The sequence below is a fragment of the Platalea leucorodia genome, assembly GCF_965183815.1.
Source record: "Platalea leucorodia genome assembly, chromosome: 3".
Classification (NCBI taxonomy): domain Eukaryota; kingdom Metazoa; phylum Chordata; class Aves; order Pelecaniformes; family Threskiornithidae; genus Platalea; species Platalea leucorodia.
The window spans coordinates 74,831,581-74,903,669 of NC_138825.1; the positions used below are offsets into that span (position 1 = coordinate 74,831,581).

A 72,089-nucleotide genomic window follows, 5' to 3' on the forward strand; every position below is an offset into this window, starting at 1 on the left:
TAAACAGTTTGATGGGGAGAAAGTGCAGTTTTCCTGAAGGAAAATTTCTAAAGAAAGAACTTGCAACTTTTGGAAACAAGACCCAATGTACCAGATGTCTCTGATAAGACTAAATAATTTCAAATGTTTCTTACTATTGCTACGACATGTTCAGCTTCATGGGGTTCAGCAAAAGCCAGCATTTTTGCACAGACTTCCACACAGCCATTAGTATCTCCTGATCACAAATCCACTGAAATCAAGAAAACCTCTCCTCATTTTCCTGTGGGACTGAGTTGGATGGAACATTTCACAAAACTGGAATCAATGGCCAAGAACGAAGCAAAGGATTATTGAGGATTTCTTAGGAACAAACTGCAAGACACCATATAGGATTGACTCTTCATCATTAAGAAGAGTCAGCATCTCTTAGAAATCCAGGATGCATTTTTTTTAACCCGATATAATGTTAACTACTCCAAATTCTTGTATCCTTCTGATGTTATTACCCAGCCCCGTCCTTAGAGTGATGCTATCATGTTCCCTTTTAGCTTCATTTCCCTTGCAAGGGACAGAGGAAAGAGGACAGAGATAGCAACAGAGAGTAAATAACATAAAAGGATGATATTAGTAAATATGTTTGTTTCCTGTCAATCGCAATACAAACTGGAGAAAGACGATAAGAACTGCTGCTCCTGTCCCCAGCTGCGGCCCTTGCTTCCAGTTGAAGCAGACAGAGTGAAAGAGCAGATGCCTCCATGGGTACGGCAGAGACAGGGCAACTGGCAGTTGCTTCTTCTTATGATGCACTTCATTGTAAACAGAAGTTATTTTCTTTTACAAAGCACATTGCCCTAACATTTCTTTTCTGCCACAGGAGCTTCCTGCTCAGCCATGAAGTTTGTCATACTTCACTCTTCCCACCTTAGTAGCTACAGCCAAAGACCCCAGTCAATAGAGGTTTAAGGCAGACTGAGTTCAGATCCTGCAGATCCTGTTAGTGAATGCTATAAGGAACCAGAGAAAACTTCCTTTGACCAAGCCCCTGTTTGCTGACTGAGTGCACCATGTTCATTCCCTCTCTATATGAACTGACACACTGCTCTCTGGAAAAAACACAGGACAGACATTTGGATGGATGTATCTGTCCCTATGCCTTTAAGATGATTAAGTTTAGTCCTTGGATTGTTCAGCCACAGCTGTCCTTTGAAAAAAAGAAAGAAAACCTTGGGAAAAAAGGTTCCCTGAACAAGAAAACTTATTCAAGAAAGGATTTTATTCTGCATTTAGTACAGAGCAGATGCTGACATGCAGAACACCCGTTATTAAAACAGTCAAATAAAGTGTAGTCTGGTCAAGGCAAAAGTAAATATGGGTTACATACATTTCAAATACATAGTTGTATTACATGGCATATCCTTTCAAAGGAAAAGACTATCAGGTTATGATGGATAGATCAGCTGCATTAGATTTTCTGTTACTAAAATGCAGCAGTGAAATAGTTAACGAGTCTGGCTTTTACATTGTCACAAGCAGACTTCATTGCTAGCATCCCACTGAGATGAATGAAGGCAGCTTATGTCTAGTGTTATTGTTTCCATGTGTTTGGCTCCAGACTCAAGCCAGCATTCCCCTCAGTTTATACTTGAAAGGTTATCTTCACAACCAGAAGAGACAGAAACTTTCTGTAAATATATGTATGTGTAAAGAGAAGGGCAAATACAGGTTAACTCCACTTATTCAGTTCCAGCTTTCCCGAATTAATGTTTTGATAGTTATAGCAAAAAGAATTTTGTTTACAGAAGCTTCTGATTATCTGAGTGGCTGAGAAGTCCTTTGCAGCACATTTGCTCTGTTTTAAATATACAGGGAAATCTGATCAATACTAACATAATTTTATCTCGTGGTTGATAATTTTTAGTCTTTTAGGCTAGGTAATGAAGTACCACCTAACAAAGAACACAACAAAGTATGCAACAAGGAATTGCAAATGGGTGAAACAAAGTCTGAGCGTAATTTTAAAAGGGAAAGGCAAACAATCTGCATTTAGGTAAATGAAAATATACTACTTGTAAGAATAGTGCTCCAGAAGGAAAATGTGCGTAAAGAGTGGAAGTATTTCAGTTGGCTTGAGTTTCGCCATGTGATTCTCTCTAAAGCCTGGGTTTGTTTCCTTTTCTCCATCAGTAATCTACCACTGAAGTTTCTGCAGAGAAGAGTATGCATAATTGTGCATTACCTGTGCTTCCCTGGAGACAAGAAGGATTCAGAAACAGCTTATGCAGATCGTTATTTTTACCCTACCTTGAAAATTATCTTTCTTCTCTGAATGACAGGATTCAGATAAAGGATAATTATTGAAGTATTTCTCTTAGGGAACAATAAAAGTGCTAAATACAGTGTCTCCGGCAATATCTATTTTTGTTTTTTGCTGAATCCAGAATTCTTCTGATACAGTCTCATACGTTCTTCCTAGCTATAACACTGCATGGTTCTTATTTTCTGTAATACTAGCTAATAGCTCGGGATTTTTCCTCTTTAGAATATGAGAGTTTTATTTTATTTTAAAACTGATCTATGAGGATATCATTCCACAGACTATTTTATTAGACATCTGGCAAGAAAGGAGGTAATACATTGACAAGGGTGATGTAGGAATGGCATTGCAGTGTCTAACTTCTAGGCACCCCCTTCTCTTAAGGTAGTAAGAGCCTCATACAGAGAGCTATCAGAGTTGTATTCAGGTGGCCTCCATTCCAGCCTTGTCCTGAGCCCACAGCAAGACAGGCCTCTGAGGCCTGTCAGCAAGAGGCCTCTGAGAGCTTAGCACTACCATGAGGAAACACGGGCTTAGGCAGAATTTAGGATGTCTGAATATGGTGCCTGGGAGCTCAGAGAATCAGACCCACAAAAGCCAGTCTGCAGACTGGGATGCAGATCTGTAAGCTGATTGGAAATGCAAAATAAGGGGTTATGCCTTAAGCTTAGTCCTTTTCAGGAACAGATCCAGAACAGGACTTTGACATTTCTGTTCTGGGGGAGGTCCTTCTTTAGGCACCTTAGTCCAAAGCTGAGATCAAGATATCAGTATTTATGTGCTCAACAGCAAAAGCGTAAGCTCCCTGAGGGGCTCTATTGCCCAAAAAAGTTAGTTACTCGGATAAGTTAGGGCCGGGTAGATAATTTGAGAATTACGGCTCTTGCTGTAGGCACCAAATGTTCACAAAGGAAGGACTAAATCTATTGAATATATAAAATAATTTAAAATATAAAGCCTATACTATTAATTATGTCTTTTTTGTTTCCTGTAGAATTCTCTTTTTCATGGATTTATAGTTTCCAGACTGAATTTGTTAAACAGCCAAAGACAAGGTGAATTTTTAAATGTACAAATGTTCTAATAAGCTTTTGCTAAAGGAAGCCTTTGGCCACCTCAGAATCAAAAGCAGCAGGCCCATTTCTCATCTAGCCTAAAGTGACCTGAGTGCTACACTGATCTACACTGGAATGCAAGAACCTGTATATAAAGAGCTGTTCCTCTATTCAGCTTAATCTCATGGAATTTTACAAGCACTAACCAACATAGCTACTCAGGTCCATTAGCAATGCCAGTCCTCTGGTGCTAGTATAACAGGCTTTAGTAGTAGCTGTTCAGTGAAACTCAAAGCTGTGCATGACTTGTATTCAAAACTTCACCAGTTTGTCACTACAGCCAGTTCAAAAATGACACTTTCTGAGAGTCATTATGCAAAGTTTGAAAGGTCTTGCAGAAAGCCTGCGAGGTCTGATCAGTGGGTGCAGATGAGGTGTTCCAGAGAAGACAAGCCAAAGCCGATGGGGACAGGGTGACCTGGAAAGGTCTGTCCTTTCAGTTGTTGTTATGGTGGCATATTGCTTGAGCAACCTTAATTGCCTCTTAATGAAGGTTTATTTTGATGCGGGAAGCAGCAGTGAACATGATTGTTGATTTTTTTAAAAGATACTGAAAGAACAGGCTACAATCAAATTCCTATCATTAGTTAATGACAACAGAAAAGAAATAATGAGGTTAAAGCAGCAGCAGAGAAAAATTAGCCTAAATGGAGAACTCTTCATCTGTAGAGTTACACAGAGATGGATTTTGTCACAGCAAGTTGTGTAAACATTTTCATCAAAAATATAGAAGCTTAGATTAGATACCTTTCCAATGAAGGTAGTTCCCAGGATAACGGGTTAGAGATGCGGGATGGACTAAATGTCCTCCTTCTTTCAGCTAGGTCTCAATCCATTCTTCTTTATGTACATCATCCTCCTGTCCTTGAATGACTCAAGAAAAACTACAAAAATTCTTTGGGCTATTTTATGACCCAGCTTTTACTCTTTTGTTTCCATGACCATCCCTTCTCAATCCTCTGGGACCACAAACTCTGTCTCCCTTGGCTGCAGAAATTTAATAAGAAACAAATTTTGATCTTGGTTGCATCTATTCAGACCCAGTCTAATAAATAGCATTATGTGAGTGAAATGGTAATTAGAAAACACAGCTAAGGCTAAGCGTGAGGGGAATCTTTCAGTCTCTCTCACGCACTTAGGGCTCAGGTTCTCCTTTATGGCTACATACCAAACAATATTATGTTCCCAATGAGAAGGCAGTAATCTTCTCTGGGACGCAAGCTTGGAGCTCTTTTGGCTGCTGGGTGGGGAATGCAGTAGCTTGCCAGCATGGAGCCAGCGCAGCAACAGTTTCAGTCTGGATCATCCTCATGAGTTCTGTGAATATCAGCAAATTTAGCCCTTAGCTCCCAAATTTGAAAAGAACTATTTCATATTGGCATTGAACACCATAATTATTTTGACCCTGCACAGGGTTCATCTGAGAGGTGAGGCACAGTCACTGAAATGAGGGGAATTAAGGTGCTCCTTAACACTACCTCCTGAGGGACATCCACATCTACAAAGTAAACTGTAACAAAAGGCAGAAAATTGGGTCACCCAGCCTCATTGGAGTGAGGAAGCGTGGACCGCTTAGAGTGGCTTACGCAGACGCAGGCTTTCCTTGTGCACAGGACAGCCGCAAAGGCAGCATCTCTTCTGTCTTGAGGTGTTAGTTAGGCAGTGGAAACCAATGAGAACATAATTTCCATCATGCTAGCATTGCACAGCAAACACTGTGGAGGGCTCTCCTCTCCTTTCTTCAGCATTGTGTTAAAGCCATTAGTGTGTGACAGCTGCAGGGGACACACATGAAGGACAACCTCAAGCCATTACTTCAGGCAGACACTCACCCCAGCAAACGTGCTGCATTCACAAAGCTACCATCAGGAAACCAGCCCAACAAACGCTCCACCATGGGGAAAGGAGACCCTTTCCAGCTTCCAGGGAGAGAGCAGGCAACAGGGACGTCATGTCACACCCATGTGTGCTGGTAGACTCTGCAGAAATGCCTGGAGAGCCAGATCCCCTTGAGCCTGGAAAATTGCTATAAGAAAGTTACACCTGTCTTTACTTCGTTTGCCATACAAATTGTAGGGTATTTACACCTGGTCTTTAAAATCTCTCTCAGACACACCTCCATGTGAGAAGGCTTGCCCAGGGACCACAGGCACTTTGTACCAACTGTACTACAGACCTACCAGTTCTTATATTACAGATGCACACCCATATGGTACCTTATTTTTTAGGTCTTCTTATCTCTTACGAAGACTTTGAGCAGTTGTAGTAAAAGTCAAGTCTTCTTCCTCCTGGAAAAGCAGATTTAATTTGTGGCTGTCTCCCTTCAGTTTGGAGCACAAAGATAGGATCCTGTCAACAGCTGGGAAGAAATACTTAAAGATTTAATTACCCTCCCTGTCTCTGACCAAATGGCTACTTAAAAACAGCTGCAATGGAGACAGTCCTGTGACAGCATGCTGCTTTGAGGAGACTTCACATCAAGCAAAATTGTGTAAACAAATAAAGAGAGAACTACTAACAAGCTGGGAAATCAGAAAATAGGAATATATGGTTCTTTTTCTGCTTTTCACTGAGCTCCTGGTTTGGAATATGTAGTGGAACTGCAGTATCTCCAGGAAAAACTGAAAAGTTTGTTTAGGTAGAATTTAAGATGTCTAGTTTACTATTTGGGATTTATAGATATTGGTGTCCAGTTTTGCTGGACAAATCACAGCTATGAAGAGCAGTGTTCCTGACACACAGGATTCAGACCGTCAACATGCGTGGGGTGTCTCTGTGGACTGAAGTCCCTGTGTTTGTGCTATGCGGAGAAAGTATGTGTGATTTTGTATGCAAAATTCTGGCTAAAAATACAAGGGTGCCTACGTGACAGGGAGTATGTGCCTGGGTTACTCTAATTCTCCTTTCTGGCTGTTGGCAGCCAGGGCAGATGGCGATACTATTGGCATCTTCTGTTATTTTATGTGCTTTGAGGAAGGAGCAGGAGGGAGCCAAGTGATTGGGAGGACCGGTCCCTTTTCTCTGTCCATTCTCCCCATGCAAGCCCCTGATAATTCTGGGGAGAAAAGGGGGCAGAGAAGACAAATCTTCAGGGACCAAAGAGGAGCTTGATCCCATGGGACTTTGGAGGAGGGCTAAGAGCAGTGGGGACTTCGTATGTGATACATATGGTGAAGCAGGAAGAACTTCCCTACAGGCATGTTTTTTTTGTTAGGAAAATAAAGATTACAGAGCTCTTGTATGGTCATTAAGAAAAGGTCAAGCTTAAAGCCTGTGGTGTCATTAATGTAACAGGTAGGCTAAACATTAAAAGGAGACAGCTTTGGGAGGAAGGAAAGGACTCTGTGTCCCCCAGGCTGCATATGTACACTACTAGCAAGATACTAGTTCGAACCAAGATGTTTCCAGTTTTTACACTTCAGCCCCCATTTTTAAACGCCATTTGCCCTTACAAGGAAAACAGCCTGAGAGAGGATTTTGTTACTGCCTGATGAATTTTATACACTGTTTTGGGGAAAAACCAAAATCTGCAATTCCATTATTCGTATGGAGAAAAACTTTGAGCATTGACAACTGCTGGAGTTGCCTTCTGTTGAAAATCATTGGAGATTTTTTTTCCTGTAGGCTGAACGTGAAGAGACCCACTAATGTGACTTGTACAAAACACAGCAGTTAAGGACGAAAGGTAAAATGAACGCCTTTGGGCTCTCCCTTGTTTTGGGCCACCAGAGCCAAGTTCTGTGTGATGCTGGCTGCTTTGAAGTGGCTGGCTGCAGCTCACGCCTGCCTTCGCCACGCTGTCTGCGTGAGGGTGTGGTGTGGAAGGAGCAAGAGGAATCCTCCCTGACCCAAGGATGGGTCTGCTGATGGCCAAGACAGCTTGATGCTGGGCAGTGACAGAAATCTTCTGTAATGTACCTTAACATCTGGACCATGTAATCTTTTTCTGATTCAACCCATTTCTTTTATCATGTGAAAATACTAAAAACAGATCCAAAGCCTCCATGTATAATTGAGGCTGTAGCTGTTGTGTTTTTTTTTTTTTTTATTTGAGAAAACCTTTATAGCTCCCTTTAGATTTTGCTGCTCATGAATTATAAGTCTGCTCTTCAAAGTAGAGTAATGCAGCTTTCTGGCACTGGGAGCTGTCACATCTCCTGTAGGAAGGTAGGCAGTCTGATGGCTCCAAGCTGTATAATTGCAACAGCCAAAGAAAGGATTCACTTTTTCCTTTCTAGGGCACACAATATGAAGGGACGGACAAGCTAACTTTACACTGTCTCTCAAAAACATATTTCCACGCTGTCCTTTCTAGCTAATTCCATTTCTGTTGAATGAACAGAGCAAGGGTAGGAGCAGCACAGATCTTGCCTTGTTCGCTTTCTTTCCCGCAGAGCACTTTGCATGTTGCCTCCAGAAAGTCCAAGCTCTTGTAGATGTTATGTGGGTCTACAACCACTTTCTGCAGGCCACTTGGAAGGACAGGCTAAGTGGGAAGAGTGCAACCTTGGTCTCTAGTGATCACAGGGAGCAAGGAGGGGGGTGGTAACAGGGGTATTTTGAGGGTAGAGCGCCATAGCTTTGCTACGAGGAGGGATCATCCCGCCGGAGCCTCCCAGCATGTCCCCTCTGCAGCTGGCAGGCAGCTGCAGTGGTGGGAGTGCCCATAGCTCTGCAGGCACCGCTGGGAGAGGCTGCAGCTTCCTGAACGCTGGCAGTGTGCACTCCTGCCCAGAGGCAGATGAACCAGTAGCTATAGGGAGCAAAGGAGCTCATGGGTATGGAGGTCAGAAGGATGTTATAAGACCACTGTGGGACGTAAAGTTCTCTTCCTGGGCTTCTTGGTTTTGGCTGCTTTTATCTCTAGGGGCAGAGTGCCCCGTCTATGTTTTCATAGCCTGTAATAACAGATGCTTTTTAATGAGTGCACAGACAGACAGCCTATTGTCTGTGTTTGTGCCTCAGAACTGCATGGTGGGAAGGGCTATTGGCACTTGCTTTTGTTTACTCTGTTTCTAAGGACATGTGGTCCTTAGAAGGATGAGGGCCTTTCTGTCTTTCAGGTGTTTTTATGGGCCAGGCCAGAACATAGCCCGTTTGTGTGTTATGTTTTTCTCAGAATAACCCAACTTATGCCACCACCTGAGAAGGACCTCTGCGTACCTTTAATCTGAAGACTCTGAAGGTTATCTAAATGGCCCCAATAAACAAGGGTGGCCTATCTGAAAATATTTTCTGTTTGTGAACATTGCAATGCAGGCTGAGCCTAGTTAGAAAGCTTGGCTTGTGTGTACATATTTTCTCTTCTTTTAGTGTCCCAGCGGGGCAGAGAGTCCCTGGAAGGCTATCAAGCATGGACTGGCTTTCAGACCTTACTCCTTGCCAGCAGCCTCTCTGTGAGGCCAATAAAATTTGTTTGCACTTGACAACAATAGAGTATTTTTTGCGCTTCACAGTGTGTCTCCTCAGTACTAACTGCTGTTTGGGAAGGCCCTTAGGTCTATCCCTCCCCTTTATCCCATGCAGCATGAAGATGCCACCCTTTCATGCCCTGTCTCTAGAAGGTGGCGACTGCTGTAAATTTTGGGGTGGGCTTACAGACTGGCTGGAGAGGAGTTACTTCCAAGCACAGACCTAGGAGGCATCAAAGGAGGGATAAAAGCTGGGGAAGTGGAACTTAGCTCTGAAGTCAAATAACTTACGGGTGAAGGGTGCTCTTTGAAGAGGCATTGAGATGTGGTAGGAGTGTGGGGCAGCTAGATGTTCTTCCTGTAGGGCTAGGATGCAATCCCCTCTTGTTCACCCCTTTTCCCACCCAGCCTCTGCCACCCATGCCAAGGGGCCAAAGGAAGAAGGCTGATCACTTATGGGGGAGGAAGGGCATAGGGGAACTTCTAAGGGGATGTGAAGGCCAACTCAGAGTAGAGCTACATGTTCCATCTATCCTGCTAAATGATGCTTGGGAACTTGTGTTTTCGAGTGGTCGGATGGGAAGATATGTCCCCCTGCAGCATGAGTCTTACTCTTCTACTCTCCTCCTTGCTAGAGATTTTAAATAAAAAGGCAAGCAGAGGGCAAGTGTTTATAGTTTAGCCAGTGTCTCTCTTTGAAACACACTGGTGTGGGACATAAGCATATGACTAGTGTGCATCGCAGCATGGGGATGGCTCGTGGTGATCAGGGAGGCATTTGAGCACACCATGCAGCCTTGCTGGTCAGAAAGGAGTGATCTGTTCTGCAGGGCTGGAGCTCACTTTGGCACTGGGCCATGCAGAGGCCTTTTACTTTCCGAAATTGTCAGCCCCAGGTTGATCACCTCATGTCTGGAGGGCAGTGTGGTCCCAGGAGCAGTGCTAACCCCGAGTGCCCAGGAGGCTGGGTGGCAGCGTGCTCCAGGAGCTCTGCCCTGTTCTTAGTACAGCAAAGGGTGTTTCACCAGTCTAGGGTAACACTGAGAGTGGTCAGGCACTAAGCATTGCAAAAGTTTTTCCTCTCCCTCTCTGTGGCCTTCAGGGAAGATTTTGGATCCTTTTTCTCTTTTTCTAGCCTTATAAGATGCTAACTGTGGATGCTAAAAAGATCAGGATAGGCTGGAAAGTAGGCCATGGGTTTGTGCATAGGACTGATAGCATACAGCAAATGTAAAGGGGCAGAGCCTTCCTAAAGGGTGCCGTAATGAGCTGTGGGACGATCCAAATTCTGTGCAGCAGGGTCTTGCTCATGGCAGTCTCAGGTGCCCTACGAATTTGTGAGGAAAGCTCCTTTGCTGAGATGTGACACCCTTGCTGGCATAGCAATCCATGGAGCAGCTGGGCAGACCCCACCGTGAAGAGAAGACAAGCCTTATGCTCATGGGATTGCTAACCTGATAGTTCGCTGACCGTAGCTCTTTCGCTCACAGCATCTTCAAAACCTCACACAGATGCCTTTTGCTGTGCTGCGCGTGTCAGTTCTAAAACCCTTATAAAATAAAATACTGTTCCTGAGAAGGATAATTATTACAGGTCTTACGATCCAGAAAAGTTTTCTAATAACTCAGATCTACATTGCCTAAATTATTTTGCAATGCTAAGAAAATGACAGCGTCTCTATTTCAAAAATGGTCAGAGAGAGTTATATTTAATACATTTGTCTAAAATACTACACAGTATATTTTACTACTGTGCAATAAAAAAAAAAATAATAATGTGAATAGTTATATCTTCCTCAAGCTTAGCAGCTGGATCTCTTTTTAAAGTCTTAAGAGCTTGATTTGCCCAGTTCTTGTAAGGGACAATTAAACTTAATGATCTCCACTTCAAAAAATGACCTGTGATTTTGAGAATTTTCATGTAATGGTTTCCCTACTTGAAATATGTCAGAAGTGCTTTATTGTTCAAACTGATACTGTTTGGTAGTCCTTGAAAAGCAAAATGGAAACATCTCAAGGAGAAAGAGCCAGCTTTTCCGATATAAAGGGCAGACACACCATACTAGGGTAAAGCTATTCTTACAGAAGCATTTGCCTTTTGGTTTGAATACATGTAACTAATTGCAAAAGGTGTTTCACTGAGTTTTTAAACAGGAGAACATAAACTTTGGAGAAGAAATGTGTATTTTAGTTAAAAGGGAACTAAACTCATTTTCTGATGTTGCTTCCTAATTTGTACAATAGCATGTTGTGACATTTCCATTGTAGCTGTTTCACTTCCGTACTAGATAATTTGTGTGGTCAGTCTGGTAAAAATTAGAAGCTTTAATGAAGTTTTCTGGATCATTTATAATCTGATTTTTTTTTAAGATTTAAAATTGCTGGCAGCATAGGAAACCTGAAGGGCTAAAGGAGAAAAAGCAGCAGAAACCATCTTACGACTCATGTTTTTCATTGCACCAACACATCTCTTTCAGCAAGTAGTTCATATACTTATTTAGTTTTGGGAAGGATTATTTGTTTGAAAAGGATACAGAACAGCTTCAGCTGCCTGTTACTGATAAATCAACTTTCCTGGATGTTGACTGACTCCTTTGGAGCTTTGAAATGTGTTTGCTTAGCTGAACAAGATAATGAAAAGCAACCCCATTAATTATATCATTAGTCGTATTTAAGTCAGCATTTACCACACCACAGTGCTGTACATGAGAATTAGGTCTTGCTCCTGTTGCATGCAGGGGCTCCATATACTGGCACTGAAGTCAGTTAGATGGTTCCCATGAAGCAAGCATGCAGTTTTTGACAGGGGACAAAACTGAAGTCTTGCTCTTTATTTCAGGCCATCAGCAAAAGCTGAATAAAGCACAGCAAGATAAAATCAATTAGCAGTTGATGCCTGCACACAAAATATTTTTATGCTATGGGTTTAGTGCAATGCTCTCTGTATAAGTATCATGATTCATTCCATTCTTTAATACAGTTAAACAATGGGTGTTCCTTAACAAGGGACATCCTTATACATGCTATTTTATGCATCTTGGTAAGTACAGGCAGCATTCACTCTTGACAGCTATAGATCAAATTACAAGCAAGCCACAGAGAATTATGTTTCTGCAGAGGGAACCCTTAGTCCCCTGCTGGGCTCCTGTGAAAGAGGTGGCCAAAAGCCAGCTAACTTTGCTCCCCAACTGCAAGGAGCCAGGCTGCATTACACTGCTGGCAGCACTCAGTATCCCCGAGGAGGTTTTTTCTGAGCAGAGTCCAAGCGCAGCCACCACCCAGGGCTGCACGGTCTGGTCTGCAGCTGGGGGAAGCTCGCTCTGCAACTCGTGGCCGGGGCGGTGGCCAGAAGACCCAGCCAGGGCAGCTGGAGCCTCGCCTCTTCCAGCCACCAACGCTGCTCCTGCAGGACATGTCAGTGTCAGTGTGGGTGCCACCACATCCATGCCTGTCTGTTCGCGATCGTCCCCACGGGCCGGGGGAACAGTTGACGCAGGCACTGCCTACAGCGTTGTCCTCATGGTTACGCCACATGAAGCAGCACTGGCCTGCTTAGGGTGCGAGACCCCAGGCGCTTGCTTCCCTGTTTGCCCCTGCCTGAGAGCATTTGGACCAATGAAAGAGTGCATCCCCATCTCACATTCTTCCACAAAGAGGAGAGTGAGTTTTACACTGCAAAAATTTGCTTCACACAGGTATAGCTGTGCTCTCACTGTGGATTGTATAACTCATTTGGTAAAATGGACAACCCAGTGATACAGTATACAGAGCAAATTTATAAATAAAACCTTTATTGTGTACAAATGAGAAAGAGATTTTAGTATTATATAAGGCCATGACTCAAAAGGGAGTGGTGGTGGGGATGCCTTTACCAATTTCTATTCTGACAGTTACCGTTTACAATTACCATTTCCATTGTTCACCAAAACTTTTGCAGCCATGCTTAATATTGGTTTTCAAAGTTGCAGCTGATGTTCATTTGTGCTCTATGCTGATAATCACCTCCTGCAAGACATATGGGGTTTTATATATATATATATACACACACACACACAGTAAAAGTGGTATTTCTTTAAAGGTCTGGTGGAACATCTCAAATTCTAGTAATGAGCTTGGCGAGGCTACCCTTTAAAAGATTCATGAGTGACCAGGGAAGATTTTTGTGGGTCTTTTTTTTTTTTTCTTTCTTAACAAAGTACCCAAGATGGCTGCAGCTCTATTAAAAAATCCATCCAAATGACTGTTTAGGTAGAGTTCAGTGCCAACTTTCATTTTAGCTTCAACTTAGCACCTCTCATTAATTTCTTACATTCTTCTGCGACTGAGGATTTCCATATTTGGTTTTACTCTTGGATTATGTCAGAAAAGTTTGAACAAAATTGTTTCAGCTAAATGAATGTGAAAAAAAATATATCTTCCATATGTTGTTATCGAAATCTTCTGCATCTGTTTAAGTCAAAAATGGCAAGCCAGAAATCTTTATGTTGGCTTATGATATAGCCTCTTCAAGAAAACACTCTTGGGTTGAAGAAAATTGGTTAAGTAGTTTTAAATCAACTTGTCATTTTTCTGCATACTATGTAGACCTCTTTCATTTTTCCCCTCTCTCTTTTTCTTAATTTAGTTTTAAACCCTTGTTTAAAATGAGTTTGCCAGGGATTCATTTACTAAGAATATCTTTAATGACATCTCAGTTATGGATACATTTGTCAAGAACCCCAGCTGTTAAGGCCAATTGACTTGAAAAAGCCAGAGTGGATGCCATTGCTTCAGTATATGAGGGATGAAAAGGTTTAGAGTGTACTGTCAGCTATTTCCCAGTTCATACCAGTTTAAGCTCAGACCTGGTGACCTTACTTAAGTCAGTAATCAGACTGTTTCTTGCCCTTTTTATCTAAAACGGAGAAATAACATACAAAAACTAGGCTAAATAGAAAAGTTGACAAATACCCACTTAAAAGTCAGAAGATCACAAGGGCTGAGGTTGCTACAACAGTGCTAAGACTTCACACCCTCTTTATATTCTTATAAAGCTTACAACCCGCTTTGACAAAAGCCCATGTTTAGAAAAAGAATAAGCCTTTAAACTCAAGTACTTAAATCCAGGAAAAAGTAAGACTTAAGGTAGCTCATTCTCTGGTCCACTAAGTATCTAATAATTTGGAGCCCAATGCGACAGCCTCAGTGAGAGAGATATTAAATTCTCCCTTTCCTACTCCTTCTCTCCTGCAAGAGTGAATACATTGGGGAGGGCGGGGAGGACTTTTCAGTGAGATGGGTATTCAAATCTCTTCAGGCAAGCATGTAAGCTTGCCAGCAGTTCCCAAGAGCACTCTGACTCTCAGCTATTGTAAAAATAAGTACATAAAAACATACATAGAAAGTCCCCCACATCCTTCCTTTCCCCTCTTTGCTGTGTTTCCCACTGGCTAAACAGGGCAGCTGGGAGCAGGGCACTGGAAATGTCTTTCCCAGGTAGCTAACTTTCTCCAAGCATTATAAAGGGAGCCTAGACATCAAATCCATATGTGAAGTCAAGGAGTTATGTTATTCCCCCTTATATAAGGAGAACTACAGTGCAGAGCGATTAAAAACAAAATTTCTAAACGGTTCACTACTTCTGCATTCCTCATTCTTGTGTAAAAAACCTTAAATACCAAAGGACGGACTGTTCCCATTTTGTTAGGCTAGACTGCTAAATAGTCAGACAATCTGAATAAAAATGCATGAAGTACTTCTAAAATGTTGGACTGATCATTTGCCCAAGGTTGTATGGCAAACCGGCAGCCAAGACAGTGGCAGAGCACGTTTCCCTGGGACTCCAGTTCAGTGTTTGAGCACAAAACAGTCCGTTCTTTTCTTTGTTCCTACTTTGCTATCTGAATTATAGGGATGTAAGACATAAGGGACGTCAACCTCATTCTGTTCTGTTTTGCAGAGCACTGAATTACTGTTTTATTTGCTGATCTACTGCATAAATAAGCACATCTCAGATGGTTACAGGCATATGAGAGGTTGGTACTACTGAAACCCACATGCTGGCTGAGGCGGGCATGTTACAAAAAATCCTTCATGTTTGGGATGACATTATTAAAGTTTCCGTGAAAACTGTGTTTGTTAAAAGAAGCCAAGTTAAGTTTTCATGCGTAACTTTATTTTTGACAGTTTCTCAACCTTGGCTTTGTATTTTGTTTGCATTTCCTTGTTTTAAGAGGAAACTGGGCTTATAACAGATATCTGGAAGTCACATCCCTGCATGTTGTTTTAGCAGATAAATGAGAAACTTTGATACCTTAAAAAGAAAGAAAGGGGAAAAGAGTGTTCGTTCTGAAGTGCTCAGACTGACAGGAGTGGGGAGTCAGGGAATCTCAGTCTCCACCTTGATCAGACCATGGTGATTACTGCTCATGGAGTGACGGAAATCCACCACACTCCCTGTTGGCACTTGGGTGATTAATGAGCTGACACGCACAGAAGCAGGTGGCTGAATTTCCCTTGAAATAGACCAGTTACACTCATAGAAGAGTGTTAAAATGTATACACTAGGAGAAAACATCAAACGGAGTGGTGTGTGTACTGGGTAGACATAATATGTAATGACTGAAATTATGATGGAGCACCTAACACAACGGTCCCTGAAACCCACAACCTGTTCAAATGTGGTCAGTACAGTGAGATAAACAAGATCATCACTGCTGCTGTTTGTAGACTCTCTATATATGTATATATGTGTATACGTACACACACACTACATTATAGCATACGTATATATATAAAAGAGGTTATAGACTATGAAAAGGTGGATCTGGTTTTAGCAACTGAAGATCAGTGCAGAAGGGAGAACTCAGTGAAGAATGATGAGCATCTCTCTCTTGGCCGAAAAATTTTCTTTTCTGATTAATCTCTGCTGTTGGTCAGCATGTTACAGATGTGTTTGCCATTGTGTACAGTTGCACCCTACAACACTATTTAGGTATATAACACATTTACTGCAGGTCTATCATAAATTACAATATAAAACTATATTTGTAGATATGTAAATTGCTACATTTAGCAGATGGGTTTTGTACCTTTGGTCACCACAGACACTTCAAGCGGTTTAATGCCAGACGCTAAAGGACTGGGACACTTTTACTGGTAAACCAGTTCCTCCTCATGAAACCAGAACGGCAATATTTCAGTGCTGTTTTGTTTGCAACTCTTTTTCTATACAGGCTATAGATTTTAATGGGGATCTCATTTTTTGCTGTGAGTATATAATACCTAACTCAACAGAGTCCACCCTTTAGACTGAATAGTTAATATGTAATGGAATATTATATTATTATTTTATAAAGTAAATGATAAAAACAATTGATTTATTTCCAAAATCTGTTTCTGCTTTGAGACCTTACTGATAACCGCATCAAGAATAATATGTGGCTCTGTTAGTGCATGTGTATTTTTATTTAGTTGGATGTTTATACATATGTATCTCATGAGGTAAATTCTGGACAACTGTAATTGTACCCTCCCTTTCCTGTATACCAACTTAACTTTTACTGAAACACAAGACAAAGTTTTCCCTGGTCTCTCAAGACCTTTTGGAAATCACTACATTGAATTAAAATTCTAAAGCAAAGATAAATAGGTAGGGAAGGCACCTTGAGCTGTGCTTTTGACCACCACTGGCATTAAGGTAGGATAAAGACAGACTGTCCCTTTCAGATTATCTGTTCTAACCTCAAACCTTCACAGGGAAGAAGGTTTTCCACAACTTTCCTGTTGTGTAATCTGTTAGACCATTGAATTATGCTTGTAGTTAGAAATCCTTTCCTAAAACTTAAGCAATATCCTCTTTCTTACAAACTATACTAATTATTTTTGGTCCTGCCTCCAGCTGACACAGAGAACAACTGATTTCTCTTCATTATAACCTTTCACGTGTTGAAAAAACAAATTAAACTCCCAGCCCTCCAAACCTCTCTTTACCTGGAGTATATAAACCTATTTTTTTTTTTCTTTGTAGAGCCTGTGTGTTGCTTTCCTGTGCAATTTCCATATTGCCTAAGATTGTTCTTAAAGTGCAGCTGTCTTAAAAGATGCTCAAAATGATCCTGTCAAGCCCTTGCCTCTGCACTCGGAAGAGGACTAATGCCTGACTGATACTGCCTGTGAGCCACCTGAACCCCAGGCTCCTTTCCTGTTGCCTGTGTAGCCCCCATTTTCTGTTTCTGAATTGGATTTCTTCTCTTTCCTGAAGCATAGACCTTTTCTGAACTTCTGCTTGATTTCTGGATCATGCCTCCAGCTTATTACCATGTGAAGTCCAATAGTATTCTGAGTTCCCTTTTCTGTGCACTTCCAGTCCTCCCGGTATGGCAGCAAACCATTGACTGTTATACTGTGAGGTTATTTTTTTTCAGCTGACTTTGCTCAGCACCTGTTTTCCTAGTTCTTATTTCCCTGGCCATGCTTATGAGAATGTTGCACAGGCTAGCATTGAAAACATTAGCGAAGTCAAGATCCATCACAGCTCTTGACTCCCACTGAACTACCAGGCTGGATATACTGTCAGAAGAGAAAATTACATTGACTTGACATGTTTTATTCTTGTGAAGCTGATCTTGACTATTTTGTACTATTTTATTCCCCTATAAATGCTCTAGTGTATTTTCTGTTCTCTTAGTTGACTACTTTGTCTGTAATTTCCCTAGTCCTTGCTTCATAGTGTTGTGGTTCCACATAACACTCATGTCTCTTTGTCCTTCTGCCAGTCCCTCCTTTTTCTTTTTTTTTTTTCACTCCCCAACCACTTCTCACTCCTCTTTTTCCTCAGCTCTTTTGTGAAACCATACCTAAAATCAGTATCGTATTTGCCTTTCTCCAGTTCTCCAGACTATCCCATTTCTTTTTGTTGTCAAAAGCTCTCACTAATGGCTCAGAAATTGTACGGCTAATTTCCTAATGCTGTGTAAAATCCTTTGGCTACTACTTTTTTTAATTAACTTATTCTTTCCTCCTCTCGGCATGTTGTAGATAGAGTTTTCCAAGTTTAACACCCTTGGTAGCAGCAAGTGCTAGATGTCTCAGTGGTTACATTGGCTATAACAATTTTAGGGAAATTCCCTCCCATAGCTCTCCCATGCTGCTAGCAATACAGAGACTATAAATATAGCCAAACCACAAGCATTTTTACCACTTTAGCTGATTTATGCAACATGATGGTGAAAGTGTCATCAGGCAATCCCTGCACTACCGTTCCTGTCTACTTTAGAGGAAAAGTTGGAGAAGTTTTTAAACTTGTGATTTGTGGGTAAGCGCCTCTGATAAATTTGGCACAGTGTGCTAGAAACGATAATGAATACAATCAATTTAACAAACCAGTGAGGCCATTTTCTTTCAATGTTCAATGCCATGTGAAAATAAATATGAAAAACCTCTAATAGATGTGCTTTTTCTTCTGTTTAATGCACAATATACACATGCATCTCATCAGGCTGCTGGGTCATGAGGACTCATGGCATTTCTGAAGATGGGTCTGAATCAATTTCCCAGTAGTACCATTCTCTTGTTTTTCTACAGTAAGTCAGCTGGAATACATAAATTTTCTTTTGATATCTGTAGTTTTAAAACACAATTTGGACTGCACAAACTTCTTATTAATACTCTTAGGAATCACAAATAATAACTGGAAAATTCAGGATGTTAAGGCACTTTCTTAATAGAAAAGAAAATCCATGAAGAATCTTCATTTCTGTACTTTAATATGCCAATATTTAATAAAGGTGAGGATACATTTTGATAAAGAATGAACAGCCGCAAAAAAAAATTCATATATCTACATGCAAATATTCTCCCTAAACTAGGCACCTCCCTTCCCTCCTTCCCAAAAAGCCACACTACTCCCAGGGTGGGAATTTCTGCCAGTGCACAAAACAGCCACTCGGAGTAAAATGTATTTTACTTTCAGTACATGAAAATAGCCTCCAAGTGTCACTAGAGAGCTATCGATAATCTGGTTCTAGCTGCATTTTAAGGTTTTGGGACTTCGTGATCTTTTCACTCAAGAGCCTCTTCTAATTTAATCCTTCTTATTGCTTAAAATGCCCATCCCTATGTATGGCGATGAAAATGCCCTGGCCACTTGTACGCGGATGGCAAGTCTTTCAGTATCACAGTTCAGGTTTTATGAAGGCAAAGAGCATGAAGTGAGAAAAGAAACTTGCAAACATAGATCTTAAAAAAAAAAAAAATAAAGGAAGTTGGTAATTAATTCCCTCCCCCTTCATAATCTTGACCAAGACAAATAGAAATGTGATTTTAACAATGGTAGGAAGTGAAACAGCCTAACCTTTCTGCATTTAGCCTGGAAGCTTTTTCAGAGCAGAGACTGTCTCTCATATATGTTTACACAGTGCCTGGCACAAGCAAGGCTCATATTTAATCTGGGGCTTTTGAGCCCGTATCATAATATAAATATTTCCTAATAGTAGTTCTTGTAGGAACGAACCTTTGTTTGCACTGCTGTTCAGCGGCGGTCCCTGGCCGTGCTCCTCCTTCGGGATTCCTTCCCAGCTGGCCACGTCACTGTCATCTGCTATTGGGTTGCCTTTAACGCAGTAGATTCATGTGAAAGGAAGACTGCAGTAAGATCATGGAAAATTTTAAAATGTCCAGTTTCACTTTCAAATGGTGCGTGTCTTACATATATGCTGCTTCACTCAAATGCTACTGGGAACATCTTGTGTTCAGCTCCCTTTTACAGTGTCATTTGAACTTGTGTGGCTTTCCTGAAGAGTTATGCCACGTGTGTTGCTCATTTTATCTTTGTCACAAAAGATAAAGAGTGTATTATTTCTCCTAAAATCCTCAAGAACAACTTAGCACTTCCATCTTCTGCATCTCTACATGACAGAGCCACGCAGAATGCTTCCAGTGATTGCTTCTTGCAGTTACACCTGGTATGTCTACCATGAAGCATTTAGGAGGAGAGAAACTTCAAAAGTACTCTTTTGTTTCTACTTCTATATATCCACAGATTATTAAACTAATGACTATCACAACATGTATGCAATAACAACAACAAGATTCAAGTCAAAGCTCTAAAGCCTCTTTAGATTAGATTAGATTTGCACTGGGATTTAAACAGAGAACAGTTGGCTTTGAATCTCTGTTCTCTGTTTATTAAAGTTGATGGTCCTATTCTAACATCCCTGGAAAGGTATCTTCCCCTTTGTTCTCCCCTTTGGCCCAATTTATAATAACATCAGAAGCTCCATGCTCTTGAAATGACATCTTTGCATGCAGGCAACACAAAGACAAAAAATTTACCAGATAACACAGCACTCAGTGGATAACAATGATCACCAAGAAGTATCGTTTTTACATTGAAAACAGCAAACTTTTCTGATTATTTATCCACATTTCTGCATCATCGCTTCAATGTATAGGCTTGTCGAGTATTAGACAGACTCCATGTGGTGGTGGCAGGGGAAAAGCTAGGCCTGATGAACCTCCAGGGTATAAACTCTCACATGTCTAATAATGAGGATAACTTTCCAGCAGCATCTAATTTTTGTCATTTGTGACAGCAACACGTGAAAGTGCTCCTGTCCGTTTTGCCAGTGTGGTCCTGTGTGTCTTCAGTCTCTTAACACAGCCACTTTCTTGTTCTTTTACTGCACACACTCCATTTTGGGTGGAAAGCAGGTGGATGCTGCCTGGAAGAATCAAATGCATTTCTGTTATCATTAGCAACATTTATGGGGGAATTTTAGAAGCGCTTTGTATTGGTTAACTTCCCTCTCACAGATCTCAGTGACAGAAGAATAATAAGGTCAAAATGAGACCTTCACAAAATTCCTTACCTAATTTAGTATACATATGACATTGTTTTTCCATGTGAGCGTGAACTTGTAAAGTTAGGTGTTAAATACCAGAATAAAATATGAAAACAGAATTCAAATAAACCTATGCAAAAACATCCAGGGAAATGGATTCAGAGAAATTTTGGAACTGTTTTCTCTCTACTGGTTTAAGTTTTCTTGCTGGATAGTTATTAGAAACCAAAGACATACTTAAGATATGTAAAAGTAGAACCAGGGGAAAAAAAAATCACGTTTCTGCATGCGTTCCAAGTATCAGCCCATGATTTCTGCCATTTTGTTTGATTACTGAGATGGAAAATATTCGCTGCCCAGTCTCTGCAGAGGTACTGTGTCTAGTAAACTTGCTCTAACAGGCTCCTGAACTGCAATGTAAGGCTTGTGACCAGCCTAATGATTCATTCCCAAAAAACATTACCTTCATCAATTTTGGATTTGGTTTCCTCAGTGGTTTTCAAAAGGGGCTTGGCTTCACACTCCAGTGGAGACAGTGTCTCACATAATTAAATTATATTTTTTAAAGACAGAAGGTGGGGTACTTTACACCTATGACAGCCTTGCTCCAGAGGGCTAGAAAAAAATGCAGTTTCTTCCTTTAGTTCCTAATGTTTGGTGGGTCTTTTTTTCCTCTTGCTCTCCTTTTGTAAAGGCCCTGACTATGCAGGTCTTCGCTTACTGGTCCAGAACAGTTCTTTTCCAGTGAGGAGCCTATTAGGAACAGCTCCACAATGGGTTTTGCTTCCCTTGAATGGCAGGTCACCCTCGTAAGCGTGGTTTTTGTGTTATCAAATTAATTTAAAATATTCAGGGAGGTCTCCGTACCAAGTCTCAGAGAGATAACTACTCCAGTATAGGCTAGCAAGTCAATTCTTGCAGCTGTTACAGTTACTCAGCAAGTAACCATTTCCCTAACCAACAGATTCATAGGTATTTTATTCTCTCTCTCTTTTCTGGAAGCTAAGCTGTGAATTTCAGGAGACAGTCTAGTTTGGACTGTACCTAAAAATAAATCTCTAGTCACCGTGGTCTCCGCTAAGAGCAGCTATCAAATACTTTATTACCAATGGTATCAGCTGTGGTGCTGGAAAGAACCTCGGAAAGTAGCGTTGCTTGGCTCAAAACAATTCCTCTTCAGTGCTCTTCTAGTGCAGGTTATCACGTAGACAGCCACAAGAATTAACCTAAGAATCCCAAGTCCTGGAACATTTACCTACTTGGTGATAACAACGTGTACACCACCAGCAACGCTTCCCCCCGTATTGCTGTTCTAAAATCAGAATTGTGTTAGGCACCAAAAAAAAAAAAAAAAAAAAAAAAGAAAGAAAACCTCCTTTTTAACGGAATAATGTCTTTGCCACTTTATCGAAATTTATCATGGCTTTGAGAACTACTATTCCATGTATCTTGTTTGGGTCTTTCCAACTGGAAGTATTAATGTACTCTTTCATCTAGCATCTCAGTAGTCCTGTTCGGGACAAATATGTCATCCTATAACAAAGACTGAGGGCAAAGATGTATAAATAATACTTGCAACCCTCCTCAAGATTTTGAAATGTTCTGAAAGCATTAACTGAATGTTTTATGTCACCTCTACCAGATAACATTATCCATATCCTAAAATAGGGGCATTCTGAAGCCAAGTCTCTTGCTTTTGTATAGAAAGGGTACTCAATAACATAGCCCAAATTTACATATTCCTAACTCTCTACTTTATTCACGGGGCAACACTTTGGTCACTCATGTGTTTAGCTGTCATCAGCATTTTCATCCTGTTGCTGACCCTCCTTGGATCTTCCCAATAGGCAATGTTCCCGCTTCAGAGCGATCTCAACAGTTGTCTCAGTAAACCCATCATGAAACACGCTGCTACAGCTTCCCTTTCTAAATCCTCAAGCAAGCGACAGGCCTTAAAAGCTCACCACCACACTGGCTCTCCCCAGGGCGAGCTAATACAGAGACTTTCAGTATCCTTGTATTTCACCACAGCACCACCTCTTACATTCCTTTATTCAAGCCACATGAGGCTGCCTGGCCTGCTTGCCTCTGCCCTGCTGGACTCGGTTGCAATCGCAATAGTTCCCATTCATTGTCAATTAGCTGAGGTCCCCGGAATTGTAAAGAGGACAAATTAACCTCACTGTCTACAGTATGTTATAAACACAATATACTATTTTTCACTTGCTGCATACTTCAGGAAGGAAAGTACCTGCTTTATTCTATCCCAGTGACCTAAGCAGGGTAGAAAAATTGGCCATAACCTAGAAACAGGATGCTTTCAACTAGGCTACATCATTATGGAAAACACATTTTACCTCAGTCTCTTAAAAGCTAACAAACGAACACTGAAATGAGTCGGGTAGCGCCAACAATGACCTTTTACCACTCTTTTACTACACAAATAGCATGAAGACTGAATTCACGGGACTGATTTTGCAGGAAACCTTTAACTGGTATTACAGCTTCAGACTAGAACATGTATTATTCCAGATTTTTTTAAAAAAGCAATATAAAAGGACTCACAACTTAGAAAAACCCAATCAATCAATCAAATCAGATTAAAACCTTTCACCTTTATGTAATCATCTGCAAGTTCAAGAGTTAGCTGTTTCAAACAGTATTAGATAACAAAAAACTTTCTTAAAACACAGACAACATCCTCCCTCATAATAAAGCAGTAAAATACTCATATATGCAACGTTTGCATCAAATACAACCAACAGGAGTTTTTAGGTATGTCAGAAGTTGATACATGGACACTCGGTTTGCATACAGTGGTTGTGCACACAAGCAGGAAGGTGAACGCGCTCCAGCAGAAGCCAAAGCCTAGGCTCCATTTCCCTCACCCAGCTTGCCTTTCCCTTTTCTTGCCTTGCTTCCTTGCCTGAAGGCAAAGTCTCTACAATTTCACATTAATAACTATCAATCAGGACCAGACACAGACGTCGAGTACTTGAGGTCAGACATTGTGATTTGGAGAGTCTGAAATTAAGTTTAGATATTACCACGATAGGCATGAAATTTGAAAGGACTTTTGTACAACCAAGTTTTGACCTTGAACAAGGAAGACTGTTGCCTCGGTCTAAGTAAATAATCATGAAAGAAGTAAATCTCCAGAGTCCCTAGTCAGGCAAAATTAGATTCCAGTGTAAGTTTACCTAAAAATATGACATTGTTTCAGCACAACAGAAGTTACCTTGTTCATAGCAATAATAACATTCTGCTTAAAAAGAACCACAGCAACCCACATGACAGGAAAATCAGCTTGAAATCACACATTTTAAAGTCACATGCATTCGAATTCTGAGAGAATTTGTCAAAATTACAATGCTTATTATGGTTAGTATTTTCACTGAGGTGTAACAGCAATCAATCAATGCAATTAAAAAAAAAAAGGCATGAAGCTTTCTTGGGAAGATTAACCCTCTCCCCAGTCACTAATGCCTAGCCCCTTTGTTTTCCTTGTACATAGATAAGGATATTCTACAATTGCACGGGAGTGACCACTCAGTCCCTCGGGGACCGAGGGAGGAAGGATGCTCTTGCACAATTCTTTGGCAGGAGGAACCAGCTCAAAACTTCTCCAGTTCCACTATTCCAAACCCCTTTTGATTCCCACTTTCTTAAACTGCACAGTGGAAAACTGGTATCATTGTATCTCAGCCGACTGCTGGGACCAGACCACACAACTGGTCTTCTTAAGACACATTTTTGAAACTCTGCTAGCGTTAAGACTTGGAAAGAGATTTCAAGTCAAGTCAAGCCAAGCCAAGCCATGGAATGACGAAGCCCCAGGCCAGGAGCCCCGCTGCTGGGGCAGGAGCCATTCTGCACCCCCAGGAACTGGAAGCGCTTCTGAAAACGCCACCAGCTGAGCAAGGAAAGAACATGAAAGTTTGAGGTGAGCTGGTTGGGAAAAATCTGGAAAAGAACTTTACTAGCAATTATTTTCTTTATACGTACACATACAGTTTGACAAAGAAAAAAAAAGAAAGAAGAAATTCAGACTTCTCTTTAAGAATCCTTGGATTTAAATATATATATATTTATTAAAAAGAGACATCGACTCTATGGCCAAGACATCATGCGTCTCAGAACAGGTTTTTACAGCCATGTTATAAAAACCCCTTAGCAAAGCAGTTATGCACTAGACTTCAAACACATGTACTCCAAGAATGACACTGGTGTGGAGGATCTTGTTTTACATCCATTTATTTTTGTCCCTCAGCAATTATAGCATAGTTTCAATACATTTCTAAAGCTATAGAGAAATACCAGGGCAACTAGAGTACATACAAGCCAAAGTTAAAATGGTAGACAGCTGAATTAAAAAAAAAAAAAAAAAAAAAAGAAAAAAACAAAAAAAGTACGCATTCAGCAGGAAATCTAGTATACTTCATTCAGTTTAGGCTTTGTTCTTTAGGGAACAAGGTGCTAACGTGCCATTTTCTCATAAAATGAATCATAATTGCTTCCAAAGAGTTTCTGCTGAAAATTTAGGTGGAAGCAAATAAGTGTAACACTAAACTTTCTCCTATAAACTTAGAAGCAACACTTTCTTGAATCAATTTCCACCCTCCAAATACCACTGCTGCTTTTCTTGCATGAACCCACTGTTTTATTAAGGCATAATATGCCCTGAGCAATATGCTGGAAATTAGCCAAAAAGCCTAACAATTAAAGGCAAGCACCAAGTGATTATTTTTATAGACAAATTTTGAAATCTGTTTTGTAACTCACCTGTACTTGGGAGTAGCACTTGAGGAAAAAAAGAAAATATTGCTTTTAATTACTTTGAGCAGAATGGCAGTGTTAATTCCCCCTTTCTCCCTTCAGGCTAACGTTTTCAAGCTAATCATCTAGGTACCTAAGTAGGACCAGCATACCCAGACGTTAAGTGGGACGTCTGTTCAAGAGCTTAATTTTTAAGCAACTAGGTGTAAAGATTTCAGTGCCCCACCCTAAGCAATTCAAATTAAATCTTATTTTCCTCAAGAGGCAAGATTCTCATATGCTGGATACCTCTGGTCTTAAAAGCAAGATGGAGCCTGGACAGGAGAATTGTACACTGTACATGCTCAGACTGCCTTCCAGTCTTCTTTTTTAGAGCCAGAAAAGCCTATAAATTACCTGGTGCACTGCCCAATTTCTCTAAAAGATGCACAGTATTAGAGAGTCCAGGAAGGTAGTTTTCAAAGCTAGTGCTAACAGCACACGTGACTTTCTCTATACAAATTTAGGCAATACTGGCTAGTCCCTTTAAGCTACCAGAGTATCCATAAAAGAAAGACAACCAAATTATACATTTTATTCACATTTATTTTTCGCTTTTAGTGTGCTCACAGAAAATTAGAACACCTTAAGCAGGAGTTTAATAGCAATTTTTGTAAGCAAAGTTACATTCCATCTCTAAGTCAAATTGGTCAAAGCTTCTCCAGTATTTACAAAAACATGATAGACAAGATGCTACACAAAAAAACCATTGCATCTGAAGAGTTTTCCTTTATTTTCAAAGACAACTGGAAAAGAAAGCATTGTCTGCTGTAATCAAAAACATACCACAGTATAAACAGTAACCATTCCACTTATCACAGCTTGGTTGAGTTTAAAATTTGTGTTTAAAAGGTCCAAGATGACTGCAGTTTTACAAAAATGGGCAGGGTGGAAAGAGTTGCAAACTTCATGTGCTTCTGGATATCAAGATTTGTTTTTTTTTTTTATACAATAGTCACAGTTAAAAACACCCTGCTGGTAATACATAATTACACTTTATTAAGGTCATAAACCAGCAATAAACAATAAAGCCTATACAACTTGTATTTCTACTTAATCACTGACTGATACAGCTAACATGAGATAAGTGAAAAGTTCCTATGGTTTAAATGAATTCCTAAGACTATGATCTCTTTATCTGGGTATTGATTTTTATTTTTATTTTTTTTTTCCTTTTTCCTTTCCTTCTTAATCAAGACTTGTAGTGTTGTAAACCTTATAGAACATCTGCCTCACAAAATACATCGTAATAACTTTCTTTTAAAAAAAAGACTAACCCCTTACATCATTTCTGGCGGGGCGCGCTCCCGGCAAGGGCTGCGCGCCCCGGGTTCCCCACTGCGGCCCCTGTCACTTCATTTGATAACCCTTATTGACCCACCCATCTCCTTCATATATGGGCATGTCCATAGACCGATCGGGAAAAGTTTTATAATATGAAGAGAGTTGCAAAGTATGAAAAAAAAAAAATAAACAAAAAACCAAAAAAACCCAAAAAACCCGAACCAACCAAAACAAAACATTAATACTGATGAAAAAAAAAAATCAAAACAAAACAAAAAAAAAAGGCAAAAACCAAAATATAGAGGGTGGGAGAGGAGGGCGGAGGGGGGGCCCCCCTCCGCCCGTTGGAATGGCGGCAACACACAACGATTTGAGATGGGAGCTGCGGGGGGAGAGAAAAAAAAGAAACGAGACATCTTTTAAATCAATCCCTGGTTGTAGACAAGTTCTCCGAGACCAGTACCTGGCACCACTCCAACAAACAAACAGGGGGGAAGAAAAGTCCGTCGGCGAGGGGCGGCGGCGGCGCTTACTCCGCCGACTCGGCGGCGGGTCCCTCCGGACTGCTCTCGGAGGGGGGCTCCTGCCGCGCCGGCGCCGGCTCCTCCGCGGGGGCCGCCTCCTGATCGCCGCTGCCCGCCTCACTCGTGGCGGCGCCGGCGCCCGCCGCCTCCTCCGCCGCCTTCCCCTTCCCCTCCGCCGCCTGCTGCTGCTGCGGCGGCGGCTGCTGCTGCTCCTCCGCCGCCGCCGCCGCCGGGGCCTCTTCTCCCGCCGCCTTCTCGGGGGCGGCCTCGTCCGATTTGGCCTCCTGCGAGTCCCCCGCCTCCTCCTTCGCCGCCTCGGCGCTGCCGGCGGCGGCCGCGCAGGCCTCCTCGCCGGCGGCGGCCTTGCCCTCCTCGCTGCCCGCCGCCTCGGGGGCCGCCGCCTCCTCCTTCCCGCCCTCCGCCGCGGTGGCGGCGCCGCCCTCGCTCTCGGCCCCCTCGCCGGCCTCCTTCTTGTTCTTCTTGAAGGAGAAGCCGCTGAGCTTAAAGGACTTCTTGAAGGAAAAGCGCTTCTTTTTTTTTTTCGGGGTCTCGCTGCTGGACGAGGGGGTCGCGCCCTCCTCAGTCTTGGGGGAGGACTCCCCCTCCGCCGGGGAGGCCGGCTCGGTGCTCTCCGCCTCGGCCGCCTCCTTCTCGGAGGCGGGCTCCGACGAGGCCGCCTCCTCCTTGCCCGTCTCCTCGGCGGGCGCGCTGCCGTTGGCCTGCACCTCCTCCTTGCCCGCCTCCGCCGCCGCGGGGGAGGCGTCGCCGTTCACCTTCACGTGGCCGTTCTCCTGCAAGACAGCGACGGGCGTTACCGGCCGTGCCGAGAGGGTTGGGGGGACACGGGGCGCCGCCGCCGCCGCCGCCCTCCCCGCCCGGCGGCCTTTCCTCGCCCGCTTCTGCTTCCGTGGTTTAAACCCCCGGGCGCTCCGCCGCCCCGCCGGGCCGGGCCGGGCCGGGCCGCGGCGGGCGCCTCCAGCGGCGGGCGGGACGGGCGGCGGCCGCCAGAGGGCGCCGCGGCTCCACGCAGCGGCTGCCGCGCCGCGCACCCCCGCCCCCGGCGCGCCCCGTCCAGCCGCGGCGGCGGCGCGGGGCGGGGAAGGCTAACAAAGCTCGCCCGGCCCCGGCCCCCCGCCCGCCCGCCGCGGCCCCTCTCCGCCCGGGCGGCGCGGCCGGGCGCCCCCCGCCCCTCTTCTCGCCCCCCCCCCCCCCCCCCCCGCGCCGCATTTGCATCTTTCAGGCGGCCGGAGCGCGGCTGGCTGCCCCGGGCGGCAGCTGCGGGGGCGGCGGGGGGTGCCCGCCCGCAACGCCGCCGCTGCTGCGCGGGGCAGCGGGGGCACGGCCGGCCCGGCAGCCGGCTCACGCGTGGCGGGGGGAGGGGGTGTGTGACAGAAAGCCGTGCCCCGCGGCTGCCGACCCCCCGGCGGAGCTGCCGCGGACGGGGCGGGCGGCGCAGCCCCTGCCCCGCGCTGCCGCCCGAGGGGGCTGCCCGCCCGCCGCCGAGCCCCCAGCCCCGGCCCGGCGGCCCCGGCCCCCGCCACCACACGGCCATCCGGCCGCCGCGGGAGGCGTTCCGCGCTAGGCACCGAGCGTCTTCGGGAGAAGGAGGTTAAGCGGGCAGAAAAGCCAAGCGGTGTAAGATCCTTCCGTTTACGAGCCATTGGGACGCTTCACCGTAATACACGAGGGATTTAAAAAAAGGGGGGGGGAGGAAAGAAAAAAAAAGGAAAAAAGATGTGCCCCCCCCCCCCCCGCAGGAAAGATAAAGGAACAAATCATTCAAAGCCGAGCCCGTTTTAGAAAAAATAAAGAAATTATTCCTTTGCCTCGAGTTGCAAAGATAAAAGGATCGACCGTGTTCTCCATTGAATGTGCCACTGGGGCATCAAAGGAAGAAGAATTAAACAGGATGCGAAAGAGAGTCCGTCGAAGTTAGATTAAAAAATAGGAGTAGGTTTAATAATTTTTTTAATTTTTTTTTTTTTTACCTGTCCATTCGCCTTGGATGGAGATGCAGCCACTGCTTCCCCAGGTTTCTCGGCGGAGGCTTCGCCCTTTGCAGCGGTCTTGGAGAACTGGGCACCCATGCTGTCTTATTCAACAAAGAAACTCAACAGATCCAAAAGGAGGGGAAACAAAGAGCGTTGGGTTGGTATAAATACTGGGCGACCAGCAGCAGCAGCAACACACACACACACCAGAGGGGAAAAAAAAAGAGAAGAGAGAACAGAACCGATTATAATGCACTCCTTTTAAAAAATTTAAAGTTGAAGAGATCAAAAAGCAGCAGCACAGGAGGGAGGGGAAAAAAAGGGAGGAAAAAGTCGAGCAAAAAAAAAAAAAGGAGCCCAAGTTTAGTAAAAAGAAGTAATAAAAAATCCCAGATTTGTAGCCGTACTGTAGACAAGGAGAAAATGGAGAAATCTCCCTGGTTGCTAATAAGATGCGGAGTCCAACGCCCAAGTGCACAGATGAATGGGCTTCCCGAGCGGTGACGGCAGCCCTCCGCCCGGCGCCGGCCAATCGCCGCCGCGGCACACAAAGGGGGGCGGGGCCTGGCCGCCCGGCGAACAATGGAGCCGCGATGGCAGCGGTTTGAAATCAGCCCCCGGCCGATAATGAATGTGCCGCTCCGGCGCGGCGCGGGCGGGCGCGCCGAGCTCCGCTGCCGGGGAGCGAACAAAACACCGCGACCGAGCGGGGCGGGCGGGCGGGACAATGGCGCGAGGGGCGTGCGGGCGAGTGTGAGCGCGCCGTGAGGGTGAGTGTGAGCGAGTGTGAGCCCGGCCCGGCCCCGCCGCCCGCCCCCACCCGCTGCCGCCGTGAGAGAGCAACAGATAGTGTGTGCGAGCCCGCGGCGGGGGGAGCGGGAAGGAGGGGATTTGCTGCCTCTTTTTTTTTTTTTTTTTTTTTTCCTCCTTTCCCTTCCTCCCTTTGCTTTTTTTCTTTTCTTCCCTGGGTTTAATTGGTCGCGATTGTTAAATCGCCCCCAATTTGGAAGGTATTTGAACCACGTAGATCGGGTTTCGCCAAACGAGATCACGAGTCGAAATTAGTAGGTCTGTAGGCCAGATGTTGCAAACGCTAAAGCAGCGGCGGCAGGAGCCGCTGCCGAAGCAGAAACGGACCCCTCCCCCATAGCGATATTGGCTTGGAATAAAATATTTCGCGATTAGCCTACGGCTCTAATTAAATTCTGCTCTCTGATTATTCCTGATTTGTGTTTTTAAAGTATCTTCTGAGGCGGTGACCCATTTCAAGACTACATTTCCATGCACTCAAGTAGTGGGCGAAGCGACATTATCAGGGAAACATTTTGCGCTTTCCCAAACCCCAGCCCCGAATGTGTATTTACGTTGAATTTAAACCCTCGAATAAGATGTAACCCGAAACTAATGCACGCGAATTAACGGTGATCTCCAGCGCTTAGCAGCGATGGGGTGGGTGAGACACCACGGATCGGATTGATTTCCTTTCCCGGTGGAAGGGGCGGCGGGTGCGGGGAGCCGGCCGGCTCCCGCCGCAGCGCGGTGCGGGAAGGGCTGGCCCAGACCCCCCCCTCCTCCCCGGCACCACCACCCCCTTTTAAGGAGCAGAAACGAGCGTCAGAACGATCGTTTCCCAAACTCGGGTAATCTCCTCCAAACGCCTCTTGTTTATAAACAAGGATGTTAAAATTATTCCGATAATGAAGGGCTGCCGAGCGGGGAGGCTCGGCCCAGCCGCCCACCTTCCTCTCCCCGCGGATTACCCGGGGCTGGCGGGGCCGGTGGGCTTTGTGCGGCCGCCGCCGCCGCCTTTCGGTAACCCCGGCGAGGGCAGCCGGCTATTTTCAGCCGCTCACGGGAATATTTTGTTTCTTGGGGAGCAAAAGGGGCATTTGTTTGGTTTTGGGTTTTTTTTTTTCCGGGGAGATGGAGCCTTTCCCTCCCCGCCGCCGCATTTCACGCAGCTCCCCCGCCGCCGAGAGCCGCCGCTGCCCGCCGCTCCCTTTGTCTCGGCCGCCGCCGCCCGCCCCGCCGAGCCCGGCGCAGCGGCCTCCCGCTCCCCCGCGGGGCTCCCTCCCCACTCACCCACCCACCCACCCGCGGCCGCGCACCCCGCGCCGGCAACACCCGCGCTCCCCTGGGGGGCGGCCGCTGGCCCCCGCCGGGCTGAACGCCCACGGCGGGGCGGGGGTGCCGGGGGTGCCGCCGCCGCCGCCGCCGCGCCCCGGGGCTCCCCCGGCGGGGCCGCGCCGCCGGGCGGTTTCCCTGGCGACGGCCGGGGGTCGGCGGGGGCGGAGCGGGGGCGGCCCTGCCCGCCCCGCCGTCACCTGTGGCCGCCGGCCCCGCCGCTGCGGGGCCGGGCTCGGCGGGGCCGGGTGGGGCCGGGGACGCCGCGGCGGCGGGAGCCGCTCCCCGGGGGTCCCTGTCCTGCCGTCCCGTCCTCCCCCCCGGGGGAGCGTGGGGGAGTGGTGCGCGGCGGAGGGCACCGGCGGCAGGAGGGGATGGAGAGAGCTGCGGCGGGCTCACCTTGCGGCGTGGCGGCAACGCGACCGGGGGGCACGGACAGCCGGACAGCTCAGCGTCCTTCTTCGTGATCCTCCTCCGCTTCCGAGGGGACTCCACGCGTAGTGTTTTCTCTGCTCCTTTTAATCTGGATATTAAGCAGATCGTGATTTTGCTGTTGTTTCTGATGGTTTTTTACACTGGTTGATGTAACAGATCACCCGAGAAGACCCGCTGGAAGACGGTGACAGGACTTCACAATCAGTATCACAAGGCATCTGTCCACCTTGCACGGGTATATGCAGTTTCACCTGTACGGGCATATGCAGTTTTACTTTCCACCGTAGCTACATCTGAATTTCAGAGCAGTGTCACTGGAAGATTTCACAGAGTGACTGTGGGAGTTTTGACGGTGTATGCTTTGCATGATGCTTTTGATATGTTTTTCAACCATTTCAATGTTTCACAACTTTAAAAGAAAAAAAAGAAAAAAGAAAAAGCTTTCACTGATGTTATTCTAGATGCTTAGTTCCGCGAATTCTCCTGTAGAGTCTCTGGACAAGCAGGAAATCTGGAATATACGTACACTCCCTCTGTCAGTCCCGGTGCACTACAACCTGGACAGTTATCTCTGCTTTCTAACCCAAACCCTTGAACGTGAGGTGCAAATACAAGATTTAAGCCCTTGACTGACCTCTTGAGCCCACCAGTTACCGGGCTGCTCCTTGTCACACCACACCTTTAAGCTCCAAGCAAACAGATACGCTGGAGGGGAGATTCCTCATTCTTAAACTTGCACTTTACTCAAGTTCCTGATCTTTTCATCTCCTTCCAAGGGGGGAAAAAGAAAGAAAGGAAAAAAAAAACCACCCAAACCCAAACAATCCCTGACTGGTGTATTGCAGCAGGACTAATCAGATATGAATGTGAAAATACCAATTTTCTACAGTGCCTTCCACACAAAAAGATGTTGCAGCATTTCTTTGGCAGGAACAAGGATGTACCAGTGTAAAGGTGCTTGTGTACAGGCTGTTGGAGATTTAGTGCCTGAAAGAAGTGGTACCATTTTAAGTGTATTGGCGTTAGGGCTTTTATGACAATAGCTGTGTCAGCAAAAAATCATATCCCCCATGTGACATGGGTGATGATATTTCTGTAGAGATGACAGCCATGACTGAGAAACAGCTCTGAGGAGCCCAAAAATGAACAAGAAGAAACAGGGCTGGGGAGCTGTTCTCAGGGAGGGGGCAGGATTCATTTCCCCTGGCTTCACCAAAGGTCAAGGGCCCCGCCACAGCCCGTTTCCTGATTTCTGATTGTGTGCTGCACCCCCAAGATGAAGTTGTCTTTTTGCAGCGCTTCCAAAATGTGACTCCTTTCGGCACATTTCACCTGGGATTATTTTCGTCCTCTCCGTCTGGGAAGGGGGAGGACTGAGGTGGGGACTGATGAAGTGGTTTGTACGGTGCTGCCCAGCACATCAGCATCGCAGCTGACTTGGAGTTACTGATGCTCGGCTGTGACTTCATGATCATTAATACTGAATCTCTGCCTTGCTCCTATGACTTTGATCAGGCATAAACACAAACCTTTCTGTCAAACTAGCCAGGTATAAGCATGGTATATAGTGCTTATGTCAACTTTACGCTGACCTTCTGTGGGGAGGCTAGAAAAAAAGCTGCTAGCTTTCGGCCCCAGAGCAGCTGAGGCAAAGTTGCCCCTGCAAAGTGTTTGACCGCATTTGAAACAACAGCTGAATGCCATGCCACACTGGCTCATGTGGATACAGGAATCCTGGCGTTACATCAGGTCCTCCATAAATGCAATTGGCCGCCCTATGAAAGCATGGCTTCCAACTCCTGTAGCCACTGCCCGACCTCCCATCTCACCAATACTCAGCTTTTAATTTTTTTTTCCCAATACTGTATAAACGTTCCTTTTCATCCATTCCTGCAAGGCAGGTAAATGAAATGTTACTTTCATTTGATAGTTCAGGAAAAGGAGAAAGCGGCTAAATAACAGCTCCCTGCCAGTATGGCAGCTGCTCTCTGGAGTCCCAGGAAAACCCATCAGTGACACTCACCCTCGGCTAAGGTGAAAGCACAATCATGAACACGTTTTAGCTCCTATTAAATTTTGAAACTTTTAAAAACATGCCTTAACTTGCCATGTGTAGACGGGACACAAATGTATTTTAACACGTTTGCTGGCAAATACACTAAAATGCAACACACCCTGTCAACACTGAGAATTTGAAAACATGTTAATTAAAAGTTTTCACTGACACTTTTTTTTTTAATACACCTTTATCCTCGTCCAGACAAGCCTTTAAAGAAAGTGAATCTAAGAGCGGTTTGAGGAGCTGGAATCCAGTGTTTACAGAAATCCTGAAACAGCATGCGCTTTCTCGTGTTCCCGTTGTGCCTCTTCCCTGGGCTATCCAAGCTCTGAGGAGGTGCTGGGAAGCCTCCTTGTATCCTGGAGTGCATGGAGACCTTTCCTCTGTGCAGGGAGGGCGCCAAGCAAAACAAAAAATGATAAAGTTTACACCGAGAGATAATGTTCCTTATACGCCAGCCTACCCCAAAGTCTTTTCTTCTCTTGTCCTGGTCATTATGGAGAAACAGTGTAACATATGCATACAAAGGAAAACATCTTGCTTTCCCAGAAACTGTCAGGCTGGGACAGTAAGGGAATTTCATTCTTGTTTTAATCTGTATATACTTCCTGATAACGTAAGAACAGGATGATATGAGCTGAATAATGTTAAAAGTTTCAAGTCCTAAAACTAAATTCAGATTTGTGGAATAGTTGCATCTTTTCCTGTTTCTGAGAAATGAGTATTTCATGATGTCCTAATCAGTGCTGAGATTTCTTACTGACACATCACTTCAGTTTCTCCAAGCTTTACTCCAGTTTGGTGCAATGCTATCGAAAGCTTTTAACCTTTATGTCACTCACAACCATTACAAGCTCTTTACTAATATTTGCCAAGCTTTTATTAACTGAATACATTCAACAATGTTTGTTAAATAGGATCCAGACTGTTTGAATGCCCGGTGTGCTGGGAAACTGAAAACTTAACAGAGCTTATATGTTTAAAAAGTATCATACAATTTGTCTTTCTCATATCTAATAAAAAAAAAAATCTGTCAACCAACTAGATAATCAGCTTCCAGTAATGAGGCTCGTTACTTCTTGGGAAAAAAAAAAAAAATGCACAAACTAAAATCAAGAATAAGAAAACCTGACAACAAACCCAACCCAAAACAAACAAAAATTCCTCAGATCATACAAAAGCAAAAACACTCCAGTAAAGCTCAAGCCTCTCCCTTAAGAGCAATCACAGCAAGCAACAACAACTAACAGGGAAGGTGCAAATATACCACTAAATGACTGGTCCCGGCTACGTGCTGATTCTGCTTTAAAGAACCACATTTCAGCAGCAAAGAAAGGGCATTGGGGCTCCACTGCATTAAGAACTGCATGAGTCAAAAAATGGAGATAGTAGCCCTACAGTAGGGAATTGTAAAGATTTTACAACTGTCAGTTCCAAAGAAAAATACTGCTCCAACTGTAGCTCCTCAACAGTTTTACCCAGGCTAAGTCAGCCTTGCGGCAGTCCTTTGCTCCCTTCATTCCTGTGCTCTGGCCCTACAGCTCCCCTCCCTCCATTGTGCGTGTCCTGGCTTTCCTCTGACCTCCTGATAAGCCATTTTAGAGAGTTAAACCAGCAGAAAACTATTCTCCTCCCGTCCCCCTCCCCTTTTTGAGGGGGGAAGGGTAGTTTCCTGCTGGTTTAGCTTCTGTACCTCTTGGTGTGGCCAGACAAGTAGCAGCAATGACAAGCAGGTGATAACCTGATTCGACATGAAGTTAAGCTGCAGTTCCAATGACATGTGCTTCAACAGCACCGCTGCCTCACACAATCCCCCTTCTCTGCAACTTCTGCTTGTTTCCATTTTCACGCTCCTCCTTCAATTGTGCTGGGAGGACTGATCTGAGTAAAAAATGCCCGATAACCAGGGATTCTTTAGAATGGCATTGACAGGTGATACCTCATCAAGTTTTTTGAAAGACCACGTGTGCTTCAATGATGAGTGCTTTCTATCATGTGGCTACAGTGTTTTTGATGAACAAACCTGCCTGGCTTTTATGAATTTCAGCTAGATAGGTGTGTGTGGGGAAAACTTAAATGAGAGTGGAACCATGCACAGTTAGGCTGAAAAGTGTCACAAGGTGCAAAATGAAACTGACGGCCCCAGATAAACAGAAAGCCATCTAAAATAGGAAATAGGAAGCATTTGTGCTTGTGTCAGAGACTTGGATTCCTGATATTTAGTTGTTGTGAACTGAAACTGATTTAGGGCTAAATCAAGCAAGGGCTCTGGGTTGCGTACTTAACAACCTCCACGTCAAATGCCTAGGCTCTCCATAGGGCTCCTGCTGCAGGGAGAAGGCCAAGTGCCGAAGTCTGTAATTTGCCAGGCTGGCAGGTAGAGGCTGGTACCCTGAGCCTGGTTTTATGATTCTCTGTGCCTGAACAAATACATCGTAGCCACAAGGTGCAAAAGGCTAAGCCAGTACACCTTGTTGTTGTTATTATTATTATTATTACTATTATTATTATACTCAGCTCAGGAAGACTATTTGCTTCAGGTAACTGGAATAAACCCTATGTAGTGCACCCCAGTCAACTTGGCAGAAATGTGTGTGACCTGTACTGTCTGGTGTCCTAGTAGGGCACAGATTTGATATGCAGATATAAGCCCTGGCTACAGAGAAATCCATCTAAAATAGGAAATAGGAGGCATTTGTGCCTGTTTCAGGGACTTGGATTCCTTATATTTGATTGTAGGGAAGCATATCCCTTCACTTGGGAAGCAGTGCTCTGACCTCTTTCCTGCCGTGAGGTGCTTTAGCCCCTTTGAAAGCTTAAGAGGCAGTCCCCTTTCATCCAGTAGCTCAGTGGTGGGGCTCAGGAAACATGGGTTTAATTCCCACCTAAGAAAATTTGAATCCCTTCATTTACCTCCCCCTGCTTTTCCCATGAAGTTCTAGGGTGAGGGAGTGTGAGCGCAAATGTTTCCATTTTCCCGTGCTGAAGCTGTTCAGCAAACGAATTACGAGTACCTCTTTGGTGTGGAGACTTACATAGTAATTGCTCCAAAAAATGAGCATGATTCTGCAGTCTAATTGTTTAGCATGCTTGCCTGGGAGTCGGAGACAGCTTGCCTCGGGTCCTTGCTCCACGGAAAATGCTACTGTTTCCTAGTTTCTAGCTCTTGGAGCAAGCAAGGGCTGGCACCCAGAGCCCAGTGTTAGCAGTCTGACCCAGTGACTACAATATACACTCGTGATCTCTTTTTATCTCATTCTTCAGCCCCCAAATAATCAGTTCTTTGCAAAGTGGAACAAACTGAGCAAAGGGAGCTGGTACGCCCCAGCACTGTCATGCTTCCAGCTAGGCAGATCAGCTGCGCAGCTTATGCTAGGGGTAAGAGAGAAGTGCGTGCCATGGCTCCTTCCCTACCATGTGGCAGGACCTTCTTCACATGCAAGGTAGGTCAATGCCCATGTAAGCATCGATGGCTTTGGACATCACACATGCGGACACCTCCTCTGTGTCTCTCTAGGGAAGGCCCTTGGGCAGCTCATTCTGGAGCGCTCTGAAGACAGGATGACTGAGGTGGGACACAGTCCATTGGTTGGGCACCTCTGGTAGCACCGCTAGCCTCTTCTCTCCCTTGGCATTTTGAAAACCAGTGACAGATCACACCTTTGAGCTGGAGTTCCTGAGTCCAGTCTGATGAATTCAGCAACTGAGTGGTGGTTTTAAATTCTCAGTTTGGTTTGGACAACCAAAATGCACATATGTCCTTTTGTTGATTTAGCTGCAGTTTCAGCCCCTCAGGAGAGACACAGATTCATTGATGCTTCATACTAGATATGTCAGGCTTTCCATCTTTTTTTTTTTTTTTTTTTTTTTCCATTGGTATAATGAAAGAATGAATGAGACTTCAAATATTGTTCCAGTATTGTATACCCACCACAATTTTATTTTGGTTTACATTACGTCTAAATATTTTCCTATTAGAAAGTGTTTATTCTATGTGTATTATGTCTTTTAGCACCTTGATTTTCATAGCGACCTCATGCAAGATGTTTAAGTTCATATCCAGTTCTGCAAACCCCTAGAAGAGTCCACCTTACTTACACAGTAAGTTCAGTCATCATTAGGAATATGGATATGTAGGACAAGAGCTACCAATTTAAGTTTCATAGATAAGAGAAATTACTGTCTGTACGTTGAGGGGATTGATCCAACCTCTTAGTGTAGAAATGGGTAACGAAAGTCCCTTTTTTTTAATAGTGGCTTTAAAATTTTGCTGTATAAATGTGTGACGGATGCGCTCAACCCCTTGACCAGACTGGCAGTGGTTTGGTGCAGGCTCTGGAAGAGGTAAAGGCCTGAGCTGTAGCTCGGCTGTGAACTCCTCTAGTTTCAATCTGGTCTCTGAAAACCCACAAAGGAGCAGAGTGGCACAGTGAGCATCAATGCATATGAGCTTGGAACACCGATCATGTGATTGACACATGAATAGCAGGTGTTTTTTTCAAGACTCATTTATCAAGGAACGGGGAAAGTTGTGGGTACAAGGAGTCTCCTGCATACCTTTTCTATGTCATGTAATTTGACTACAAGCCAACCACTTTATCCTATAAATATGACAGCCTAAGTGAGCCGCTTTTGAACTCTCCCTGCCAGGCAGCATGGCTGCATGGCGGTGATCTCCCCTCGAGCTGGGACACCTCTCAAGGCTGCTTCTCGAGGCAGAGAGACCTTTTACCAATATCAGATCTTTGGTATGCAACTGATATTGCGCATAACTTTGTAGTATGGTAACTTTGATTGCATGCTGAATTGATGCTAATGAAACATTATATAAATTTTGCACGTACAATCCCTTAGATATAAACCATTGACCAAGTCTGAGACTAGGATTGGATCCAGCTACACCTAGACTCCTCTCTGAGGAAGGAGTTTAGAAAGCAAGGAGGTCCTTTCTGAACCTCGTCATTCAATGGGAGGGTCTTTCTTACTCCATTAGACATAAACGGTTGTCCAAGTCTGAGACTAAGATTGGACCTAGCTGCACCTAAGCTCCTGTCAGAAGTTTAGAAAGCAAGGGTGTCTACTCTGAACCTTGTGACTCAATGGGAGGGTCTTCCTTATTCTTTGCATCTCCAGTCTCTCTGAATCATTCTAACTTTAGTGTAACTCAATTTTCCTTTGTATGATTCTTCCATGCAGTCATTAATAGAGTGAACCTTGCCATCGAACTTTGTTAAGTCACACTTTTACAACATCATATTAAACCCTTAAACCCACTTTTGCTGATACCTTTGTTGGTGATTCCTTAAGCATTCTAAATCACCCATTCGTGACAAATTGGCGTAGTTGGCAGGATGGCAAGTAGTATCACTGATTACTTATGAAAACATGGAATAAGTCACAAAATGTTCCTGCATCCACATACTGATTTCTGAATATGTAGTGACTGGGACAACTGAAAGGTCATTTCTGTAGCCAATATTGCAAGAAAGCACAGCTACGAGGCCCAAAGGCTGCAGGCTGCAGGCCGGTAAATTAAGGGATGTTAACACATTTGTGTTACATAACAAATTCAGCTGTTTGATTTAGAATGACACATATGCGTAATGGAAGAGACAGGAGGGATTATTGGTGAAATAACTAGTTTAAGACGGGGGTATTTGTGTCCATATTCCTGCCCTGTGGCAGACTTGCTATGTGATTGGGGTAAGTCTCTGTAGGTATATCTGCCCTGCAGACTAGGGTGCTGGGTTGGGGCACTACCTGTAGTACATATTGTGGCTATTGGAAGCAGACATGGAGATAAGCACAGATGAATTGGCTCCACATCTTGGTGAAGAAAATTTTTCTGCCTTGAATTCTCTTTCTGTGTCTGTGTTGCCAAACACACCTTGTGCCCAAGCTGTTATCAAGCCACTGTCAAGCAAAGGCAGCAGGAAGGCTGCATGGATGAACAAGAAGCTCCTGACTAAACTCCAACATAAAAAGGAAGCATGCAAGAGGCAGAAGTAGGTGACCCAGGAGGAATATAGACACTGTCCAAGTGTGCAGAGATGGGTTTAGGAAAGCAAAAACCCACCTGGAGTTGAATCTGGTGAGGGACAAGAAGGGCTTCTACATGTACATCAGCAGCAAGAGAAAGACTAGGGAAAATGTGGGCCTGCTGATGAATGAAGCAGGGGCCCTGGTGACAAAGGATACAGAAAAGGCCAAAGTACTGAATGCCTTCTTCACCTCAGTCTTTGCTGATAAGACCAGCATTCAGGAACACCAGGCTTCTGAGACCAGAGGAAAAGTCTGGAGCAAGGAAGGCTTACCCTTGGTGGAGGAGGACCGGGCTGAGAGGAACATTTAAACAAACTCAATGTATACAAGCCCATGGGATCTGATGGGGTGTACCCACAAGAGCTGAGGGAGCTGCCTGATGTCACTGCAAAGATACTCTCGGTTATCTTTGAAAGGTTGTGGTGATTGGAGCAGTATCCTCAGGACTGGAAGGAAGCAAATGTTGCTGCTATCACCAAGAAGGGCAAGAAGAAGGATCTGGGGAACTGGAGGCCAGACAGTGTCCCCTCAGTTGCCAAAGAGAGGCTGTGGAGTCTTCATCCTTGGAGATCTTCAAAAGCCATCTGGTCACAGTCCTGGGCAACCAGCTCTAGGTGACCCTGCTTGAACAGGTGAGTTGGACCAGATGATCCCCAGAGGGGCTTTCCCACCTCAGCCGCGCTGTGATTATGTGTGATTTGGTGTGCGATATTGTCTATAGTGCTGCCTCAGCTACTCTTATACTCCAGTTTCAAGACGCTGCATTTCTGTGACCTTGTGTCTCAGTTAAATGGTTTGTGAAACATGGATATTAATACATCCTCTTATGTGCCTTGGAAGAATAAATATGCCAAAGACTGTGAGGTGCTTTCAGTAAATGGGGCATACAAATGCATTCTGTACACATTTATAGGAAAGAGAAACTTTACAATCTTTTTTCCCCTGTACAGTACAAATTACATTAAAGTGCGAGAAAACAATATCTGTAATAATGTTCTTGAAACAAGGTCCTAGGAAGCTGAGAAAATCATAGGTTTAATGTGAACCCCTGCCTTTATAAGTTCCCATGCCTTCTATGATGCTATGTTAGAGTCTATACAGAGGAGATGAAGTTGTGTCATAGTAATTTTTGTTTATTCCTTTTAAATTATGCTTTCTCACACTGTAGTAAGGTCTCCTGTTTCCCCCATGCAGCTATAAAAGGCTGGCTTCAGTCTGTTTAGGCTCAAGCCATGCACGCGGTCTTTTATTGACAAAAGCAGATGGCGATTTCTCCTACAATCCGTTTGCTTTTCACTGGCTGGCATGTGAAACATGGGGAGCATACACGCCGTCATACCACGCCAGCCTCAGAGCGCTCCCCTTGCATGGAAGAGCCCAGGACCTGCCTGCCCATGAGGGATCTGAATTACTGGAAACTATTTCACATTTGGCTTAGAGCTATTTTGACAATCTTCAGCTGTATCCTTTATTTCTTCCTTCTTAGCATGTAAATGTCCTTTTTATAGCAGCTATTCTTACAGAATTTATAGTTCTCTTTTCTTAAAGCTTCTCATTCCCACTTCCTCATTTTTACTTAAGTCAGTCCCTTTTCATCTCCTGGGCATACCACACTACGCAAAACACATACATTCAAGGGGTGAAATCTTGTGTCTTCCTCAAATTACCTCATGATGCTGGCCTCTCTTATCCAGTTTTCAATCTTCAAAGTGGCAATTATGTCCTTTTTGTCATACTGCCGCTCATGCTTATGAGGAGCTCCACAAAATGTATTATTATCTTCCTTCGTATGCTTCCTTAAAACTCTCCTTTGCTATTACACTTACCAGTGCAGAGCAATGTCTGGTTACTCCATTGATTTCAATTTTTTTCCTTGGATTTATTGGTAGTTATTTCGAGTCTGAAATCTCTGTGGGACCAAGCCTATCGTTGTTGGCTGACACTGCCTTATCAGTTAGCACAAGGAGAGGAAAAGTGCAAATTTAAGCCTCTGAAGTGCTTTAATCTTGGCAGTCCCTGAGCAGAGTTCCCCTTTCTGCACCTTACTCAGCATTGCTAAGGAGGATGTGCAGCTCGCACAGTGTTTGGGCATAAAGCTTTGGAGCAACACCTGGTTTGACACAGCACATGCAAGGAACAATTTGTCTTTCATTCTTAGACCCCCATACATCATGGGCACTTTAATTTTTTCTTCTTTACCTCTGTCAGGATTTTTAGATTGCTTTTCATATGGCTATGTTCAGCACTATTTCTTTCAGAACCATTTCCATTTAAATTTTTCATTCATGTATAAAGAAAAATTTCTGAAACAGACTATTAGAGCATCTGACTCATTTAAATGCTTATAAGCCTAATATTGCATTCACATTACTGAAAAATACTGAAATGTTTTTCTGTAAATATGAATTTTATGAAATATTTATAATCACAGGAACTTTTTGTGTTCTTAAGCATTGTGAAGTTTGTACATACAGTAGGATTTGAGATGCAGTCATGGGTGGTCTGGAAGACTGTGAGCAGCAAGCATGAAGCACCTCCACACTAGTCAGGGCAGGAAAAATTCAAGCCAAAGATGATGGGAAAACCACAATTATCTCTGGATGTGCAATTGGATTTTCAGTACCCAAAGAAAACAGGTAGCATCATGCTTTTTGAGATCCTCTTCCAGGCTCTTCACATTTGCAGCAAAGTGGAATACAGTTCTTCTACAGGCTGCAACTTCTGTGGTGGTGACAAACAGAAACTCATGTTCAGGCAGATTCAAAATGGAGCTGTGCCTGGCTTAAGCAGGCAAATTGAGAGCATTCAGTCTGCGAAGTTTGTTCTTTATGGAAAACACAATTTGAATCTTCAATGATATTGATACTAAAAATGTCTCAAGGTATAAACACATATTCCAGTGCTATCAAACTTTTCGAGCAAGGGGTCAGTGGGTTTCTTGGAAGATTCAGATAAGGACAGTTTCCTTCTTCTTTACGAGCTCATCACTCCCCAGATAGAGCAAAGACTAGTCCTTGAAAGGCTTTCATATCTCAGCTTTCATACCTCACACCTCATTTATAAACTCTTTATAGAAGGCAGGGCACAGGGTAACTGCTGCCATCCTGCCCTCCTCCCCTCAGGGTGCAGGACCCCATTTCCAGCACAAACTCTTCTTCTCCTACTCCCATCCCACCCTCTTCTTGGGACCTACAGGTCCACAAGTGACCCTAGACATGCAGAAACTACCCTGCCTTGGCACTTGCTGAGGAGAAAGAGGAGCACAGCTGATGGGGGTGAAGGAGCCAGGAGCTGAGGTGGGTTTGGCTGGACCTGGCCAGTGGAGCAGAGGGGCAGGGCACTCGTGCCCCAGACACTCAGCTCTGCAGTAGTGTCAGCAAGCCATAATGTCATTGTCCTTTGATACCGTTGTCAGCAAGCACAGCTATCCTGCCCCTCACTGTGCTGCTCATCGTCCCAGGAAAGGAAGCTTTCTCTGTTCTGTACTGTCAAGTTGCACTTCGAAGCAGATAATTGTATCTCAAAAAGGCATTGTATAAGATTAGAAGAAGCTAGTCTGTCTGAAAGGTTTCGGAGGGTAGTTTTTGACACCACAGCACCTGAGACTGGGAAATAATTGTATTATCTAGCTGTTTCTCCTCAGAGATACAAATTGCATCTAGCTGCCCAGCCAACAAAAGGGAGAAAAGAGGAGGAAGGCTGACCACACCTTTCTCCAAGCTGTGGGTTTCCTTTATCTTTTTCTGCCAAGACAAAGCAGGAAACACAATTTATGTTTGCCTGCATGTTGATACAAACTGGTGATACAAGGCTGTGGTCTCCAGCTCATTGCTAGGATAGGAGAAGCGCTCGGGACAGGACATTTCACTCTGTAGGAAATGCACATCTCGGTGGTGGGTTAGATCCCTCCCCAAGGTGTTTCTAGTAGTACTGTTCAGAAACCTTGGCCAAGGGGACTCCAGCTCACTGCCCCGGTGGGCAGCCCCATGCCCATGGGTGGGAGAGCAGGGGTTGTCAAGTAAGTTATTAGCAGATCACAAGGTCCCCGAGCCTCAGAGCAAAAAGCGGGCTTCTCACAAGCTGCATCTTTGGATGTATCATAATGTGTCATAATGTAGTGAGCTGCTTCCCTTTTGATGTCTCAAAATGAGGTCCAGAGCAAATCAGCCTGCTTCTTTCTCTTCTGCAAACCTTCATGGAGGGCCCCACAGGGATATCATCAAGTTTGACAAGGGGATGAAGAAAATGTGGTGGTTTTATTTTTATATCTATATTTATTTTCTTTTTGGTTTGAGTTACTTGGAAATTTCTTTATATAAAAATACTTTGCAATGTCATTTGTTTCCTTGGGTGGAATTCATCTCCAGCTCTGCAGAAATGCTGTACAAATGTGATACTCTCACAGTTGTACTTGAGCAGTTATCAGAGTCTTCAGAAAAGGTAACAAAATATAAACCAATAGAAGCATTCAGACCCAGTATTTCTTAACTTTATCTTTAGTAACTGATGATAGATTGTGCATTCAATTAGATGCGGAGGAAGTCTTCCAAACACAATGTTTTTCCCCTTAAATTTTGTACTTCAAAACCTGAATCTGTATATACCTACAAGTACATCTACACACAAATATATCTGTTATGCATTGACTCATTAATCCATTCATCATACACAGACCTTTAAAAGTATCACAAACTTGATGCAGTTAAACAGAGATAAGAACAACTCAAGTTCTGGTTTTAATTCTGCTCTACTCAGTATGTGTGTTTACATATGTCAACTGTAGATGAGATTTCTGAAAAGCATTCTTGGTAAAATCAGTACACATTTTAAGTTGCTCTTACATTTCATTAATGAAGTCATGGTTTGGTATTTACTAGATGTTAACCACTGAAGCAGCAGATGTATAGGATTAGGAGAAAATGTGAAAGGTAAAGTTTTGCATTACTCAAATCACCACTATATATGGGCATTTCTGAAACAGAAAATCAAGCCAGGTCTGGTTTCCAAAGTTATTGAAAACCTCATTGACGGCTGCACTTGTGGGTTGCACTGTGCTTTTATTAGCTCCATTAGTGATGTTAGGTAGATACATATTGTTCTTTTTCAAGCAGCTTTCACAGGATTAGTACCTAAAGTGCTTTGTTTTCTGACTAATTTTAGTGATAGTTGATAACAAAGAATACATGGAAATTGTAGAAATTTGCTTTTCTGAGAATTGTTTTGTAACCAGGTCCAACAGCCCTGTGGAAGATCCACCATCCCCCTGTGTTAGTCTCCTTACCTTGTAGCAAATATTAATAATAAAAATAACCATGTTTGTTAGAGTAACAGGGCCAACAAAGTAAGGCTTTTCGGGGTGGCCATCAAACGCTGCATAGCAGATAGCTCCCCCCCCCAAGCCCAAGGTTTACAGTTAGACAACACAAACACAGGAATGGGGAAGAGAGCACAGCAGCCCAAGCAGAAACAGCCACAAAAGCGTTCTCCTTTTCAGGGGGTGGGAAAAGGGCAGCTTGTCAGGGAGGAGGCCACCCCAGGGCAATGGAAGAGTGTTGGGGGGCAGGCTGGGAGGAGGAGTGAGAGGATGAGTTGCTCTGTGAAGCTGGGGAGAAGCTGGACCAGAGCAAGCCTCCAATTGGCACAGAGCAAAAAAAGACTTTAGGAAAACCTCCGAAGGGGCAAATGTCCAGTGCTTCCCGGTTTGGCTCCTGTTATTCCTGTCAGCTGGCAGCTGCCTTCCTTTTTCTTTGCAGTCCTTCCCCAAAGCCATATGGTAGTAGGATTAAGGTAGGTGGAAAGCACCACCTTTCTCCTCATAACCTCAAAGCCCGGGAATCTCCTCTGAACGGCTCGGGGCCTGGCATTACTGCCACCATCTGTTAACTGCTCCTCTTCTGTATTACAGCCATGGTGGTGTTCAATGGCCTCAGACAAGATGCAGACAAGGTCCACTGTCTGCAAATGTAGTCAGAGGCAGCTGGGAGAGCTTGCTGTATCGTGCTGGTGGATGGGACAAAGAAAAACTCCTCACCCTCTTTTTGTGCACGGGAATCAAATGGGTTAAATGATTTCCCTGAGGTCACACAAAATGTCAGCAGAAAGGGGAGAACAAAGCTTACTTTTCCTGAGCCCAGCACTACACTTCAAGTCTAAAATCCCTGCATCTGTGGTATAGGCAAAAGGGAAGGCAAGGAAAAAGGAAAAAGGATTAGTAAGGACAGGACACACTGGCTCACAACTGCTCATATGAAGCGACTTAATCGAAACTAAGCTTTTACACAGCAGCACTGCACGTGGTGTGGAATTCACATCTGAAATGAAAATATTGGCAGAAGTGTAGTCTGGGACTATATTTTATGTTCTGTTTTTAGGGTTTGTATCACTGTATCTGAGCGCCTCATGATTATCAGTGGATTTTATCCTCACAAAATCATTGTGAGGAAGAAAAGTTTTATCCTCATCTTGGGAAGGCAGAATTTAGGCAGATGACTGATGAAATATGTTATCTTGGGGTCCCTAGGAGGACTGAGGCTGGGTTCAGCTGTAGAGCAAAAGCTTTATAAGTTTCAACCTATATTCCTAAATCCCTTAAATCACCTTTTCTAAATTGGATTTTTATGAATCTGAAGTCTACTGCACAGTCTGTGTTTATATTGCTCTCTGAGAGAGAGAGACGTGGCTCCTGCTGTCTTGCTGGGTCCTGCTGGGTTTTTTTCAATAGAATTATGAGGAAAGGCGTGGGCCTGCTGCAGGGGTAGGGAAGCTGAGGAGAATGAAATTGAAGGAACAATTTTATTTGCTCACCAACCTCAGGACTATTTGGCCATATGAGTATCCTTGGGAAGCTGTGTGAGTATCTGGAGGAATACACATTTGGTGCGGAAGGAATGAGTATTGGGAAGGGGAGACTGCAAGAAGCAGCTTCTTAAACTCTTCACTCTGGACAATGGATCTGATGGGAAGTGGACATGATTGCTCCCAGTGACACCCCTGTCACCCCTTTCTTCTGAGCAATGCCCCGGACATCATCATAACATACTCTGTCAGAGGCTCTAGCAATTGTCCTTGGGAGCCCGTGGATCAAGGGACTGATGTAAAGGTTGGGATCCTGGAATCTCTTCCATAGTCCTCTCACAGCTCATTTGGAAGAAATTTCAAGCCTCTCCCATAGATTTACCTTGCCATTCGTCCCAAGAAAGCATTTTAGGATGCATTCTCTGTATTGGAATGTACTGATTGTTACATGCTCTTGAGATCTTGTTTAGTATGGCCTTTTCCTCTCATACTGAGTCATAGAAGAGCTATTCAGTTTGCCCCCTGCCCGTCCCCCACTCCCTGCCTCAAGAACAAAGCAAATCACTGCATACGGGTCCCGCTGCTTATGAATGCAGTTTTCCTGAGGCCTCAATCAGCACGACATTTCAAGGCTTAGATCTGCATTTCCCAAGTCAGGGCTCAGAACCCCAGATGGAGCCTAGGTGGTTACTAATGCATCCATTAACCTGAAAGAAATTCACATCCTTTCTATATCTGTTCTTATACCTAATTTACAACTGATAGATCTGTAAGAGAGCCTGCAGCTGATACTCATTTGGGCACTGCAGGCTTAGATGCCAGCAGAAATCTCTGACGATCTGGAAAAAGGACAGGATATTGTATGGACATTAAATAGGCCAGTTATTTGTATTTTCTTACTAATACTTTGAGTATTGTCTGTTGGTCTGAACTTCAGTCGCCAATTGCTCAATGACCACGTAGAGAAGTATATATTGTGTTTATTGCTATCTTGGAAAGAGCAGCCCATCATGCTAAATGCTGCAAATTCTATCATCTGCCTTATCACTGCAGGATCATGTTGTGTCCTGTTAGCTGGTATCACAACAGAGGCTTTGTTTGTGTAATGCTAGGCTTGAGTGTTCAACATAATGAATACTCTCTTACAGCTAGTTTGCACAAGGATTGTTGCCATTTTTCACAATGAGATTTTTAAACATATGCCTGTATATGAACAGTTAACATAACCTGGAAGAACTTGAAACTCCCATCAGGATGGTGTACTTGATTCTCATATCTAGGAATTTTTTCTAAGATACTCTATCAAAAAAGTGTTCTCTTGTTCTTTCTTTTTTTTTTTTTTTTCCTGTAATTGGAGGAGAATGTTTGTACACTAGATAATTTAATTTTCTTCTGCTTAGTGCTTAAATCTTCAGATGTTATAACTTTTTAATTTTTATTTTCACCTAGTTTATTAGTCTCTAAAGAGCCTACCAAACTGTCAGTCACATTTCTCCAATTCTCTGTTCCATAAAGTACTATCCACCATGTTACACTATTTTGATTTTTTTTCTCTTATCATTGGTCTGTGTGATCCCTGGCAAGAGAATAAACATGATAGGTTCTCAGATATTTGGTTCCATCATCAGAGGAGAAAGGCTTTGGTATTAGTTTCTTTTCAGTGTCACAGAATCATGCATAGAAATGAGAACATCTAATCACAGCTATCTTCTCCTCTCAGAACAGTAGCTACCTTCAAATAGCATCTATTCACAACCTTTTCTGCCATTATAACTGGTGTAGTACACTCAAACATAATCAGTATTGTTACCACAGAAAGGAATACATAATAATACATTTATGTCTACACTCAAGGGTAAAAATGTGTAGAGGGAAAGGCATAAAGGGGTCACGCCAGTGCTTGAATATACCAGCTGCAAAGCAAATGAGCTGGGAAGAGTCAGAGTCTACACTGAGAGTTTTGAGTCACTAGTTGTGACAGCATTCACAGAAGCTGCTTTACAGATTAGGGAATTGTTTTCAATTAGGCCGTTGTTTTCAGCACTGACTATCTAACCCTGCTAACCTTGGGGTTAGAAAACACAGTGGTAGAATGGCGAGCCTGTATAAGCCTTGTCTGAGCTTCATCTTCTACCTCTTTGTGCCCAGTGGAGCTGCAATACAGCTATGAAGAATCCCAAGGAAGACAAGACTAATACATCCAAGACAAACAAGAAATACAAAGCATCAGTCCTTATGCATATATTGTGTATAATCCCGCAGCATAGCTGTCATTAGCAGCTACTACACTTTAATACAGATGATTGCAGACTTTGGCAAGAATTATTTTTCATTTGAAAGTGAAAGTTCGAAACCAAAATTTTTCCCATTAACATATTGATTTTGACTTCAGATGGAGAAGCTTTCCAGTTCAGGATGAAATTTATGGTCAGAATGAAAATGTGAGAAAGAGGATGAGGATGGAAATTCGTATTGTTTGGGATGACTCTGTGGTACCAACCAAGACAGCTATTTTTGTCAAAGGAGAACCTCACCCTCTGTAGTCTGCAGCGTGATAACTTAGATATTTATCTCAGCACTGGAAGATTAGATTTCAGCATGCCAAGCTATTGCGGGGAGCCGCCTTCTTTCTCTCAGTCTTTCCTTTCGTATATATCCCACTATACAATTAATTTTGTATTTATAGGAAGAAAAGGACAAATAATTGAAATCTAAAAAAGTTTAATGAATGGTAAAACTTTCATCAGTCTGAATAGCAACAATAATTCAACGCTCAGTTTTTACTGAGCTATCATTAGTGCTCTGTGAATGGTCAGGATTTGTCAAACTCAATTCAATGTGCACCAATAACCTTCTAAAACCATCCTTTCTATTGTAGAGGCTGTTCCTCGATATGCTGTTCTTCATCTGTTTTCTTAACATTTTCTCATGAATTTTTTACTGTTGCTGTCACTAGTTCATGTCTTTTGCTGGTACCCATGTTAGGAAGCAGGTATTATCAAGCAGGTCTGCTGAGAGAAGATGAGGTGGCCAGAGGACTGTAATCTGGTAGGAAAAGCCTTGAGGAAATTGATAAATAACCCCCTGCTTTTTCATCAGGTCTTCACTGCTAGCCTAGGGATCAAGTGGGATTTTAATATCTGATTGTACTGGCAGAAACAAAACCAGTTCCATGCAGCCCAGCCCATCATCATCCTGTCTTTTAGGAGATGCATCCTAAAAGATGACAATCAACTACCACGCAGGATTTCTTCTCCCTTCTTCTTCCCTACGAGGCAAGCATACTTTGGAGTGCAATAGACATGCCCAAGATCTAATGAGTAAAATTAATACTTTCTGGGTGGTGAATTTTTACCATGCTAGAAAACCACTTACCTGGACCAAAAGAAGTTTGACTAAAAGTCCTAAGCATAAAGTAGGAACAGCAACATTATGCAAAATCAAGTAAAAGTGCTGATAACTGGCTGTAGTCTTCCCTTATTTGTTCTCTTGCTAAAGCTGAACTAGCAGCTACCATGGAGTTCTTTTCTTGCCAGAAAAAGTCTGGCGAAGATGAAACGTCAGATGAGATTGGGAGGGGATGCTGAAATATGGCTGTGGGTGGAGATGTCTGAGGGGACGTGTGACTGTGCAGACAATCTTTACATGTTAAAAAAATTGTAGTCAAAGAGATAAATATTACCACAAACTTAAAACAACAACAAAAAAAAAGTGCAAGAATGCTCTCAAGCCCCTGGCAGCCAAAAAGACAGGAAATGTTTATTCATATATGGGTCTATGTATTTAAAAAAGAATAAAATGTTGCCCTCTGAGGATGACAGCTTAGACATAAACTACAATAGGAGTTGTGATGTGATTAAAGAGTGCATACCTCTGAGGATAATAAAGAACTGATTCCCTTAAACATTGTGCAAGCTTTAAAATCAGTGTCTCTTCTGGACAGCACCCTAGGAAGATATCCAGATATGGTAAGTCAAGGAGAAGAGGTTGAAATGTCTGCGGACTTTTATTCCTAGTATAATTGTATTTGAAAAAGTTACCCTGAAATGGTTTGCACGAAAGATAGTGGCAGAAAAATGTTGTAGTTAAAAAAAAAGAATTTACATTATTGAGAAAGGATCACGGGCATCCCTGCTTGAAATGACAGGATATAGACCTGCAGCCAAGGGAGCTGCTATTCAGGTGTTACTGTCCACAGCACTCTGATGAGACTTACTTGCAGTACCTGCTCCAGGGAGTATACCTGGTGGGATTATTTTACAGTCCCTCTAAGGGGTTAAAAAGAAATCTAAACGTCAGAAGAGGGAGCTCAGATGCAGTTGAAATGACAGTGGTGAAGATTAATATTCAACCTCTGCCCTCAACAAGTCTCTAAGGCTTGGCAGTTTCTCACTAGAAGTCTATAAAATGCTTAGGCATGATTGCTACACTTTGGGAAGAGCCAAATTCCTGAATTCTCTGAAGGGAAGAAAAAAAAAAGAAATTATGTTCATCATATATACTTCGCTCCCATGAGAAGGTTACCGAGTTGTTTGTATATTTTATATCAATTCATATTGCTTCCTACAGTTGGCAATAAAACCCTCACCAAAACTTTGGCAAGCAACTAAGAAAATGTTCTGCCAGACACCATTAATACAGATCAATCTGGTTTCCTTTGCATGAACCAGAAGATTACTTTCCTGAGGCAAATCGCAAACAGTTTTTTCCTCAAAGGCTTGCTTTTTCAATCCTACTGCATGCCAACTAATCTAGGATCATTCATAGATTCACGGAAGTTAAGGCCAGAAGGGAAGGTTAGATCATCTACTCTGACCTTCTGTACATTTCAGACCAGTACATTTCACCCAGTTACCCTTGTACTGTGCTCATGAACTGGTGTTTGGCAAAAGCACTTCCTCAGAAAGTTATTCAGTCTTGATTTGGAGAGATAAAGAAAAGAAAATCCACCACTCCCTTGGCAGTCCGTGTGTGTGTCCCTCCTTTATTAATTACTCTCACAGTGATTAAAAAAAGAAAAGACTTTTCTTTCCAGGTTGAATTGGTTTGGCTTCAGCTTTCAGCCACTGATTCTTGGTACACTTCTCTCCACTAGATTAAAGATCTTCTTAGTATTATCTCTTCATGAAGAAAGTTACTCACTGTACCTCTCAATCTTTGATAAACTAAATAGATTGGATTTCTGAAGTTTCTCACCAAAAAACACTTTATCCAGCTCTCAAGCAAATTTTGTGGTTATTTTCAGTATCTTCTCCAATTTTAACATTGTCTATGAACCTTGAATAAACTATGGTTCTCATGAATAGTGAACACAGAAGTAACACCCATTTTGCTAGTCTTATTCACAGTCCGTTTCATAAAAGGTAAGACAGCTTTATTCAGAGTACTTTCTGACATCATTACAGTGCAAATCAATGGCCATGAGGTGGGCTGGATAGGGGAAACCAGAAATATGACACAATTCTTCTTCAGGTAGGGCCATTGACCACCAGAAGAGACAGTCGAAGAGAAGATGGCTCTCTACTTTGTGATGTCTCCCAGTCAAGCCTGGAGGTCTTTCTGGAAGACTCGCATTGGCTTTGGCATCACTCATGTGACTCTGCAGTGAGTCAGTTTAGAAACCTAAATTTACAGAAAGCTGACCTATGTGGGAGAGCAAACAGGTTACTCTCTGCTTCAGTCCCTACAGTGTGGGCTTACTGAAGGGTGAGATGTATGCCAGAACCAGTGCACATGAAGGATGTGGAGGACTACATCGCCAAGCAGAGCAGCAGAGGAGCGATACGTGCATGACTACAGCTCAACTACAGCAATTGGCTCAGCTCAGCTAGGCTGTAACAATGTAGTTTTGGTGACCGTGACCACTGATTCCAACTTCAGATTGTTTATGGAATTTCAGTCCAAATTGTAAGTCATATTTGCAATTTGTTCTTGAGATTTCCAACCTCCAGTGATCTAAATGGAACACAGGCCAAGGGAATATCTTGAAAGTCCTAACAGAGCAAGACTCCAAGCACTTGAAGCACCATTCTCGTTAAAGTTGCTGGAAATACTGATTTGAGTCCAACTTTTCACAAAGTTCAGATGCATCCAGAGCTGACTTTTACTTTCATGATCATCTCAGCTGCAAAGAATATAAAAAAGCAAGGAAGTTGTTCCATGCAACATTCTCTCAGGCAATAGAGCAAATACAAGAGATTCCCAGATATAAGAACTCCCCAGCCCTAACTGCTTATTCCTATGCTCAATCTGCACTTTATTGCTGTTACTGTTCTGTTTATAGGGCTGTGCAATAAACCACGTTAGTGAAATGATCCCATTTATACAGAAGCAAACAAGCAACTGCTTTGTTGAAAGAGAGAGGAAAGTGAGAATCTCTTAATGAAACAATTTGATTAACAAAGGAACAGAACAGAACAACCACGGCAACAAAACCAGTCTCTGTGGATGCTTAAAATAACCAAACTAACTCAGATTATTTCATAGGATGTTCTGTCAGTGTAGCCCTGGAACATGCCACAGATGAAGGGACAGTGAAACATTGTTCAGGGGATAGAAGTGAGTTTGAGAGAACAGCGAGAACTGAAGGACAGTGGGACACAGTTTTGCTACTTGAGAAACAGTAATGTGGACTGACACCTGATGTAAAGGATCAGAAATAGGTTAGAAACTTAGTAATCAGTCAAGTTCATAAAACCTTTTTCTTTTCAAGGTTGACTTGTGCAAGAAAAACTTATTTATATGCTAGAAATTTATACTTTAATGAGACTAACATTAAAGGCAGGCAGTAGAATCAGTTTTAGTAATAAACTGACACTGTCTTCTACAAAGTACCTAGCAAGTTTCCTCGGAGAAGGTTAGATTACACAGTAGCAAATGTTCTGACTGACAGTTTCCCTAGCATGGTAACTGGGGGTAGCAAAGATATGAATTCTTTGCAAGGGGGGAAGTATAAAGCACACATACAGCCCCATTTGCTTTACTTGTCCAAGGGTAGGCCCTTGCTTTTCTTGTTACTTACTTGCTTGCTGCTCCTGACAAATTTCCTTACAACTTACATACATAAGAAATTTTAAGTACCTGACATTACCTTGCCTGCTTTAATACATATATATAAATACGTAGAAGCATATATACACATATACATATTCATATGCATATACATATACATATCTATTTTTTTGTCATGGAGCCTGAAACTAGAAACACTATAATTTTTTTCCTCATTGAACATGGCCCTCAAAGAAATTCCTTGCTCCCTGTTTTCCTCCATGGTCTTTCTTTGTGGTCTGCTTTTGTAAGAGGCGATACATCTCGTCTTCAGATGATCAATTATGGGACAATTTTGCTTAGCATGGCCCCTATAGATCACTCCTCTATGATAATAACCCTCATTCTTTATTCCTCCTTTTCTGGGGAATCCTCTAGATCCATGTCAGTGTTCCTGGAGTTCCCCAGCATGGAGGAGCACCCTGGTTCCCTTTGACCCTTGCTGTGGTCACTCAAGGTTTCCTCCAGGTTGGTGCATGCCCTCTGCACCTCCTTCATCTCAGATCATCTCCTCAGGGAGACAAAAGGGAATGCTGAGACACTGATGTTTCCAAATGGACCAAAGAGATCACATTACCAAAGGGACTGGCTATGAAGTAGGGTTAAAAAATTGCTTCTGAGGCTTTGAAAATGTCATCTTAGTTACTTGCAGTTCTCAGGTCCAGAAAGTTATTTAGAATGACATTTTGTGGCTGGGCTTAATGTTAAATGCTCCTTTCTGTGGTATTAGTTATCAACTGAGAAAAATAGGCTGGTTTTGAGTACAGCTTTTCCCATCCTGTAGTAGATATTTAAGACAAGTTACATGGATTACATCCCAGAAATACCTAATTCATAGCTCTGAATCCCTCATGTACCTTCCCCATGCATCTGGCTTGGCCCATGGTAAAACTTACGAAAATCTTTGTGCTGCTTTGTGCTGTCCTCCAGAAGCTAGGAGATGTTGGGCTGCTGTGTACAGCAGCCGAGTCCCCTGATCACCATCAAACCACTCTGCTTAACCATGCTTTGTACATCATAGCACCAACAAAGAAGATGACAACACTTGGCTTGTATTTTCTTCCCAGAAGTAGCCACAGAAGCTGAGATTAGCGTGTCTGCACCTAAATTGCCTATCAAACCTACCCATTTCCAACTCCAAAGCAGCCGCCTCTCTGGTCTGAGTAACTGCGATAGATTGGGTCACACAATCAGGGAGGCTACTGTGCACAGGGCATGAGGAGAGCTAGGGCTGCCGTTCTGGGCTGCAGCTTTAATAATTTTTTTGAGCCATGCAATCTCTTCCTCTTCAAGATATCATGTGCTGGGCACAGCTGGGAGAGAGAGGACAGCTCAGTTTGATCCAGGTGCTGAAGGGAGGAGGGGAGCCTGTAGTGGGGCCAGCAACGCGGCAGGCATGTGCTCCTCTGCTCTGTCTGCCTGGTCACTTCCCTGCCCTCCAGCACTGCGGGAACTTCTGAAGACCTCTTTTCTGGCTCCAAGGGATAGGACAGTATGGTGGGAGTTTTAATCCCCATTTTCTTTCCAGAGGTAACCCATTCATCTGAAAACTCTTTCAATGAAGATTAATAAACTAGATGAAGAGGATTAAAAAAAAAATAAAAATTAACCTTTTCCTCCTCTGCTCTCCACCTCCTCTGTCTGATATCCACAGTACCTCGTTAAATTTAACAGCAACTTACAAATTCATGTAAAAGTGGAAAATATCTTTATTTGTAGCAAGGATTTTGACCCAGATTGATGTAACTATCACTGATGTAAATCTGGGTAAAATTTGTTATCTCAACCGAATTGTACAAACTTCAAGACCAAAGTTTTTTCTGCTAGTCCAGAATCTGCTTCCTAAACCCCTGGGAACTTTATTGGAGTCCATCAAAGGAATGGAATAAACTCTAGAACACTTAAAGTCCCCTTAAAAAGTTCTGATTTCTTTTTTCACAATCAAACAGGTATAGTTACTCCTTCCTAAGGTCAGGTGGGTAGAATATATATCCTGAATTGCAGGTGCAAGTCTTGAAAGCCACAGCTTTACTCTATATCTCCTCCCTTTCCCTTCCTTCTCCTTCCCTTCCTTTTGGCGCAGAGACAGAGAAGAAGAGGAAGAGATGTTGCTCTTTTCATCAGCTCTTTTTAATGCAGCCTGATTTAGTGCACGTAGAAGTCATTTATATAGCAAGAATGAGCCATTTTGCAGCACTAGAATAATTCCATTGTACTGTATTTCTGAAGAGTAGAAAAGCTCATGGCTATTACTCTTAAATAGTTTTGAACAGGAATCATAGGCTATATAAACAGCTCAGTACCTAATTCTAAATGAAAATAACATACTAATGTGTGAGTGATTTACACCAACATCAGCTGTCTCTGCAAAAAGTTGGTGTTTGTTCTCATGCTTTCATTTTCCTGGGTGGAAGATTAACTACACACATTTTCTGATTTCTTTCTTGAAGTGGTTTCATATTAGCATAATATTTTTGTTCCCACAATTTCACTCTCACACAGATTAGTAAACTGGAATACACTGTTTTTTAAATATAGTTCTTATTCATCAAATGTGTTATTCAGACGTCTCATACTCACAGCACACAAATATAACTGTTGCAAGCACATTCTCCCCTTTGCTGTGAGCAATATTCTTTTTTGTTTTCCTTTAGATAACCATGTAAGGCTGTTGCAGTGACTGCATTTCAGTGCTTAAGTACTAACACTTTTTTTATGGGCTGGATACTGTGTGTATGAACACTGCTAGTGAACCTAAGTAAGAGAATTACTCTATGACCAGGCACAGAACTTGGCCCTACGTAAAGACTGGTTTTTGTACATGCCATTAGGAGAGCTGATTTCAAAACTGTGTGAATGACTGAAGGCCAAGTTACACGAAGGTGTTCTTGTGGGGTAATGAGATACCAATAGATCCAGGTGGCTGTGCATCTTGCTTGTAGCAAAGGAAAGCTAATTGCTCAACAGAGAAAAAGCGTGTTCAGAGTTTTGCTCACAGGTTTCTATACTGCGAAGGATTTTAGACATACTGTGGGTTTGGTGAGCTACTTATGCATTTTATCCACCCACTGTTTAACACTTTTTCGAGCAGAAATGATCTGACACCACATGCCTCATGTAAGTGCCCTAATCACTTGCGCAGAAGGTCTCACTCTTTTTCCTGCCTTCTCTCTATCCTGATTTATCCGCATTTTTTTCTGCAGAGAGGTACAGTTTAAACAGGAGTTAAAAACATTCCCCCCTCTTTTCCGCTTGGCCCTTGAATAGCTGCAGCCTCATGTTTAAGGATCTTCTCCTATAAAAAGAGACATAAGTTTCTTCTCCACTCCTCCCGCCCCAGGCTAAGACAGACAGTAAACCCCATTTTACTGCACATCATATTTAAAAAGGAGAGAGTGCAGGGTTGTTAATTCCAGTATACCATGGGCCCTGGGTGGTGCTCAGGGCTAAGTGTCTATAAAACCCTCTGAAGGGTAGGATTTGAGACAAATCCATCCCTTGTGAGTTCCTGTTGACTTGATTTGGCAGTTTCTTGCTCTGCTCACCAGTGAACCTGAATCTTCTTATGAGGCAGTTGACTTTCTCCTAAACTAACTTTACTAGTCCTATATTCAGAGCCTAATTGTCTTAGGACATGGAGGTATTGCTCTGGTGGGGGTCAACGTATCTCACCCCTTGGTGGAACCAGCCCTCAGGACTGATGTGAGATGATCCCATTGAGAGCACATGCTGCTATGTTTTGCTTGAGTGTAAACAGGGAAATGAATGCTGGTTGTGTGACTTACCAAGAAACTATAAAAAACTTATTGCAGCGGCAAAAGGTAATTTTCCTGCTAACATCCCACTGCTTAAGATCCTTTACATCCTAAATGCAGAGAGGAGGTGCAGGGACTTTCCTATGACCTTGTGTCCTACTTCCTACTAAAACTTCTCATGGGCCTTTTCTTGCTGGCCAAAGGTTTCTGTGACACTAACTGCTGCAGAATAAGTCCAATTATGACTATTTTAGAGATGTTATTAACATTAGCATAATTTGATAGATCGGGATGCCAAGTCAGAGAGATGGAGTTATTAAATGTATGGAGGAGTACAAGGTTTTGGCAGGAGAGGGCAGGACAGAAACTATAACACAATTTGAGGTGAGTTTTTAGGGTAAACAGAATTGGCAGAAGAGTTATTATTAGGCTGGAAAATTGAATTCAATTCTAAAGTTTGGTTAAGGAGAGTTTTCCAGATGTTTAGTGTTAATAGAAATAATGATGTGGGAAAATAGTAAAGACTTTAAACTGGAAATATCAAGACCTTCAGTATTCATTTCAGTGCTGGCATAGACATCAATAAATAACAGATTTACTTTAGTTCTGTTTTCTGAGAGCAAAACAGCCATTTGAGTCTCTTAAATGCTTTCCCTTTAATGAGCACCCAGGTGTCCAAAGTGTTACAGGAGCATGTTGTCTTAGCCATGCCACTGAATATGAACCAGGAAGTCTCAGGATGTCAACAGACTTGCCTCCACTTTCACAAATATTTAAAAACCAGTCATCACTTCCCCTGCCCGCAAATAGCAAAAGAACATTTTTATCTAAGATCACACTGCTGTTTTCAGAAATCTCTCCTGAAGTATCAGGAAGCTTAATCATTGCTGTTCCCTTAAAGGAGCTCCAAGAGTCAGTTAAGCCCATATTTGCTGTTCCAAATGAAGGGAAATGAAAAGCTGCTTAGGAGTTCAAATGACTGGGGAAGGCTCTGGGGAGTCTTTGCTGGGGTGTGCCTGTGGGAATAACAGCTTGCCTGGAGAAGCAAGGCATGAGAGACAAGTAAGGTGAGGGGGAGCAGGGCAAATATGAGGACTTTGGGTAAGGCTCTGGCTAAAAGCATTGGGATACAGTGCCATCATGTTCTGATCTGGCAGATTTTCCATGCTGAGGGAAACGAAGCATTGTGAATTTCTTCTAAGCAAGGTTGCATCAAAGAAAACCCTGGTTCATCAACAGTTTGTCTTCCCAGCTGGAAACACCTACAAATAGCTAGACCCTTAGATCAAAGAAGTAGTAGTAGTATCAAAGCCTTTGGAAATAGTGACCTGAATCTAGACAGACCATTTTTTTTACAGATCTGTTTTGGATCTAAGCTGCTGCAAAAGGTTGGTCACCAAGCTTGTTATTATCAGCTAGCTTTTTTTTTTTTTTTTTTGTGACTAACTGTTCCAGTACTTTCCTAAATAACAGTTATCAGAATGGCAAAACTCACCAGGACCTTTGACACTTGCTCATGAGCCAAGGTGCAGGCAGTCTTTTGAAGGCCATGGTTCTACCTTCAGCTGACGTCTGTAGGATTTTGCTCACACTTGCTGAAATGTGAGTTATGCTTCTTATTCTTCCTCCCTCCCTCATCCTCTTTCATTCTGACTTTCTTAGTCCCTGCCACATCATACTATATATTTTTGATTGATAGGTTAGTTTTCAGCACAGTTAGGTCAACTCACAGAAAGGACCAGTGGGCACCAAAGCCAGCACAAGGAAAGGGACAGGAGTCTGTGCCTGGCTGCAAGGTTGGGACATATCCTCCCTTTTTCAGCTGTTAATGAGTGATGATGTTTGCTCACCCTATATAATGCAACTGTATATGCAAATACAAATATACTCCTCCTTCAGGTTAGGTGTAAAGGGAGGAGTAATCCTTATCTAACAGCTGCTCAAGCTGTACCCATGGTAGACAGGAGGGTTTACTTTGGTTTTGCTTTATGTCTTCTACTGTCGCTACACCTGTACTTCCACAAGTAACTATGAACGAGCTTAGACGGAGCTCTCACACCTCACTTTTTGCAAGCTGGACAGCTGATTAACAGCAGTCTTGTACAATGTGAGCAGGCAGAGGTGCACGCAATGCTGCCAGCATCCCTGTTCCAGTGAGGGCAGGACAGCGGCTGCTCAAGTAATGCATTTTTGTGACATTGAATTTTATTCACTAGGAGTTTGTCATCTAGATCTCTACTCTTTGAGCACAGACACTATCTGAGGAGACAGTTAGGTCCTGTCTGCACCATGTAAGCAACTAATTGTAGCATCTTTTTTTTTTTTTTCCTTTCCTTTTCTTTGAGGTAGGATGTAGCCACGTTGTGTTAACACACCAGCTAACCCCATCTTTCTGGATGGAATTCTAAATGGTCTGCTAAAACTTGCTCTGCTTTAAGCTACTAAAACATGTTTAAACAAACTATATTGTAACAGGCAGGATTTACAAAAAGATTTTAACTAACAGCAGTTGTTTCTTTTACCAATGTATCTATTGTTAAAATACAGATGGAGGCAATCCACAGAAAAGGCTAGATGCTCAGTGGTCATAAGCTGCCACAGATTTAGTGGAATTAACAGAATTACACTGATCACAGGTAAGGGTCTGTCTCTTGCTTATTTTTTCAACAACTGAAATGTATCATGAGAGAAGCTCTGCCAAAGGTCCACCTAGCAAGTGTGGTCTTCTGCAGTTGCAAGCAATCACAAATTACACCATATGATTCTTTCCAGAAACCATTCAAATTCCATTTAAAAATTGTTAGGATTTTTGCATCTGATACCCTTTTTGGGAGACTATTTAAGCAGCTCAGATTCCTTGTGGTTAGAACCTAACTTTCTGCTCAAATTTGTTGTTGGACACTGCTTATCCATTTGCTTTTGTGACAACACTGTTTTTAAATTGCATAATAATTTATCTTTTCCCTTGGCTATATTTATAGAGATCACCCATCATCACTCTCAGCCTTCCTTCACTGGACTAAGCAAGCCAAGCCTTTCTGGGCCTACCTCAGAAGATGGGCTTCCTAGTCTTCTGACTGTCCTGGAAGTCTTCTCCGTGCAACCAGTTCTCACTATCATGCCCTTCCCTTGGGCAAATCTGACCTGAGATGTGCATAACACGCCAGTAGACCATCTATACACTGACATGAGCATTTTTCTGACTGCAGGTATACGTAATTGTCGTGTTCATAGCTGGGCCACTGGCAGCTCTTGGGGAGCCTTGTGTTTAGTGAGTATTCCCAGGTCTCCCTCTCTTTTAACATTTTCAGAAGTTAATCTCCCAATTTACAGCATGTTTCTGTTACTTGCTCTTAAATTCATAGCTTTGCATTTAGTGCCTTTTATATGTGCCCTGTTTTATTACTGTAGTTCTCAAAATCATCTAGTTATTTCTGCTTGATCTTTTCATCCTCTTCTGTTCTGAGGTTGTCCCTAACTTTGTGTGTTACTAGCAAATTTCATCATCATCCTATTTTCCATGCTAAGTGAAAATATTAAGCAAGATCAGCCTCAATCTTACACAGTCAGAAGAGTCACTTGGAGTCAGACTTACAGAAGTATTTAGATGTCTAAGATGAAGAAAAGTACATTGCAGGGTTTCCAAATTAATTAAGGTATTGCTGGGGTAAAATAAGCAGCAAAGTTCTGATGTATGGTCATAAAGCACTTTCTGTCTTGCCTGAAGATGACAAATAATCGTTGTAAATGAAAATAGTATGTACAAATGTAGTAGGACATACCAATCTGCCTGGATTCCTGTCTGCATCTTTAGATACCAAACTGTGTTTCAAAATCTTGAAGGGGAGCATGTTCCCATCAGACAAATGCTAGACAGGGCAATACCTGGGGCAGATACTGTATCTGAAAACTGGACAACACGATTAAGTGAGAAAATGTATTTATTTAAATTTCAGTGAAAAAGTTTTGTAGAGAAAGAAGGACTTCGGCCATGGCAAGGAGAGCTGTTCCCAGAATACTAGAAAAATACAGTAGATACTCATTGCTGAAGAAATGTGATTCTTGTTATTAAAAAGATGTTTTCGGTTTGAGTGTGGTGGGTAAGACATGCTGTACTGAACATTAACTGCACCAAGTAGGTGGAAGAAGTAAAAACTGTTTAGAAAGGCAAAATGTGCTATAGTTCATTTCTTGAAGGAAGTTTTTCCCACAGTGGAAAAGGTTACTTGAAGCTACAATTTTCTACTCCGTGTAATTCTTTGAAGTTAGTGTACAGAACACGCGGATGACAAAACAGGCCATGCAGAAAGAATATTATTAAAATTTAAAAGTTAGGTCGTGCCACCACTGTGACTGCTTTGTTACTGGGGCCAGTTCCCTTATGCACAAATGTTATTGCAGAGTAATTAACGGCTTAAACACTCTGCTTTTTTCTGAAGGGCTTCTTCGGCACTCCTGGAGCAGGATGGGCAGCACTTATGGCACAGGCAGGCAGCCCATGGCTTGTTTTCGGCTCACTGTTCTGTGTGTGGCTGCATGCTTTGTAACCCTCCTTTAAAGGCAGAATTACTAATTTCCATCTGGGCTTCCCTCACTGGTCTGTGAGACTGTTTTTTCAGCACAGGCTTGTGGAGTTGGACAGTTTATTTTTTCTAAAGCACAGAAAAATTAACCTGAAAGTGTCCATTGAGTTTTGGTGTCCAAATGGAGTTCCTGAGGAACTGATTTTTGACAGTACCTTAACACTATACAAAACTTTCTATGTTCAAAGTGCAGCTCCCACTAACTCAAATCACAAGGCATGGCATTTTTCTAAATCTGATCCCTGGCACTTGTTTTGGAGAGGCTGAGATTTCTAGCTGTCACTGGAGGCAAAGCCCTTCTCTCAGAACAGCCCAGGGTGGTGGGAGGGCCACAGAAAACTTTGGTTTGGTTTTTGCTTCCTTTCCCCACAGTACACACGCTTTCATTAGCATCAGCTTTGTGGAAGGGTGGAGAGGAAATTTTTACTGCCTTTCTCTTCAGAGGTCTCTGTTTTGTCTTGGTGTACATATTACAGGGTGTTTGGGGGATCTAAAAAAATATCTTAGAGCAGCAGAAATGCTCCCTGGCCAGGTGTACTCCTGATTTACACCTTCAGGACTAGCATCATGGGGAGACCCAATGTATACATTAAAGTTTGCTTCTAACTGCAATGGGCTGCCTCATTTGAATTGTCCCCATTTTCCCTTCCTCCCTCCCCTCATTCCTCCCTATGAAAGCATGTTCTTTGCTTATGGATAGAAAGGAAAATTTTCTTCTTTAAATATCCTTATGAAACTCTTTCAGGTTCTAAGTTTGAGGTATGTCACATTTGGAAACTTTTCAGGGGTTTCCATACTTCTGTACAATGTATATTTTTTTTACTGCTAAGCCATCCTATATGAGTTAAAATTCTTACATTTTACAGTATTTTAAAGGAGATAATTTTGTCATTAATCCAAAAACTATGCAGCAGGCTATTTTTCATACCACATCACAATTCTCCTCCTACTCGTTCTTAAAGGCAATCAAAAATCCCAGATGTTTTTCCTGCAACATCTGGCTCCCTGGCACAGGCTTCTGAAGCAGTGTTTGCAGCCTTAAAGTCATGTCTTGGTTTTGTCATTTAGTTTACTGATGGGTTGTTGGAGTCACTGGTGGCACAGGGACTGGTTTGCTTTGACAACTCTTGCAGTCTAAAAGAAGGAGATGGCCTTGCAGGCCTGTTGGGATTCTGCTCAGAAATTTTTGGTACTCAGGAATGTGACGAGCTCAGCCACCTCAGCTTCCTGCCTTGCAGAAATACGTGCAGCAGTATTAATGCACGTGGACCCAGAAGTGTTCCCTGCTCAGCCTCAAAAATGAGGCTACTCATGTCTAAGTAATTAGCTGTATTCCTGCAGAACATACAGTCAGGGGCTCAGAGTCACTGTGCCAGATTCTGTCCTAGGGGAAGGGGACAAAACGTAATGGGAGGGAGCTAGAAAGGGCCATGCTGCCACGCTTTTCTACTTTTTTTATATGTCTCTTTTTGGAACCTTCACACATAAAATCTTGCTTCTCTCACATCCCTCCTCTCCCCGCTCCCCATGCTTTGATCACCAAGCTATGTCTTTTGACCTGCCTCTTGTGGGGTGTACACAATGCAACAGGTCCCATAGGATATCCACTTTCCTTATATTGATTGATTTATTGATAGGCTAACTCTTACCTAGGATTTAAGTGCCATAGGTACTGGGGGCCTTGACAACTAAGGTAGCATTCCAGGTGAGTATCCGAACTATTAACTTTTGCCTGTTTCAGGAGAGAAGAAGATTTCTTTTTCTTTCCTTCTCATCCTTCTCACCCCTCTAAAGATCTGGAAAAGTTCTATGTTTATCCCAACAGGAAGAGAAACAAACATTGCAATGATTTTTCTGGATTGGAAGAAACCCTGTCTCCCTACTTGAACGGTAAAGCTGCTGTTATCAAATGCATATGCTACTGCCAGCAATATGTCTCAGCCGGGGGCACATGCTGCTCACTTTTCATCAAAGCAGCAGAGGGAAATGGCTCTGTGGAGCATGCTATGCAGTTGCCTGCTGAAACCTCTGCAACTGGCTCTGAATTTCCTGCTTTGAAACATTTTGCTACTCCAGCAGAACAGTTCATGAAACTGGCATGAGGCAACCACACCGCTCTTCTGGGCTCCAGCATGCTTTCCCATATGGGCAGGATGTGGCTCTCTATGTCCTGTCTCCTCCTAGTTATTTGTTTGTGTAATTAAATCTTCCACACCAACATAGCGTTCCTGCGTGCTTTTATGTAAGACATGATTTACAGTCTGGAAATACCATCATCCCCTTAATTTGCAATGTGTACCCTCTCCTCATGGCATTGTTGTTGCTACCTGTGCAATATCATAAAGCACTCACAGAGGTGTTATTCTGCTGCTTTTTACCTGCACGTGTGGCTAGTGCTGGGTTACATCTTTTCCATAGTACTTAACTGCGGATTTTAGCTTACACATTGTGGTGGGTTATAAATGGGATGGCTGAAGCAGGTACCTCATCTGCCCAACTTGTACATTGGAGGTTGCTCCCCATAGCAGAGTTCTCGGAATGACTCATGAATAAGGTCTTGAAATTAGCTTGCTTTAGTAAACTGGCTGTAAACACTACAGCAGCTCCAGGTCTGCTCCAAGAGCTGCCCAGCTATCCCTGTGAGGGCAGCACCCCTGCAAGAAAGGATGAGACAGATGACAGAGCATCATGCATCTTTCAACCATCTGACTTTAATCACCTACCACATGTGAGTGAGAACCCTTAGATGATTTACAGGGTCACTTAGTTTTATGGCAAAAAGCACAAGACAATTGTTTAATGTACTAAATAAATTGTCACTAATAGGACTTTTGGTATATCTTGACTAACTACAATATATGTGAAATGGGAAAGGATCAGCATGAGAAAAGGATACTAGAGACCAGCATAAATGAGCAGGGGATGAAAGAAAGATAAAAATGAAGACAATAAATATAAACCAGAGTGAGGCAGTAGCCATGAGGTCTTCTGCAAGTAGATGTGAACTTGTTCTGCATTCCTCAGCCTCTGGCCAGGTGGGGCACTACTAAAGGTTGTTGCTTTTTACCCCAGCAAAAACCTTGGTGTGTATCATTTGGAGAAGAGGTAGATGCATTTTTCCAGCTCTGAACAAGCATAAGCAGAAGTCATCCTCTGACAACAGAAGTGAACCAAGTAATTTGCTATGAGTGATGGTTTAATGTCCTGCTCCTCATTCAGGACCAGAAATCTAAGGCCAAATCTCCACTGCCTTGCAATTTTTTTGTGCTGGACACAATGGTGTGGGACACAGACTGGGATCCGGGCTGGGCTGTTCAAAAAGGCACAGTAAAACATGCAGGGTACAAGTTTATTTGCTAACAACAGTTTCTAACAGCTCTGACAAAAGATGAATGTAAAAGAATGGGGAGGGTAGGAAGGCCAAGGAGATGAGCAGTCTCTGTAAGTGAAGAAACACTGCAATGTAGATCTGAGCAAAGGCTGTGAAGAACGGTTTGTGCTATTTTACAGAAGTTAGAGCTTTGGTAGATTATAGCAGCACTTGTGCACTGTAGTATCTGTGCCATTGTGAGATGTGTGAAATGGACTGGTTGTTTTACTTCAGCACATAAATTCAATACTGAATACAGTTTTTTGTTTTGTCCAGTACAGATAAGGAGCCTGCCACTAATATATCCTGGGGATGACTCAGGGTGGTGGTGTGACAAATTCTTTATCTACACCACATAGACATAAAAATGTCCACTTCTTCTGAATCACAGTTACCAATATTGGGAGGCCTGCTCCATCTTTCACTCTCGGCAGTGTATCAATTATTGGAATCTCTTACTTTCAGCAGATTTAATTAGTATGTTGCTAAATATGGTTCTATGGCAACATGCCTTCCCCAGGATTCCCTATGCTGCTAGGTCTGGTGCAGCTGAACTAATAGAAAAGGCTAATGGGAAAGTCTAATGACCATTTTTAAAGCCTAAATACCAGTCATTTAATCTGACACTCCACAGGCTGCCAGTTGTTTCCTTGGGATGTTCATGGAGCAGTTAAATGCAGTCAAAATTTGCAGTCAGTGGAGCTGCTTTACAAATGTTCTGTAACGCTGGAAATCTTCAGAACTCCCTGAATATGGTATTCAATAAATGATATCTGACTGGCTTTTCCCCTCCCCCTCAAAAAATTTAATGTGCACATGCACTGCCACGATGCATAGGAAAAATCCTATGGAGCAGTCCAGCATACACAATCTGTCAGACTAAGAAGAAATAAAGGTCTGTTGTTAATTCAGACAAATGGTCAGCAGCTGCAAAATACTTTCCACAAGAAACAGAGCAAAACCCTCTCAGTTATGGATAGATTTTTTTATGATTTTCTGTTGCCTTTTCCAGGGCCAAAATATACTGCATATATTCCTACGTAACTTTTATTCATATTCTCTGCTAATTCAGTGCTGTAGAGGCAGAGCAACAAAAAGCCCTCTTTAAAGTAAGAAAAGCCTGGTAATTTTTATACTGCTTTTCAATATTTTAAACAAATTAATTACCCCAGTTATATCATTACAGAGAGTAAAAATGCCCCAGTACCACAACTGAACATCGGTATTCTGCATTCTCCTTATAAGACTGAAGCCATGGTGATCGGCATGGGCGTGCTTGCTAGCTGAGGGTACTTCTCTGATCGCAATGGGTATATGATCACTGAGTTAGGGCATCTCATCATTACTTTCCAGGATACCTGTTATTCTCATTTTAACAGTGCTTTTCTTATCTGCATCACTTTTTACGTGCATCACAAGGATATCCTACGTCTCTGATACTTTGCTGCTTAGGAGAACAGGGAGAGTTTTAACAGTTCCAATTCAAAATATGCCAAAAAAAGCAAAACATGGTGCTATCCAGAGCCTTTGCTGCTGCTAGGATGAACTCATGGCTTCTGATGCAGGTTTCTATATCTGAGTGTTGGTTAACAGGCACAGCAGCAGTATCACATCTTTATTCTCTCCTTGTGGCTTTACAGACACTGGCAGCAGTGATCACCAGGAAGATGGGCTGGGTCAGGACTGTTTTAGTGTCCACCAGCGTAAATCCCAGAGTGAAATCTGGACCTATGTTGTTTAAACTACACATAGCAAGCTAAGTTTTATTCTGCAAGATACACTGAAACAAATTCATTTTGCGTGAAACTTCTCTTAAATCATAATTTTAGCCAATAGGCCAGGAGGAGCTTGAAGAACTATTGGGTTATCGGAGATTAAAATATTCAAACTGCCTTTTGTAGTCTGATAAAGAACATATCATCTGCAATATTTTAATGTTTTTTAACAATCCAAGCACCAAAGAAATAGTCCTTATTTGTCCACCTGAGACACATTCAGTAGAGCTGAGATGTGGATTTGGATGTTGAATACACATATGTTTCCTCCAAGTTTAGGGAGCGTGGGATCTTTCCCTGCCCACTGCTGACTACAGTGCCTGGCAAATTTAAGAGTATCTACATAAACTACAGGATGCAATTGCTTCCTTCTCATTTGTGTCAAAATCTTACAGGAAAGTTCTCTGAGCTGAGTGTGTTGATTCAGCCCCAGAGACATGCAGTCTGTGAGAACTGCATGGAGAGATGAAGCCAAAAGGATTTAAAAAGAGCTTAACATTTAATAGAGACCAAAGCAAGTAAGCTGCAAACACAAAACATTTCCAGAACTGCATCTCCAGCGCCCTAACACTGGTTTTATGAGTTATTATCACCTATTTTAAAGAAGATCCCCATTTCTATACAAATGAAATTATATCATATAAACTACGTAAATACCACAGACCTAGTAGCACATTCATGAAGATGTGGTTTCTTGCTGTATTTTCATGGGCACCTAATTTAAATATTTGAGACTGGTCCCCCATGAGCTGTGGGTGATCACGTGGAGTCCTCTCGACTGAGTAGGATTTATGTTGAAATAAGTTCAACCTTGTGAGTTGGTACCACTGAATGGGTGTACGCTGTCCTTCTGAAGCAGAGGTGGTTACATGCAAGCTCTCTGACAGGCGATTCCACAAGAAGGGTGAACTTCGATACAGGCAATTCTTGTTTAAGTGTCTTAAAAGGTCTCAAGGCATGAATTGTTTCAATGTCATTCCCAGGAAAGGTTAGCCTCCTCCCCTGAAAAGTTCGAATTACAGTATGTTGGGCTGCAATTCGGTTACACATAACAAAACAAAACAAAACCAAACCAGTTGTTAGACCCTCATGTCGAGGAATCCTTAAACCCCCCTGGACCTTTCCACACATTTTAGTCTCATTTGCTACAAATGCTTCTGCAGGATAAAGGCCTTTGATTCTTCACTGCTTCCACTGTATGTAGTCACTGACATTTGGGCAAAGTGAGAAAAAAGGAGTGTAGAAGAGAAAGCTGATGAAATAACACATATTCAAGTGCAAAATAAACTTCTGCGTAAAGCACTAACCCTGACTCCAAATTAGACATAGTGAATGCCTTGGGTGGCTCAGAGGGTTTTGTCAAGAACATTATTCCATTTCTTTCACACAGTTATGTATGTTGTTCTCATTCTTGAAATATTAAAAAGTTCTGTTGCCTACATTTTAAAGGGAAAGAATACATTACCTTTCTGATGGAGAAATTTTATGAAATGCTGTTGCATACAGATGAGTGTAATGGGCCAGATCCAGAATGGGACTTCAGCAAAGTGATGATGGTTAAGCTCAAAGTTGGGTGCCTGGCTCCAAAGATGAGGGTTACCTTGCTGAATTCCCTGTGCTTTGAATGTGGAGGAGTGTGTGCTTTTTGAAGAGGATTTGCAACAGCCAGGACACTGAGTGGAGGAAATGCTGGAGACAGCTGTGCCTCTGAAGGTCTGTCCCTCAGAAGTTTAACTCAGTGCTAATACAGGTATCTCTGCGAAAATAGATTCCCTGCCTGAAACTACTTCCCACACTTTGGTATGTAAGACAGCTGGCCTATTGAGCCTTTTCAAGGTGGCAGTAGTAATGTGAAGGTGTGTGAAAGTAACGGGCAACCTTTTATCTTTCTGGGAGCTGCGATGAGCAGTCACCTTACATGAGAAATTGCTCTTTCCTGTAAACTATTACTTGGAGATATGCAAATGCCACCTCCTGGATCTCGCAAGCAAATATTCTTCTCTCCAGTTGGCAAAGTGGGCTGAGTTGACTCCAGTTTCTTGTGAGACTTTCCTTCCTTTCTCTGTAGGTGCTGGGTGTTTAAACCACAAAATTTCCCAGTCATTTCTCAGCTGAGCACAAAAGAAGTGAGCTTTCTTGTTTTGCTATTAAAAAAAAAAAAAAGGTCGAAATGGTCATTTTTGTTTCTCTACTGAGGAAACAGTGGTCATTTTTCTTATTTCTTTACAGAAAAAAATTAGAAATGAACCCACCTTGAATTGTTTCATGGGTGACTGCAGCTTTCAGGCAATTTCACGGCGTCATTTTTTCCTTCTGTTGACTTGGTGTGCAGCTGTAGGAGAGTGCAAGGTTTTGTGCTTCCTCTCCCAGCAGTAACATAAGAACATTTCCTTTTCTGAACTACTGCTTCACTAAAGTATTTCTTAATCTTGTAAGAGAGGGGAGAGAGATTTTTATTAGGTAGTGACTTTACCCAGAAATGACAGTGCACCTAATGCTGGCATATGTCTGCTGTGCTGGCAACTTGTGCCTGGTGTGCTATGTTTTTTCCCCCTGTCAAAGATAGAAGGCATCTATTTGAAGCCTCAAGTCAAATAAACAGTGATCCTGCAGCAGGTCACACCGTGACTTCTGTAAATCAATCTGAAACAATGGGACCTCATGCAGTGGAGGTGCATCCAGGGCAGGACGTGAACAGGGCTGGCATGTGGCAGGGCTGAATTGGGATTTCCCACAGAACAGCTAGAAATAAAACCTAGGAATTCAGGATGACATTCAAAAATGAAAATCAAGTAGGAAGCTCAAAACAGGCCAATAATACATCTTCCTTTTAAGTGAAATTTCTGTAAAAATTTGGAAATGTTTTTTTTTCTCAAACAGTTTTTGTTTCTGACCATGTGAAATGTTTTAAAACATTAAAAGATTTTAGTGACTTGGTAAATTTCAACTCATATAAGCAATCAGATTGTCATTGAATCAGCTGTACTTATAAAATCTCATTGAAGACATAGTTGTAATTCTTCTACAGTGATACATTTTGAGCTGATAGACATAGATATTTGTCTGATGCTTTACCATTCTAAGGAGTTTGCTATCACTTACGTTATTCCATTACAAGTGTTTAATAAGCTGGCTGTTTCAAAACACACTGTGGGATTTTAAATGTACCATTTTTCCCCAAAAAATTCTAAAATCTCTGAGCTACAGGTTAAAATGAATAAATATTATGATTGCCCTATCATAACAATGGCTTCTGGATTTAGTAAATAAATGTTGCTGGATACTGGTTTTCCACTGGGGAATCAGCAGCTGGGAGCCCCAGCCACACCACTGCCAAACTCACAGTTTAGGTAAACCTGCCTTCATTATCATTGAACATAGGCCAAACTTTCATTGAAATGACTGAGACACGGGCATATAGTCCATTTTTGTTGTCTAGGAGAAGTGACCTTGGATGCTGGAGCAAAATAAACAAAATATTGCCATATTAGTGTATTCCCTGTGACTGCACAAAGAAGTTGAAAAGCCCTGTTCATCTGTCCTTGCTAATTTGTGCTCTACACTGTTTTCAAAAGAAAGGAAACAAGTGCTAAATGTTAATGGACACTTTGAAGGAAAAAGTATTTTTATTTGTGAGACCCCTTACAAAGTTAGAAGTCAGCATTAGAAATCAGACTTTTTGAAATTCCTTATAAGAAGAAAACAAGGTTCTTTTTTGCTCTTCATGGATATCAAAGGAATTTTGTACGTGATTGAGAGCATCTGGCTCTAATTGTGTTAAATAGCCTTAAGCATCTGACTTTAACTATAGAAGCTGAGAAATTCCACTACCAGTACCACTTCTTCATATACCTTTCAGATGCAAAAGGAATCAAGATGCTGTTTGTATTTCAACAACCAGCCTTAAAAAGAGAGAAACATGACAGAAGCAGAATATTACAGTAAGTTTTGATTTTGAAACAAACAACACCCTCTGCATGGATCAGAACGGGAAATTGATGCAGAAACTGGAGTCTCTTCTTAAAACAGATTTGGCCCAATTGTTTTGCATTTTCAGTCTCAGATGTTATGAATGCAGTGTATTATGTATACATTCACACTTGTTTATTAACAGTATGAGCAGCACATTCTATACTGTGCATGATTTAGTTTTCAGTGCACACATATTACAACACTACCAAAGTGCTTTAGACAATAGGATTTCTTTATAGTTACAGTATACATGTAGATATTCCTGAAATTATGTATGTTTAGGGAATTATATTTTAGAACGAGGATGGAGGACTGAGAGAGAAAAAAAAAGCGTAAAATAAAATTTAATGACAGGCTGCCCTTTAAGATGAAGTCTTTCCTTTCATTGCAGTGTTCATTCATTTCTATGGAGTGTGAGTAAACAGAAAGGAAATAGCTTTTGGCCCGATGAGCACTGGGAGGATGTTTCTGTACAAGAATACTTTGTATGCTGTGCATCCAGACAGTTTTCATTGTACTGGCTGGAAGAGATTGCCAGGCATTAATGTTATTAATGAAAAATGCTGAAGCTGAAGAAGATAAATCCTCACCTAAATGTTACAGCTCAAGCAGTTAAGAAGTCCAGTGAAATTGTGATATAGTTTTAAAGTAAAGAGGGCATGAAAAATGAGTTTGTAAGCAGAAGCTGTCACTATATACAAATGGCTTTAGCAGTCCAGAATTATACCTGCTGCAAATGTGATTCTACAAGTTACGGAGTGCAGTGGCCCTGATCCAGCAACCATAGGATTTCATATCATCCATGCCCCACTGATGCAATGCCTTGCAGTCCTGATGTACACAGGAAAAACCGAACAGCACCAGAGACTTTC

At 42.8% G+C, this 72,089-nt stretch overlaps 1 protein-coding gene across 1 annotated transcript; it reads right to left on the bottom strand.

Annotated features, from left to right (window-relative positions):
- Positions 1-26,289: 26,289 nt before the first annotated feature.
- Positions 26,290-29,708, bottom strand: MARCKS (myristoylated alanine rich protein kinase C substrate). Its single transcript, XM_082308016.1, has 2 exons — positions 29,255-29,708; positions 26,290-28,057 (listed from the first exon to the last, which is right to left on the bottom strand). The coding sequence occupies exons 1-2, from the start codon at positions 29,351-29,353 to the stop codon at positions 27,272-27,274; spliced, it is 885 nt and encodes a 294-aa protein (XP_082164142.1). The 5' UTR covers positions 29,354-29,708; the 3' UTR covers positions 26,290-27,271.
- Positions 29,709-72,089: the final 42,381 nt, after the last annotated feature.

Coding starts and splice junctions, on each gene's coding strand:
- MARCKS (XM_082308016.1), bottom strand. CDS start 29,353: ATGGGTGCCCAGTTCTCCAAGACCGCTGCAAAGGGCGAAGCCTCCGCC. Junction 28,058..29,254: donor CATCCAAGGCGAATGGACAG/GTAAAAAAAAAA, acceptor GCTGTCTTGCAG/GAGAACGGCCACGTGAAGGT.